The 72,089-nt window shown below is 35.5% G+C and overlaps 1 pseudogene; it reads left to right on the top strand.

The window, feature by feature from the left end:
• Positions 1-14,408: 14,408 nt before the first annotated feature.
• LOC128652471 (proteasome activator complex subunit 2-like) lies at positions 14,409-56,656 on the top strand (annotated as a pseudogene).
• Positions 56,657-72,089: the final 15,433 nt, after the last annotated feature.

Here is a 72,089-nt window from a genome sequence, read left to right as displayed (position 1 = left end):
ATAGAATGCCAGCTCAATCCTATTGGCTGATTGCATCAGCCAATAGGATTTTTTCTACCTTAATTCCGATTGGCTGATTGGCTGATAGAATTCTATCAGCCAATCGGAATTGAAGAGACGCCATCCTGGATGACATCATTTAAAGGAACCTTTATTCAGTGTTAGCCATCGGCAGAAGAGGATGCTCCACGTCTGATGTCTTAAAGATGGACCCGCTCCGCGCCAGATGGATGAAGATAGAAGATGCCGTCTGGATGAAGACTTCTGCCCGTTTGGAGGACCACTTCGCCCGGCTTGGATGAAGACTTCTCCTGGCTTCGTTGAGGACTTCGGCCCGGTTGGATGAAGACTTCTCCTGGTAAGGTGATTTTCAAGTGGTTAGTGTTAGTTTTTTTATGGGAGTATTGGGTGGGTTTTAGAGTAGGGTTGGTTGTGTGGGTGGTGGGTTTTAATGTTGGGGGGGATTTGTAATTTTTTTTACAGGTAAAAGAGCTGATTACTTTGGGGCAATGCCCCGCAAAAGGCCCTTTTAAGGGCTATTTGTAATTTAGTGCAGGGTAGGGTTTTTTTTTTTTTTTTGGTGGGGCTTTTTTATTTTGTAAGGAGGATTAGATTAGGTGTAATTAGTTTAAAAATCTTGTAATTTGTTTATTATTTTCTGTAATTTAGTGTTTTTTTTTGGAATTTAGCTAATTTTATTTAATTATATTTAATTGTATTTCATTAAGGGAAATAATTTAATTATAGTGTAGTGTTAGGTGTTAGTGTAACTTAGGTTAGGTTTTATTTTACAGGTCAATTTGTATTTATTTTAGCTAGGAAGTTATTAAATAGTTAATAACTATTTAATAACTATTGTACCTAGTTAAAATAAATACAAACTTGCCTGTAAAATAAAAATAAACCCTAAGATAGATACCAGGGGGCCTAGTTATCAAGCCGTCAATCTCAAATACGCTGGAATTCCGCAGCGTATTTGTGGCGAGGCTGATTCGCCTTAGTTATCAAAGGCTAGAGACCGGTTATCAAAAAACTAGCAGGTACGCTCGGCACTTTTCCTTTAAGGGACGTCATCCAAGATGGCGTCCCTTCAATTCCGATTGGCTGATAGGATTCTATCAGCCAATTGGAATTAAGGTAGGAAAAATCTGATTGGCTGATTCAATCAGCCAATCAGATTGAGCTCGCATTCTATTGGCTGATCTGATCAGCCAATAGAATGCGAGCTAAATCTGATTAGCTGATTGGATCAGCCAATCGGATTGAACTTCAATCTGATTGGCTGATTCAATCAGCCAATCAGATTTTTCCTACCTTAATTCCGATTGGCTGATAGAATCCTATCAGCCAATCGGAATTGAAGGGACGCCATCTTGGATGACGTCCCTTAAAGGAGCCTTCATTCGTCGGTACTCCGTCGGGAAAGAAGGATGTTCCGCGTCGGCGGGATGAAGATTGAAGATTGAAGACCCCACTTGGAAGATGACATCGCCCGGATAGAAGACTTCTTCAGCGCCGCTTGGAAGATGACATCGCCCGGATAGAAGACTTCTTCAGCGCCGCTTGGAGGATCACTTCATCGGATGGAAGATTTCTTCAGCGCCCCTTGGAGGATCACTTCTGGCGCTCCGGATCTCCTCTTCAGTTCCATCGGTGGCTCGGCTGAGTGAAGACGACTAAAGGTAGGATGATCTTCAGGGGATTAGTGTTAGGTTATTTTAAGGGGGGTTTGGGTTACATTAGGGGTATGTGGGTGGTGGGTTTTAATGTTGGGGGGGTGTATTTTTCTTTTACAGGCAAAAGAGCTGAATTCTTTGGGGCATGCCCCACAAAAGGCCCTTTTAAGGGCTGGTAAGGTAAAAGAGCTTTGAACTTTTTTAATGTAGAATAGGGTAGGAAATTTTTTTTATTTTGAGGGGCTTTGTTATTTTATTAGCGGGCTTAGATTAGGTGTAATTAGCTTAAAATTGTTGTAATATTTTTTAAATGTTTGTAACCTATTTTTTTATTTTTTGTAACTTAGCTTTTTTATTTTTTGTACTTTAGTTAGTTTATGTAATTGTATTTAATTGTAGTTATTTGTATTTAATTTATTTAATGATAGTGTAGTGTTAGGTTTAATTGTAACTTAGGTTAGGATTTATTTTACAGGTAATTTTGTATTTGTTTTAGTTAGGTAGTTATTAAATAGTTAATAACTATTTAATAACTATTCTAACTAGCTAAAATAAATACAAAGTTGCCTGTAAAATAAATATAAATCCTAAGATAGCTACAATGTAATTATTAATTACATTGTAGCTATCTAAGGCCTAGATTTGGAGTTTGGCGGTAGATGGGCTGTTAACGCTACGCAGGCTTTTTTCTGGCCGCACCATAAAATTAACTCTGGTATCGAGAGTCCAAAAAAATGCTGCGTTAGGCTCCAAAAAAGGAGCGTAGAGCATTTTTACCGCAAATGCAACTCTCGATACCAGAGTTGCTTACGGACGCGGCCAGCCTCAAAAACGTGCTCGTGCACGATTCTCCCATAGGAAACAATGGGGCTGTTTGAGCTGAAAAAAAACCTAACACCTGCAAAAAAGCAGCGTTCAGCTCCTAACGCAGCCCCATTGTTTCCTATGGGGAAACACTTCCTACGTCTGCACCTAACACTCTAACATGTACCCCGAGTCTAAACACCCCTAACCTTACACTTATTAACGCCTAATCTGCCGCCCCCGCTATCGCTGACCCCTGCATTATATTATTAACCCCTAATCTTCCGCTCCGTAAACCGCCGCAATTTACATTATCCCTATGTACCCCTAATCTGCTGCCCCTAACACCGCCGACCCCTATATTATATTTATGAACCCCTAACCTGCCCCCCACAACGTCGCCGACACCTGCCTACACTTATTAACCCCTAATCTGCCGAGCGGACCTGAGCGCTACTATAATAAAGTTATTAACCCCTAATCCGCCTCACTAACCCTATCATAAATAGTATTAACCCCTAATCTGCCCTCCCTAACATCGTCGACACCTAACTTCAATTATTAACCCCTAATCTGACGACCGGAGCTCATCGCTACTATAATAAATGGATTAACCCCTAAAGCTAAGTCTAACCCTAACACTAACACCACCCTAACTTAAATATAATTTACATCTAACGAAATTAATTAACTCTTATTAAATAAATTATTCCTATTTAAAGCTAAATACTTACCTGTAAAATAAATCCTAATATAGCTACAATATAAATTATAATTACATTGTAGCTATTTTAGGATTAATATTTATTTTACAGGCAACTTTGTAATTATTTTAACCAGGTACAATAGCTATTAAATAGTTAAGAACTATTTAATAGTTACCTAGTTAAAATAATAACAAAATTACCTGTAAAATAAGTCCTAACCTAAGTTATAATTAAACCTAACACTACCCTATCAATAAATTAATTAAATAAAATACCTACAATTACCTACAATAAAACCTAACACTACACTATCAATAAATAAATTAAATACAATACCTACAAATAACTACAATTACATAAACTAGCTAAAGTACAAAAAATAAAAAAGAACTAAATTACAAAAAATAAAAAAATATTTACAAACATAAGAAAAATATTACAACAATTTTAAACTAATTACACCTACTCCATGCCCCCTAATAAAATAACAAAGACCCCCAAAATAAAAAAATGCCCTACCCTATTCTAAATTAATAAATTTAAAAGCTCTTTTACCTTACCAGCCCTGAACAGGGCCCTTTGCGGGGCATGCCCCAAGAAAATCAGCTCTTTTGCCTGTAAAAAAAAACATACAATACCCCCCCCAACATTACAACCCACCACCCACATACCCCTAATCTAACCCAAACCCCCCTTAAATAAACCTAACACTAAGCCCCTGAAGATCTTCCTACCTTGTCTTCACCTCAACAGGGATCTGTCCTGGCATCCGGTGCTGAAGAGGTCCAGAAGAGGCTCCAAAGTCTTCCTCCTATCCGGCAAGAAGAGGACATCCGGACCGGCAAACATCTTCATCCAAGCGTCATCTTCGATCTTCTTCCATCCGGTGCGGAGCGGGTCCATGTTGAAGCAGCCGACGCGGATCCATCCTCTTCTTCCGGCGTCTCCCGACGAATGACGGTTCCTTTAAGGGACGTCATCCAAGATGGCGTCCCTCGAATTCCGATTGGCTGATAGGATTCTATCAGCCAATCGGAATTAAGGTAGGAATATTCTGATTAGCTGATGGAATCAGCCAATCAGAATCAAGTTCAATCCGATTGGCTGATCCAATCAGCCAATCAGATTGAGCTCGCATTCTATTGGCTGTTCCGATCAGCCAATAGAATGCGAGCTCAATCTGATTGGCTGATTGGATCAGCCAATCGGATTGAACTTGATTCTGATTGGCTGATTCCATCAGCCAATCAGAATATTCCTACCTTAATTCTGATTGGCTGATAGAATCCTATCAGCCAATTGGAATTCGAGGGACGCCATCTTGGATGACGTCCCTTAAAGGAACCGTCATTCTTCAGTTGGACGTCGCCGGATGAAGATGGGTCCGCGGTGGAGGTCTTCAGGAGGGAGCCGGTCCTCATCGGATGAAGATAGAAGATGCCGCTTGGATCAAGATGGTTGCCGGTCCGGATCGCCTCTTCTTCCCGGATAGGATGAAGACTTTGGACCCTCTTCTGGACTTCTTCAGTGGATGTCTAGCCCCCGCTTGGGTTGGATGAAGATATCGAAGCCAGGACGGATCGGTGATACCTGGTGAGGTGAAGATAAGGTAGGAAGATCTTCAGGGGCTTAGTGTTAGGTTTATTTAAGGGGGTTTGGGTTAGATTAGGGGTATGTGGGTGGTGGGTTGTAATGTTGGGGGGGGTATTGTATGTTTTTTTTTTACAGGCAAAAGAGCTGAATTCTTTGGGGCATGCCCCGCAAAGGGCCCTGTTCAGGGCTGGTAAGGTAAAAGAGCTTTTAAATTTATTAATTTAGAATAGGGTAGGGCATTTTTTTATTTTGGGGGTCTTTGTTATTTTATTAGGGGGCTTAGAGTAGGTGTAATTAGTTTAAAATTGTTGTAATATTTTTCTTATGTTTGTAAATATTTTTTTATTTTTTGTAACTTAGTTCTTTTTTATTTTTTGTACTTTAGCTAGTTTATTTGATTGTAGTTATTTGTAGAAATTGTATTTAATTTATTTATTGATAGTGTAGTGTTAGGTTTTATTGTAGGTAATTGTAGGTATTTTATTTAATTAATTTATTGATAGGGTAGTGTTAGGTTTAATTATAACTTAGGTTAGGATTTATTTTACAGGTAATTTTGTTATTATTTTAACTAGGTAACTATTAAATAGTTCTTAACTATTTAATAGCTATTGTACCTAGTTAAAATAATTACAAAGTTGCCTGTAAAATAAATATTAATCCTAAAATAGCTACAATATAATTATAATTTATATTGTAGCTATATTAGGATTTATTTTACAGGTAAGTATTTAGCTTTAAATAGGAATAATTTATTTAATAAGAGTTAATTAATTTCGTTAGATGTAAATTATATTTAAGTTAGGGTGGTGTTAGTGTTAGGGTTAGACTTAGCTTTAGGGGTTAATCCATTTATTATAGTAGCGGTGAGCTCCGGTCGTCAGATTAGGGGTTAATAATTGAAGTTAGGTGTCGGCGATGTTAGGGAGGGCAGATTAGGGGTTAATATTATTTATGATAGGGTTAAGTAAGGCGGATTAGGGGTTAATAACTTTATTATAGTAGCGCTCAGGTCCGCTCGGCAGATTAGGGGTTAATAAGTGTAGGCAGGTGTCGGCGACGTTGAGGGGGGCAGATTAGGGGTTAATAAATATAATATAGGGGTCGGCGGTGTTAGGGGCAGCAGATTAGGGGTACATAAGGATAACGTAGGTGGCAGCTCTTTGCGGTCGGCAGATTAGGGGTTAATTATTGTAAGTAGCTGGCGGCGACGTTGAGGGGGGCAGGTTAGGGGTTAATAAATATAATACAGGGGTCGGCGGTGTTAGGGGCAGCAGATTAGGGGTACATAAGTATAACGTAGGTGGCGTTCGGCAGATTAGGGGTTAAAAAAATTTAATCGAGTTGCGGCGATGTGGGGGGGCCTCGGTTTAGGGGTACATAGGTAGTTTATGGGTGTTAGTGTACTTTAGAGCACAGTAGTTAAGAGCTTTATGAACCGGCGTTAGCCCAGAAAGCTCTTAACTCCTGCTTTTTTCCTGCGGCTGGAGTTTTGTCGTTAGAGCTCTAACGCTCACTTCAGAAACGACTCTAAATACCGGCGTTAGGAAGATCCCATTGAAAAGATAGGATACGCAATTGACGTAAGGGGATCTGCGGTATGGAAAAGTCGCGGCTGAAAAGTGAGCGTTAGACCCTATTTTGAGTGACTCCAAATACCGGCGGTAGCCTAAAACCAGCGTTAGGAGCCTCTAACGCTGGTTTTCACGGCTAACGCCGAACTCTAAATCTAGGCCTTAGGGTTTATTTTACAGGTAAGTATTTAGTTTTAAATAGGAATATTTTATTAAAGTATAGTGTAGTGTTAGGTGTAATTGTAACTTAGGTTAGTTTTTATTTTACAGGTAAATTTCTCTTTATTTTAGCTAGGTAGCTATTAAATAGTTAATAACTATTTAATAGCTATTGTACCTAGTTAAAATAAATTGAAAGTTACCTGTAAAATAAAAATAAATCCTAACATAGCTACAATATAATTATTATTTATATTGTAGCTATATTAGGGTTTATTTTAAAGGTAAGTATTTAGTTTTAAATAGGATTAATTTAGTTCATAATAGAAATATTATTTAGATTTATTTAATTAATATTTAAGTTAGGGGGTTGTTAGGGTTAGTGTTAGACTTAGGTTTAGGGGTTAATAATTTTATTACAGTGGCGGCGGTGTAGTGGGGGGCAGGATAGGGGTTAATAAATGTATTATAGGTGGCGACGGTGTAGGGGGGGCAGGATAGGGGTTAATAAATTTAATATAGGTTGCGGCGGGGTCCGGGAGCGGCGGTTTAGGGGTTAATACATATATTATAGTTGCGGCGGGGTCAGAGAGCGGCGGTTTAGGGGTTAAACTATTTATTTAGTTGCGGCGAGGTGTGGGATCAGCAGGATAGGGGTTAATAACTTTATTATAGAGGGCGACGGTATAGGGGGGGCAGGATAGGGGTTACTAGGTATAATGTAGGTTGCGGCGGTGTCCAGGAGCGGCGGTTTAGGGGTTAATACATTTATAAGAGTTGCGGCGGGGGCTAGGAGTGGCGGTTTAGGGGTTACTAACTTTATTGAGTTGTGGGGGGCTCCCCGGGCGCCGGTATAGGGGGTAGAACAGTGTAGTTTAGTGTGGGTGCTTAGTGACAGGCTAGCAAGAAAGCTGTGAAAAAGCCGAAGAGCAGCGAGATCGGATGAGTGATAACTCTCACAATCCGCTGCTCATCGCCCCGTACTTGGTGCTTGGCTTTCTGACAGCTTTTTTGATAACTTAGGTGAATTTTTGCAGGTCCGTGGCGGCGATGTGAGGCGAGCTTAGGCGGGCGTATTGGGCCGGTGAAGACAGGTAAAATAGACACGTTGATAACTACCCCCCAAGGTAACTATTAGTTATATCGTAGCTAGTTTAGGGTTTATTTTACAGGTAAGTATTTAGTTTTAAATAGGAATAATTTAGTTAATGTTAGGAATTTTATTTAGATTTATTTAAATTATATTTAATTTATGGGGTGTTAGCGTTAAGGTTAGACTTAGATTTAGGGGTTAATAACTTTAGTATAGTGGCGGCGACGTTGGGGGCGGCAGATTAGGGGTTAATAAATGTAGGTAGGTGTCAGCGATGTTAGGGACGGCAGATTAGGGGTTAATAATATTTAACTGTTTGCGAGGCAGGAGTGTGGCGGTTTAGGGATTAATATATTTATTATAGTGGCGGCGATGTCCAGTTCGGCAGATTAGGGGTTAAAAAATGTTTTTTTAGTGTTTGCGATGCGGGAGGGCCTCGGTTTAGGAGTTAATATGTAGTTTATGGGTGTTAGTGTACTTTTTAGCACTTTAGTTAAGAGTTTTATGCTATGGCGTTGTAGTGTAAAACTTTTAACTACTGACTTTAGAATGCGTTACCAGTCTTGACAGGAGGGGGTCTACCGCTCACTTTTTGTCAGACTCGTGATACCAGCACTATGCAAGTCCCATTGAAAAAAGAGGATACGCAATTTACGTAAGTGGATTTGCAGTATTTCTAAGTCTGGCCAAAAAAGTGAGCGGTGAGCCTGTACCTGCAAGACTCGTAATACCAGCGGGCGTTAAAAAGCAGCGTTAGGACTGGCTAACGCTGCTTTTTAAGCCTAACGCAAAACTCGTAATCTAGCCGTATGTGTCTTCATAACTGTAAAATCTTTGCCAGAATGCCTGGTGTAAGGGATTGGGAACTCCATACATAAATAATTAAGCAAAAATTTAATGTATTAACAGTTTATATAACAACTAGACGATAAGCCTGCCCAGAGGGTAGTCTATTTAAAACAAAAACCTACAAGCCCCAAATCTAAAATTACATTAAAAAAAATGTAAAATTACAGAAAAAATTAACAAAGCTATCCAAAATAAAAAATGTAAACCTAAACTAATACCCCTATACAAAATCCTCTCAAAAATAAAAACACCCCCTAATCTAATACTGAACTACCAATAGTCCTTAAAAGGGCTTTTGTATGGCATTCCCCTAAGTTAAACAGCTCTTTTACCAAAACAAATTACCAATTACCCCCTAAGAGTAAAACCCCCCACCCACCAAACCCCCCAAAATAAAAAACCTTACACTAAAAAAACCTAAACTACTCATTGTCCCTAAAGGGGCATTTGTATGGGCATTGTCCTTAAAAGGGCATTCAGCTCTTTTACTGCCCTTAAACGGACAATCAGCTCTTTTCCAGTCCAAAAAACCCTAATCTAAAAAAAAAGCCACCCCAAAAAATAAAGAAAAGCCTAAAACTAAGCCCCAAATAGGTACTCACCATTTCTGAAGTCCGGCGGAGAAGGTCTTCTTCCAGGCGGTTCCATCATTTTCTATCTTCATCCGAAATGAAGGCAGGGTGGAGAGGAGGTAGGGAGCTGTCTTTCCCGATCATGGATCCTCAACAGCAGCGCTCCTCAACAGCGGTGGTCCTCAGCGGTATGGAGGCTTCTCTTCATCGGATGTCCGTTGTACACTGAAGATTGAATGTGAGGTACTGCAATCAATTTGGAGTACCTTGCATTCCTATTGGCTGAAATTTTTAAATCAGGCAATAGGATTAGAGCTACTGAAATCATATTGCTGTTCAAATCAGCCAATAGAATTTCAGTAGCTCTCATCCTATTGGCTGATTTCAAAATTTCAGCCAATAGGAATGCATGGTACCCTAATAAATATGGGTTACCTTGCATTCAATCTTCAGTGTGCGATGAATGATCGCATGAAGAGGAGCCTCCACGCCGCAGAGGACTGCCGCTGAGTATCCACACATCGGGGAAGCCAGCTCCGCACCTCCGCTCCGCACCGCCTTAGCTCCAGATGAAGTTAGAAAATGATGGAGCCGTTTGGAAGAAGAGCTTCAGCGACGGACTTCAGGAACGGTGAGTACTTATTTGGGGCTTTGTGTTTGTGGATTTTTTTTTATTTTTAAGATTAGGGATTTAATGGGCTGGAAAAGAGCTGATTGCCCTTGTAAGGGCAGTAAAAGAGCTGAATGCTCTTTTAAGGGCAATGCCCATACAATGCCCCTTTAGGGGCAATGGGTAGTTTAGATTTTTTTAGTGTTCATTTTTTTTATTTTGGGGGGTTTTGTGGGTGGGAGTTTTTACTGATAGAGGGGATTTAGTAATTTTTATATGTAACAGAGCTGTTTAATTTAGTGTAATGCCCTACAAAAGGCCCTTTAAGGGTTATTGGTAGTTTAGTTTAGGGGTGTTTTTATTTTGGGGGGCTTTTTTATAGGGATTAGGTTTAATTTTTGTTATTTTTGATAATTTTGTTTATTTTTTTCTATAATTTTAGAGTTTTTTATTTTTTGTAATTTTAGAATTTTTTTTTGTAATTTAATGTTAGTTTTTTTTTTTTTTAAATATTTTTTTTATTGAGGATGAAGCAATACAACAGGTGTCACAACGCAGGTGACTAAAAAATGTACATATATGCAAACATTATATTGTTGTAATGACATAGTAGATATAGCTGTTGATGAGAATGCAGATCATATAAATCAAGCATATCAAGCATGAAATAAAATATCTACCGCATAAACCTCATTTTTAACTATTTTATATAGTGTGAACAGACTGAAAACACAGGGGCAAACTAGTACTTCAGTACTATCAATTAACTCAACTTTCTAGGGACTTCATAAAGTCAGTTTAGGAATCATCTCCTATAAGGATTTCAATTTTCACCTAGAGGATGATGAGAAAAGCAGATATTGAACAGATGAACAAAGAAAAATCAGAATAAAACACTAAAGACCAACTATTCAGTTCAGACAATATAGTAGGTGTCTTATACAGTAGGTTTGAACCGAGTGTATCAGTATTAATCAGGTGAGGTTTTAAATACTTTACCAGGTATGGTGAACCGCAGGATCACCAAGAGGAGAAGTATATCTAAATACGAAACTGACTTCTCCAGTCCCCGTAAAAGGGGATTAGCTTAATAAATAAGCTCCAAAAAGGGGGGGGGGGCGGAGCCTAGTAGTATAAAAACATACTAGAAGAGAGAAAATTAACAACTAACCTAATTAAGTAAGCTGATGAGAGCTTAGGCATAAACAATTAAGGGCTATCAGTTTTGCTCTTGGGAAATATGACTAGTTATAAAGGGTCTGCTGTTTCATCAACATTCTCACTTATATGGACTGGGAGCATAAATGTAGTTATATCAGGACCAGGTTAAATGTGAGTTTATAAACTGCTCTTGTGCCTTTCAGGACCATATCCCTCGGGTACGGGCCCTATACCCAAAGGTTGGTGTATAAGTTATGGCGAAAACTTGTGTATGTCCTTATAAAAGGTCGCTATTAGATCCTAAACTACAGTCATCATAATGCCTTCTATCTGGTAGGAAGAGGTTGACAAGTATATTGACCCTACCTTTACACTCATAGCTACATTCATGTTCTTTAATAATGACTATCCAGGGAGTAGCTCAGGCAAACAGTTGTGAAACTAGGCCATAGATGTTGCTTAATACCATACAGGCTAAACATCCTTTTCCAAACCCTAAGTGAGAGAACATAAGGCCTGTGAAGGACTGATATTAGGGTTATCTGCAAATATGGAGTAATATATACATCTATTATCCTGAAGGAGCTGCATAATGTTAAAGGGGCTGTATAATGTTAAAGGAGCTATATAATGTTAAAGGGGCTGCATGCTGTAAACCATTAACAAAAACCACATATAGCTATAGAAAAAGATGATAGTGTTACATATTAAAGCGTAGCGTCTCAAGTAGGCCAAGCTAGGCCTTTGATATCCATAGGGATCAACAAACAGTAACCATAATAGCATAAGATATTTAGTTATTTTAAAATGCAGATTGCTAATTTGAGCTAGCTGATGTGGAGGTGGGACAGGGCACAATTAGATCTAAATGAGAGCTATAGGATAGTGTATAAAACAACAGCATGCTGATAGATCACTGTTCAGGATCAATTAAGATTAGAGTGATAAAGGGAAAAATGTGTGAAAACTGGCCATGGAACACATTGCAACCAGCATTAACAAAGAAAATTACCGGAGTATTGACCAGTTAAATATAAATTCTAAAACACCATACACTTTACTTAAGGTCACTCTTATCAAAGAATATACACTTGGTTTCTGTCCATATACTATATTGCGCCCTGTTTATAAGATGTTAAGGGGACCTGACCCTTCACAGGTTATTTATCTAATCCCCACCTCAGGAAATGTTAAGAACACAGGGATATTCAGTATTAATAATCAGGTACAATCCACTTTATATTGTAAGCATATGGAATATAATTGTGTTTAAGTCCTACAGGGTCAATAAAGGAGGAGAAGGTGTCACCCAGTCCAAAAAGTCTCATCAAAAGGTATAGTCCAGTCCGGAGTGTAGGGTCCAGCTATAAACTGCCCGCAGACAGTGGTTACTTTGTTACCCAATTCCAGACTTGCCATATTTAATGACATTGTGAAGAGAGGGTCCCAACACCTGTAAAGTTCTTCCGTATAGGAATTTGCAACTCACGGTCATCCATGCTTGCCTGGGTAGATAGAAAAAACGAACATGTGCCATACTGTGTGAGAAAAGATCTGCGTCTAAGACTGACACCCGGCATGACTCTGTGGCCGCATCAACAGGCCAAAACGTGTCGGATGGTCCCTGCTCGACCGCGCTGCACTCAACAGCAGGATCGCATCTCCCGACTTCACCCACAGGCATATCATAGGTAACAGTCTCCCGCACCATCATGACCCACCGCGGGTCTAAAGTCGCCCCTAATAGGTGAGGCCGTTTATACCGGATAGGTATTTGCGATAGCTGGTTGCCGTTAGGATGCCTGCTACATGGCCGCTCCTCTCCGTTTTCCATTTGTGGAGCTGTGTCATCTAGAGGGGTGAAACACTCCGAGTAGTCAACAGGCCTAATATTGGCAAGTTCAGCCACCCGGGCAGCTGGGAGTCCATTGGCCTCAACTCCCTCGCTTTTCCCGGGCGAATTTTGGGCTAGTTCTTGCTGCTGCATCTCCCCCCTCTGGGTTGCGAGCTCAGGACTGATAGCGCTCCCAGTAAGTGCTAAGATCACTTCATGTTCAACCTCCAGAAGTTTGGTGGATAATAGATCCAATATGTTCTTATAACCCAGTCGGTCTTTCCTGTCTCCACGTGGGCTGGAAAATGGCCGCATTTCGGCAGACTCATGTGAATTGCCTTTGTTTGTTAGCATCTTTCAGGTTCCGGACTATTCACTCCAGCCCCATGAATCATTAGAAAAGATAACTGTTCAAATTAGGATAAGCTGAATGGTCGAAATTAGATTTAATTATAAGACATAGTCAGAGCTACGCTGATGTGCGACCATTCAGTATCAGAGCTGGCTCCGCCCCCCTTAATGTTAGTTTTTATTTAAGTGTAACTTAGTATTGGGGTTAATTTAGGGGGTGTTAGGTTAGGGGGCTTAGTAATTAAATATGTTATTTGCGTTGTGGGGGGTTGGCGGTTTAGGAGTTAATAGGTTAATTAGGTTTATTGCGATGTGGGGGTTTGTCGGTTTAGGGATTAATAGGTTAACTAGGTTTATTGCGATGTGGGGGTTTGTCGGTTTAGCTGTTAATGGGTTATTAAGGTTTATTGCGATGTGTGGGGTTGTCGGATTAAGGGTTAATAGGTTAACTAGGTTTATTGCGATGTGGGGATTTGTCGGTTTAGGGGTTAATGGGTTATTAAGGTTTATTGCGATGTGGGGGTTTGTCGGTTTAAGGGTTAATAGGTTAATTAGGTTTATTGTGATGTGGGGGTTAGTCGGTTTAGGGGTTAATAGGTTAATTAGGTTTATTGCGATGTGGGGGGTTGGCAGTTAAGGGGTTAATATTTTAATTATGTTATTTGCGGATTAGGGATTAATTACTTTATTATTTTGCGATGTGGGGGTTTGTGGTTTTCGGTGTTTGTTAATACTTTGTGCTGGAGGTTAGGTTTTTTGTTATACTTTGTGCGGGAAATTAAGTGTTTTTTATTTATTTCTTGCATGCGGTTGTGTGGTTTTTTGGTTTTTTTAAGGCTTTGGGTTTGCCTACGCTGCATCCAGGTGAATTCCGAAAATGGCAGGGTGGTGAAGCAATTCTAGCGCAGCCAACATTCCTTTGAGGATGTGTGCGCAACTGGTGACAGCGACGGAAGCGTTACACGCGATTATAGTATAGATGTTGCTTATTAGAGAATATATATAATGTATGAATAAATATATAGTTGACACATATATACATTTACGGGTACTCTTTAAGAAATAAGTTACTCTGTTTCACTAGGCCTGTCTGTTTTCATAGCAGTATTCTTATCTAGAGAATTTAGGCAACAACTTAAGCATCTGTGAGAATCTGCTGCATGGTTTCCATTGAGTTATTATGCTTTATCTAACTGTGATGGTCAACCTGTCCATTCTTGTACCCTGTTATTAATACCTTAATACTATAAGTAATGCATTTATAGTTTCATCACAGCCTTGCTAAGCTGCTTACTGATTTATGTTAATGCTATAAGTTAATGTTATTTTACTGCATCCTTTTTCAGTACTAACAAGTGCAAGTACATAACACCAGGGTATCACACCTTTTGGATAAATATATCCTCTCCTGGATGATATTGAATAATGTATGCCATTATTCCTTTTGTAATACCAGGAAGAGCCCCAACAGCTGAAGAATCATTATTAGACCTTTGCCAAGGTTTTCTGTCTGTGGCTCAGTACACTTTTGACTTTAGGTCCCTGGCAGCAGAAAGTGACTGGCCTAGAATAATCTTCAGAGCAGCTTTTTGTAAAAGTCTGATTCTCTAGAGTTGTTCATTGGCCTCTGTGTCTGTCTATATACATACTGAGAGAGGGAACATGAGAAGGAGGGATGCTGGAGAATCACAGTTAATAATCCTTTAGTACTCCTCACAACTTGTTTTATTCCTCCAAGCTCCCCTAAAGAAAGTACTTCTACTGACAAACCTATGAAAGTGGGTACAACCAGAGGAACATCTGAGATGTGGGACTTTAGGCCTCGCTCTGTGAGAAAGAACATTAACTAAAAGATTGATAACTAAGACAGTGAAAATCCAGAGCTTAGCTAGTACTGGAGAAGCCTTGCTAATTGAATGGCCATTAAATATCCCCCATCTATCAATGTGCTCCTTTCCTCTTGTGTGTCTGTGGAAATGGTATATGTTTACTGAAGAACTCTAGTTGACTTCAGTACTGAAGAAATCTTAATGGATTTTGCTTTGCTGATTACACATCACTGTTCCATTAATATTACCACCACTTTTGGGCTTAGGCCTTTGAATATGAAACTGTAAAATTCACTGTTGAGGTCCTAAGTATTTATTTAATTTGTTCACCCTGTTCTCCTTTATTCTTTGCCTTCCTTCGCTGCAGTTGCATGATCTTTCCCCCTGTTGGTCACTGGTAAGCTTTTAGCATGGGAATGTAATTGTTTAAGCAAATGTTTTCCTCAGCCTGTTTTTACAAATAACATTTTTTATTTTTTTTGTTGACACTCTTCTCCGCCTTCTCTATATTTACATGACTATCAAGGATGTTTTTTTTTTCTTCAAAGGAAGAGATAGAATTTCTTCTGCCACATAGGCCGTAAATGGCCCTATCAATTTTTTTACTGGTGCGTCATACCAATCATATCTACTTTGTCATTCATAGACCCATGCACTTGAACAGTATATCAAAGACAACTTAGGGGTCGATCACAATCTATAAGCTGATGCTTTTTGGCTCTTTTTCTGGCGAAAAGGCCACTTTTCATTTCAACACGATCATAATAGCACATTTTCGTCTTAGAGGGAAAGCCCTATTTTTAACATGTAGACAAAAAAAATGTCATTTTTAAGAGACTTTAAACAGCTTATCAAGACCATATTTACATTTTTTAAACTCCTCAAATCACTTGATAAAGACCTCAAATGGCATTTTGAACATCTTTGCAAGTATCCCATTATTTAATATTTTAAATATAGTTTTTTTTCCGTTTTTACAATTATTGATGTAATAGCACTATTTTCCAGTTTGGTGTGATCTACATCTGAAAACAAGAAGGAGACTTATGACATCTTCTTAAACTGTATTTTAACTATACTAAAACTGTAAAATGTGAAACCACTAATTGCAATATTGTTGCTGCAAAGAAGATGTTCAAATGAATAATGAGGTTCTGAGACACAAAGAAATGATATCAGCGCTAATAGACTGAGAACTTCAAACCACTTGTACTGTTTCTGTAAAATAAATCTAAATAACGACAAATACAAAATATCAAAACACAACAATATAACACAACAATAAAACACAACAGTAAAAAATACAATCAAAATATACACATCAGAAACAATTACCAATGTAGCAAAGAATTCTAACCTAGAGTCCAAATGTACTTCAGTGAACAGAGTTCCAACAGAAATAGAGGAAATTCCAAGTCTTAAAAGGATTCTAGGTGCACTCAAGTAGATGCCGCTTCTTTTTGGTGATGATTCTTGAAATCACCAGAGTTGAAAACAGGACTAGGGTAAAAAAGTACAGAAAGCGCAAACAGACTTGAGTTATTTATTGTAGTAACAAATTGATAAAATAAACATAGAAACTTAGATTCAAGTAAGCACAGTAATACATTGAATCCGTTGACAGCCACAGTCTAAGTCCCGATCCTCAGGCAGAATTGTCCAGTTTTCAAATAAAACTGTAGAGGACTCCTTTATCTGGGAAAATTATAGTCAATACATTTTTAATTAGACCATATTTTGGCTCTGAATATTCAGGGAAATGAAAATGAATACTGAATTTTAGTTAAACATTTACATTTGTTATTGTTAAAATGAATGCAAATGTTTCAAAGATGCATACTTACCTTAAGGCGCTCTGAAGAGCATGGAGAGTGTGAGAAGGTAAGTGTTAACCCCTTACAAAAGTAATGTAAATGAAAATTTTGTCAGTATTTTTTCACTTTCTTTAATTTTCTTTGTGCATTCTTTCAGGGCCGGCCTTAGCCATTGAGGGGCCCAAGGCAGGATGACAAAATGGGGCCCCCTTTCTCCCTGCCTCCAAATCCGCCCCATCTTCGCCTCCAACCTGCCCCATCTCTGCCTCCAACCCCACCCCATCTCCGCCTCCAGCCCAGCACCCAGTTTTTAAAATGAAAAAAAAAAAAAAAATGGGAGAAAAATAATTTAAGGCAATGCACAACATTTTATAAAAACAAAACAAAACAAAACATACAAATCCACTAATGTGGAGCACTATAGCATTGTATATATTGCAAAAAAACGTTTGTACTATTGACAATTAGGGACAGTTGAGTTGAACTAGGCCTTATTTTTATGTGCTTTCTAATTATAACAAGAACATTACAGAGACACCAGGGCCGGACCTAGCAAGTGCAGGTCCATAGGCAGAATAACAGCGCAGTGGCCTCTTCCCAGAACAATAAATACTTAAAGAAATGGGGCAATGCACTCTACCACCCAAACACACAGAGAGCCCACACACACACACACAGCACACACACACATCCCACACACACACAGCCCACACACAAACACAGCCGACACACACACAGTAAAACACACACACACAGCCCACACACAAACACAGCCCACACACATACACCTCACATACCCCCCCACACACATACCCCCAACACCCCCCCCACACACACACACAGCCCACACACAAACACAGCCCACACACACACACCCCACATACCCCCCCACACACATACCCCCAACACCCCCCCCAACCCCCACACACACACACCATTCCCCCCCACACACCCACACAGTACACAAGGGTAATAGAAATACTTGTAAACAATTTGTATTTTTTTTAAAGATGTTAATGCTTTATTTACCCTGGCTGTAATAATACTAGCTGTAATATAGCATCACTGGCTGTAAAAATACTAACTGTATTATAGCATCACTGGCTGTTATAATACTAAATGTATTATAGCATCACTGGCTGTAATAATACTAGCTGTATTATAGCATCACTGGCTGTAATAATACTAGCTGTATTATAGCATCACTGGCTGTAATAATACTAGGTGTATTATAGCATCACTGGCTGTAATAATACTAGCTGCAATATAGCATCACTGGCTGTAATAATACTAGCTGTATTATAGCATCACTGGCTGTAATAATACTAACTGTAATATAGCATCACTGGCTGTAATAATACTAGCTGTATTATAGCATCACTGGCTGTAATAATACTAACTGTATTATAGCATCACTGGCTGTAATAATACTAGCTGTAATATAGCATCACTGGCTGTAATAATACTAACTGTATTATAGCATCACTGGCTGTAATAATACTAGCTATATTATAGCATCACTGGCTGTAATAATACTAACTGTAATATAGCATCACTGGCTGTAATAATACTAGCTGTATTATAGCATCACTGGCTGTGATAATACTAGCTGTAATATAGCATCACTGGCTGTAATAATACTAGCTGTATTATAGCATCACTGGCTGTAATAATACTAGCTGTAATATAGCATCACTGGCTGTAATAATACTAACTGTATTATAGCATCACTGGCTGTAATAATACTAGCTGTATTATAGCATCACTGGCTGTAACAATACTAACTGTAATACAGCATCACTGGCTGTAATAATACTAGCTGTATTATAGCATCACTGGCTGTAATAATACTAACTGTAATATAGCATCACTGGCTGTAATAATACTAACTGTAATATAGCATCACTGGCTGTAATAATACTAACTGTATTATAGCATCACTGGCTGTAATAATACTAACTGTAATATAGCATCACTGGCTGTAATAATACTAACTGTATTATAGCATCACTGGCTGTAATAATACTAGCTGTATTATAGCATCACTGGCTGTAGTAATACTAGCTGTATTATAGCATCACTGGCTGTAATAATACTAGCTGTATTATAGCATCACTGGCTGTAATGATACTAGCTGTATTATAGCATCACTGGCTATGATAATACTAGCTGTATTATAGCATCACTGGCTGTGATAATACTAGCTGTATTATAGCATCACTGGCTGTGATAATACTAGCTGTATTATAGCATCACTGGCAGTAATAATACTAACTGTATTATAGCATCACTGGCTGTAATAATACTAGCTGTAATATAGCATCACTGGCTGTAATAATACTAGCTGTAATATAGCATCACTGGCTGTAATAATACTAGCTGTAATATAGCATCACTGGCTGTAATAATACTAGCTGTATTATAGCATCAATGGCTGTAATAATACTAGCTGTATTATAGCATCACTGGCTGTAATAATACTAGCTGTATTATAGCATCACTGGCTGTAATAATACTAGCTGTATTATAGCATCACTGACTGTAATAATACTAGCTGTAATATAGCATCACTGGCTGTAATAATACTAGCTGTAATATAGCATCACTGGCTGTAATAATACTAGCTGTAATATAGCATCACTGGCTGTAATAATACTAGCTGTAATATAGCATCACTGGCTGTAATAATACTAGCTGTATTATAGCATCACTGGCTGTAATAATACTAACTGTAATATAGCATCACTGGCTGTAATAATACTAGCTGCATTATAGCATCACTGGCTGTAATAATACTAGCTGTAATATAGCATCACTGGCTGTAATAATACTAGCTGTAATATAGCATCACTGGCTGTAATAATACTAGCTGTAATATAGCATCACTGGCTGTAATAATACTAGCTGTAATATAGCATCACTGGCTGTAATAATACTAGCTGTAATATAGCATCACTGGCTGTAATAATACTAGCTGTATTATAGCATCACTGGCTGTAATAATACTAACTGTAATATAGCATCACTGGCTGTAATAATACTAACTGTATAATAGCATCACTGGCAGTAATAATACTAGCTGTATTATAGCATCACTGGCTGTAATAATACTAACTGTAATACAGCATCACTGGCTGTAATAATACTAGCTGTATTATAGCATCACTGGCTGTAATAATACTAACTGTAGTATAGCATCACTGGCTGTAATAATACTAACTGTAATATAGCATCACTGGCTGTAATAATACTAACTATATTATAGCATCACTGGCTGTAATAATACTAACTGTAATATAGCATCACTGGCTGTAATAATACTAACTGTATAATAGCATCACTGGCAGTAATAATACTAGCTGTATTATAGCATCACTGGCTGTAATAATACTAACTGTAATACAGCATCACTGGCTGTAATAATACTAGCTGTATTATAGCATCACTGGCTGTAATAATACTAACTGTAGTATAGCATCACTGGCTGTAATAATACTAACTGTAATATAGCATCACTGGCTGTAATAATACTAACTATATTATAGCATCACTGGCTGTAATAATACTAACTGTAATATAGCATCACTGCCTGTAATAATACTAGCTGCATTATAGCATCACTGGCTGTAATAATACTAGCTGTATTATAGCATCACTGGCTGTAATAATACTAGCTGTAATATAGCATCACTGGCTGTAATAATACTAGCTGTATTATAGCATCACTTACTGTAATAATACTAGCTGTATTATAGCATCACTGGCTGTAATAATACTAGCTGTAATATAGCATCACTGGCTGTAATAATACTAGCTGTAATATAGCATCACTGGCTGTAATAATACTAGCTGTAATATAGCATCACTGGCTGTAATAATACTAGCTGTAATATAGCATCACTGGCTGTAATAATACTAGCTGTATTATAGCATCACTGGCTGTAATAATACTAACTGTAATATAGCATCACTGGCTGTAATAATACTAGCTGTATTATAGCATCACTGGCTGTAATAATACTAGCTGTAATATAGCATCACTGGCTGTAATAATACTAGCTGTAATATAGCATCACTGGCTGTAATAATACTAGCTGTAATATGGCATCACTGGCTGTAATAATACTAGCTGTATTATAGCATCACTGGCTGTAATAATACTAGCTGTATTATAGCATCACTGGCTGTAATAATACTAGCTGTAATATAGCATCACTGGCTGCAATAATACTAGCTGTATTATAGCATCACTGGCTGTAATAATACTAGCTGTAATATAGCATCACTGGCTGTAATAATACTAGCTGTATTATAGCATCACTGGCTGTAATAATACTAGCTGTATTATAGCATCACTGGCTGTAATTAATACTAGCAGTATTATAGCATCACTGGCTGTAATAATACTAGCTGTAATTATAGCATCACTGGCTGTAATAATACTAGCTGTATTATAGCATCACTGGCTGTAATAATACTAGCTGTATTATAGCATCACTGGCTGTAATAATACTAGCTGTATTATAGCATCACTGGCTGTAATAATACTAGCTATAATATAGCATCACTGGCTGTAATAATACTAGCTGTAATATTGCATCACTGGCTGTAATATACTAACTGTAATATAGCATCACTGGCTGTAATAATACTAGCTGTAATATAGCATCACTGTCTGTAATAATACTAGCTGTATTATAGCATCACTGGCTGTAATAATACTAGCTGTATTATAGCATCACTGGCTGTAAAAATACTAACTGTATCATAGCATCACTGGCTGTTATAATACTAAATGTATTATAGCATCACTGGCTGTAATAATACTAGCTGTATTATAGCATCACTGGGTGTAATAATACTAGCTGGATTATAGCATCACTGGCTGTAATAATACTAGCTGTATTATAGCATCACTGGCTGTAATAATACTAGCTGTAATATAGCATCACTGGCTGTAATAATACTAGCTGTATTATAGCATCACTGGCTGTAATAATACTAACTGTAATATAGCATCACTGGCTGCAATAATACTAGCTGTATTATAGCATCACTGGCTGTAATAATACTAGACTGTAATATAGCATCACTGGCGTGTAATAATACTAGCTGTATTATAGCATCACTAGGCTGTAATAATACTAACTGTATTATAGCATCACTGGCTGTAATAATACTAGCTGTATTATAGCATCACTGGCTGTAATAATACTAACTGTAATATAGCATCACTGGCTGTAATAATTACTAGCTGTATTATAGCATCACTGGCTGTATAATACTAGCTCTAATATAGCATCACTGGCTGTAATAATACTAGCTGTATTATAGCATCACTGGCTGTAATATACTAGCTGTATTATAGCATCACTGGCTGTAATATACTAGCTGTATTATAGCATCACTGGCTGTAATAATACTAGCTATAATATAGCATCACTGGCTGTAATAATACTAGCTGTAATATAGCATCACTGGCTGTAATAATACTAACTGTAATATAGCATCACTGGCTGTAATAATACTAGCTGTATTATAGCATCACTGTCTGTAATAATACTAGCTGTAATATAGCATCACTGGCTGTAATAATACTAGCTGTATTATAGCATCACTGGCTGTAAAAATACTAACTGTATCATAGCATCACTGGCTGTTATAATACTAAATGTATTATAGCATCACTGCTGTAATAATACTAGCTGTATTATAGCATCACTGGCTGTAATAATACTAGCTGTATTATAGCATCACTGGCTGTAATAATACTAGCTGTATTATAGCATCACTGGCTGTAATAATACTAGCTGTAATATAGCATCACTGGCTGTAATAATACTAGCTGTATTATAGCATCACTGGCTGTAATAATACTAACTGTAATATAGCATCACTGGCTGTAATAATACTAGCTGTATTATAGCATCACTGGCTGTAATAATACTAACTGTATTATAGCATCACTGGCTGTAATAATACTAGCTGTAATATAGCATCACTGGCTGTAATAATACTAACTGTATTATAGCATCACTGGCTGTAATAATAATAGCTGTATTATAGCATCACTGGCTGTAATAATACTAGCTGTATTATAGCATCACTGGCTGTAATAATACTAGCTGTATTATAGCATTACTGGCTGTAATAATACTAACTGTAATATAGCATCACTGGCTGTAATAATACTAGCTGTATTATAGCATCACTGGCTGTAATAATACTAGCTCTAATATAGCATCACTGGCTGTAATAATACTAGCTGTATTATAGCATCACTGGCTGTAATAATACTAGCTGTATTATAGCATCACTGGCTGTAATAATACTAGCTGTATTATAGCATCACTGGCTGTAATAATACTAGCTATAATATAGCATCACTGGCTGTAATAATACTAGCTGTAATATAGCATCACTGGCTGTAATAATACTAACTGTAACTATAGCATCACTGGCTGTAATAATACTAGCTGTAATATAGCATCACTGGCTGTAATAATACTAGCTGTATTATAGCATCACTGGCTGTAATAATACTAGCTGTATTATAGCATCACTGGCTGTAAAAATACTAACTGTATCATAGCATCACTGGCTGTTATAATACTAAATGTATTATAGCATCACTGGCTGTAATAATACTAGCTGTATATATAGCATCACTGGGTGTAATAATACTAGCTGTATTATAGCATCACTGGCTGTAATAATACTAGCTGTATTATAGCATCACTGGCTGTAATAATACTAGCTGTAATATAGCATCACTGGCTGTAATAATACTAGCTGTATTATAGCATCACTGGCTGTATAATACTAACTGTAATATAGCATCACTGGCTGTAATAATACTAGCTGTATTATAGCATCACTGGCTGTAATAATACTAACTGTATTATAGCATCACTGGCTGTAATAATACTAGCTGTAATATAGCATCACTGGCCTGTAATAATACTAACTGTAATATAGCATCACTGCTGTAATAATACTAGCTGTATATAGCATCACTGGCTGTAATATACTAGCTGTAATTATAGCATCACTGGCTGTAATAATACAAGCTGTATTATAGCATCACTGGCTGTAATAATACTAGCTGTAATATAGCATCACTGGCTGTAATAATACTAGCTGTATTATAGCATCACTGGCTGTAATAATACTAACTGTAATATAGCATCACTGGCTGTAATAATACTAGCTGTATTATAGCATCACTGGCTGTAATAATACTAACTGTAATATAGCATCACTGGCTCTATAATATAGCTGTATTATAGCATCACTGGCTGTAATAATACTACTGTATTATAGCATCACTGGCTGTAATAATCTAGCTTTAATATAGCATCACTGGTCTGTAATAATACTATCTGTATTATAGCATCACTGGCTGTAATAATACTAACTGTATTATAGCATCACTGGCTGTATTAATACTATCTGTATTATAGCATCACTGGCTGTAATAATACTAGCTGTATTATAGCATCAACTGGCTGTAATAATACTAGCTGTATTATAGCATCACTGGCTGTAATAATACTAACTGTATTATAGCATCACTGGCTGTAATAATAATAGCTGTATTATAGCATCACTGGCTGTAATAATACTAACTGTATTATAGCATCACTGGCTGTAATAATACTAGCTGTATTATAGCATTACTGGCTGTAATAATACTAACTGTAATATAGCATCACTGGCTGTAATAATACTAGCTGTATTATAGCATCACTGGCTGTAATAATACTAGCTCTAATATAGCATCACTGGCTGTAATAATACTAGCTGTATTATAGCATCACTGGCTGTAATAATACTAGCTGTATTATAGCATCACTGGCTGTAATAATACTAGCTGTATTATAGCATCACTGGCTGTAATAATACTAGCTATAATATAGCATCACTGGCTGTAATAATACTAGCTGTAATATAGCATCACTGGCTGTAATAATACTAACTGTAATATAGCATCACTGGCTGTAATAATACTAGCTGTAATATAGCATCACTGGCTGTAATAATACTAGCTGTAATATAGCATCACTGGCTGTAATAATACTAGCTGTATTATAGCATCACTGGCTGTAAAAATACTAACTGTATCATAGCATCACTGGCTGTTATAATACTAAATGTATTATAGCATCACTGGCTGTAATAATACTAGCTGTATTATAGCATCACTGGGTGTAATAATACTAGCTGTATTATAGCATCACTGGCTGTAATAATACTAGCTGTATTATAGCATCACTGGCTGTAATAATACTAGCTGTAATATAGCATCACTGGCTGTAATAATACTAGCTGTATTATAGCATCACTGGCTGTAATAATACTAACTGTAATATAGCATCACTGGCTGTAATAATACTAGCTGTATTATAGCATCACTGGCTGTAATAATACTAACTGTATTATAGCATCACTGGCTGTAATAATACTAGCTGTAATATAGCATCACTGGCTGTAATAATACTAACTGTATTATAGCATCACTGGCTGTAATAATACTAGCTGTATTATAGCATCACTGGCTGTAATAATACTAACTATAATATAGCATCACTGGCTGTAATAATACTAGCTGTATTATAGCATCACTGGTTGTGATAATACTAGCTGTAATATAGCATCACTGGTTGTGATAATACTAGCTGTATTATAGCATCACTGGCTGTAATAATACTAGCTGTAATATAGCATCACTGGCTGTAATAATACTAGCTGTAATATAGCATCACTGGCTGTAATAATACTAACTGTATTATAGCATCACTGGCTGTAATAATACTAGCAGTATTATAGCATCACTGGCTGTAATAATACTAACTGTAATATAGCATCACTGCACTGGCTGTAATAATACTAGCTGTATTATAGCATCACTGGCTGTAATAATACTAACTGTAATATAGCATCACTGGCTGTAATAATACTAACTGTAATATAGCATCACAGGCTGTAATAATACTAACTGTATTATAGCATCACTGGCTGTAATAATACTAACTGTAATATAGCATCACTGGCTGTATTAATACTAACTGTATTATAGCATCACTGGCTGTAATAATACTAGCTGTATTATAGCATCACTGGCTGTAATAATACTAGCTGTATTATAGCATCACTGGCTGTAATGATACTAGCTGTATTATAGCACCACTGGCTGTGATGATACTAGCTGTATTATAGCATCACTGGCTGTGATAATACTAGCTGTATTATAGCATCACTGGCTGTGATAATACTAGCTGTATTATAGCATCACTGGCTGTAATAATACTAACTGTATTATAGCATCACTGGCTGTAATAATACTAGCTGTAATATAGCATCACTGGCTGTAATAATACTAGCTGTAATATAGCATCACTGGCTGTAATAATACTAGCTGTATTATAGCATCACTGGCTGTAATAATACTAACTGTATTATAGCATCACTGGCTGTAATAATACTAGCTGTATTATAGCATCACTGGCTGTAATAATACTAGCTGTATTATAGCATCACTGGCTGTAATAATACTAACTGTAATATAGCATTATTGCATCACTGGCTGTAATAATACTAGCTGTATTATAGCATCACTGGCTGTAATAATACTAGCTGTATTATAGCATCACTGGCTGTGATAATACTAGCTGTAATATATCATCACTGGCTGTAATAATACTAGCTGTATTATAGCATCACTGGCTGTAATAATACTAACTGTAACATAGCATCACTGGCTGTAATAATACTAACTGTATTATAGCATCACTGGCTGTAATAATACTAACTGCAATATAGCATCACTGGCTGTAATAATAATAATTGTATTATAGCATCACTGGCTGTAATAATACTAGCTGTATTATAGCATCACTGGCTGTAATAATACTAGCTGTATTATAGCATCACTGGCTGTAATAATACTAACTGTAATATAGCATCACTGGCTGTAATAATACTAGCTGTAATATAGCATCACTGGCTGTAATAATACTAGCTGTAATATAGCATCACTGGCTGTAATAATACTAGCTGTATTATAGCATCACTGGCTGTAATAATACTAGCTGTATTATAGCATCACTGGCTGTAATAATACTAGCTGTAATATAGCATCACTGGCTGTAATAATACTAGCTGTATTATAGCATCACTGACTGTAATAATACTAGCTGTATTATAGCATCACTGGCTGTAATAATACTAGCTGTAATATAGCATCACTGGCTGTAATAATACTAGCTGTAATATAGCATCACTGGCTGTAATAATACTAGCTGTAATATAGCATCACTGGCTGTAATAATACTAGCTGTAATATAGCATCACTGGCTGTAATAATACTAGCTGTATTATAGCATCACTGGCTGTAATAATACTAACTGTAATATAGCATCACTGGCTGTAATAATACTAGCTGTATTATAGCATCACTGGCTGTAATAATACTAGCTGTATTATAGCATCACTGGCTGTAATAATACTAGCTGTAATATAGCATCACTGGCTGTAATAAATACTAGCTGTATTATAGCATCACTGGCTCTAATACTACTAGCTGTATTTTAGCATCCACCTGGCTGCAATAATACTAGCTGTATTTTAGCATCACTGGCTGTAATAATACTAGCTGTCAATATAGCATCCACTGGCTGTAATAATACTAGCTGTATTATAGCATCACTGGCTGTAATAATACTAACGTGTAATATAGCATCACTGGCTGTAATAATACTAGCTGTATTATAGCATCACTCGCTGTAATAATACCTAGCTGTATTATAGCCTTACTGGCCTGTAATAATACTAGCTGTATTTCTGCATTACTGGCTGCTAATACATCTAACTGTAATGATAGCATCACTGGCCTGTAATAATACTAGCTGTATTATAGCATCACTGGCTGTACTAATACTAAGCTCCAATAGTAGCATCACCTGCGCTGTAATAATACTAGCTGTATCATATAGCACACTGGCTGTAATAACTACTAGCTGTATTATAGCATCACTGGCTGTAATAATACTAGCTGTATATAGCATCCACTGGATGTAATATAAGTAGCTGTAATATAGCCATCACTTGGATGTAATAATACTAGCTCGTATATAGCAATACTGGCTTGTAATAATACTAACTGTAATATAGCCATCACTGGCTGTAATAATACTAGCTGTAAAATATAGCATCACTGGCTTGTATAATAATACTATGCTGTAATATAGCAATCACTGGCCTGTAATAATACTAGCTGTATTATAGCATCACTCGGCTGTAAAAATACTAACTGTATCATAGCATCACTGGCTGTTATAATACTAAATGTATTATAGCATCACTGGCTGTAATAATACTAGCTGTATTATAGCCATCACTGGGTGTAATAATACTACGCTGTATTATCAGGCATCACTGGCTGTAATAATACTAGCTGTATTACTACGCATCACTCGGCTGTAATAATACTAGCTGTACATAGCATCACCTGGCTGTAATAATACTAGCTGTATTACTTGCATCACTGGCTGTAATAATACTAACTGTAATATAGCATCACTGGCTGTAATAATACTAGATGTATTATAGCATCACTGGCTGTAATAATACTAACTGTATTATAGCATCACTGGCTGTAATAATACTAGCTGTAATATAGCATCACTGGCTGTAATAATACTAACTGTATTATAGCATCACTGGCTGTAATAATACTAGCTGTATTATAGCATCACTGGCTGTAATAATACTAGCTGTATTATAGCATCACTGGCTGTAATAATACTAGCTGTAATATAGCATCACTGGCTGTAATAATACTAGCTGTATTATAGCATCACTGGCTGTAATAATACTAGCTGTAATATAGCATCACTGGCTGTAATAATACTAGCTGTAATATAGCATCACTGGCTGTAATAATACTAACTGTATTATAGCATCACTGGATGTAATAATACTAGCTGTATTATAGCATCACTGGCTGTAATAATACTAACTGTAATATAGCATCACTGCACTGGCTGTAATAATACTAGCTGTATTATAGCATCACTGGCTGTAATAATACTAACTGTAATATAGCATCACTGGCTGTAATAATACTAACTTTAATATAGCATCACTGGCTGTAATAATACTAACTGTATTATAGCATCACTGGCTGTAATAATACTAACTGTAATATAGCATCACTGGCTGTATTAATACTAACTGTATTATAGCATCACTGGCTGTAATAATACTAGCTGTATTATAGCATCACTGGCTGTAATAATACTAGCTGTATTATAGCACCACTGGCTGTGATGATACTAGCTGTATTATATCATCACTGGCTGTGATAATACTAGCTGTATTATAGCATCACTGGCTGTGATAATACTAGCTGTATTATAGCATCACTGGCTGTAATAATACTAACTGTAATATAGCATCATTGGCTGTAATAATACTAGCTGTAATATAGCATCACTGGCTGTAATAATACTAGCTGTATTATAGCATCACTGGCTGTAATAATACTAGCTGTAATATAGCATCACTGGCTGTAATAATACTAGCTGTATTATAGCATCACTGGCTGTAATAATACTAGCTGTAATATAGCATCACTGGCTGTAATAATACTAGCTGTATTATAGCATCACTGGCTGTAATAATACTAGCTGTATTATAGCATCACTGGCTGTAATAATACTAGCTGTAATATAGCATCACTGGCTGTAATAATACTAGCTGTAATATAGCATCACTGGCTGTAATAATACTAGCTGTAATATAGCATCACTGGCTGTAATAATACTAGCTGTAATATGGCATCACTGGCTGTAATAATACTAGCTGTATTATAGCATCACTGGCTGTAATAATACTAGCTGTATTATAGCATCACTGGCTGTAATAATACTAGCTGTAATATAGCATCACTGGCTGCAATAATACTAGCTGTATTATAGCATCACTGGCTGTAATAATACTAGCTGTAATATAGCATCACTGGCTGTAATAATACTAGCTGTATTATAGCATCACTGGCTGTAATAATACTAACTGTATTATAGCATCACTGGCTGTAATAATACTAGCAGTATTATAGCATCACTGGCTGTAATAATACTAGCTGTATTATAGCATTACTGGCTGTAATAATACTAGCTGTATTATAGCATCACTGGCTGTAATAATACTAGCTGTATTATAGCATCACTGGCTGTAATAATACTAGCTGTATTATAGCATCACTGGCTGTAATAATACTAGCTATAATATAGCATCACTGGCTGTAATAATACTAGCTGTAATATTGCATCACTGGCTGTAATAATACTAACTGTAATATAGCATCACTGGCTGTAATAATACTAGCTGTAATATAGCATCACTGTCTGTAATAATACTAGCTGTAATATAGCATCACTGGCTGTAATAATACTAGCTGTATTATAGCATCACTGGCTGTAAAAATACTAACTGTATCATAGCATCACTGGCTGTTATAATACTAAATGTATTATAGCATCACTGGCTGTAATAATACTAGCTGTATTATAGCATCACTGGGTGTAATAATACTAGCTGTATTATAGCATCACTGGCTGTAATAATACTAGCTGTATTATAGCATCACTGGCTGTAATAATACTAGCTGTAATATAGCATCACTGGCTGTAATAATACTAGCTGTATTATAGCATCACTGGCTGTAATAATACTAACTGTAATATAGCATCACTGGCTGCAATAATACTAGCTGTATTATAGCATCACTGGCTGTAATAATACTAGCTGTAATATAGCATCACTGGCTGTAATAATACTAGCTGTATTATAGCATCACTGGCTGTAATAATACTAACTGTATTATAGCATCACTGGCTGTAATAATACTAGCTGTATTATAGCATTACTGGCTGTAATAATACTAACTGTAATATAGCATCACTGGCTGTAATAATACTAGCTGTATTATAGCATCACTGGCTGTAATAATACTAGCTCTAATATAGCATCACTGGCTGTAATAATACTAGCTGTATTATAGCATCACTGGCTGTAATAATACTAGCTGTATTATAGCATCACTGGCTGTAATAATACTAGCTGTATTATAGCATCACTGGCTGTAATAATACTAGCTATAATATAGCATCACTGGCTGTAATAATACTAGCTGTAATATAGCATCACTGGCTGTAATAATACTAACTGTAATATAGCATCACTGGCTGTAATAATACTAGCTGTAATATAGCATCACTGTCTGTAATAATACTAGCTGTAATATAGCATCACTGGCTGTAATAATACTAGCTGTATTATAGCATCACTGGCTGTAAAAATACTAACTGTATCATAGCATCACTGGCTGTTATAATACTAAATGTATTATAGCATCACTGGCTGTAATAATACTAGCTGTATTATAGCATCACTGGGTGTAATAATACTAGCTGTATTATAGCATCACTGGCTGTAATAATACTAGCTGTATTATAGCATCACTGGCTGTAATAATACTAGCTGTAATATAGCATCACTGGCTGTAATAATACTAGCTGTATTATAGCATCACTGGCTGTAATAATACTAACTGTAATATAGCATCACTGGCTGTAATAAATACTAGCTGTATTATAGCATCACTGGCCTGTAATAATACTAACTGTAATTATAGCATCACTGGCTGTAATAATACTAGCTGTATTATAGCATCACTGGCTGTAATAATACTAACTGTATTATAGCATCACTGGCTTGTAAATAAATACTAGCTGTATTATAGCATCACTGGCCTGTAATAATACTAACTGTATTATAGCATCACTGGCTGTAATAATACTAAGCTGTATTATAGCATCACTGGCTGTAATAATACTAACTGTAATATAGCATCACTGGCTGTAATAATACTAGCTGTATTATAGCATCACTGGCTGTAATAATACTAGCTGTATTATAGCATCACTGGCTGTAATAATACTAGCTGTATTATAGCATCACTGGCTGTAATAATACTAGCTGTATTATAGCATCACTGGCTGTAATAATACTAGCTGTATTATAGCATCACTGGCTGTATATAATACTAGCTAGTAATATAGCATCACTGGCCTGTAATAATACTAGCTGTATTATAGCATCACTGGCTGTAATAATACTAAGCTGTAATATAGCATCACTGGCTGTAATAATACTAGCTGTAATATAGCATCACTGTGCTGTAATAATACTAGCTGTAATTATAGCATCACTGGCTGTAATAATACTATCTGTATTATAGCATCACTGGCTGTAAAAATACTAACTGTATCATAGCATCACTGGCTGTTATAATACTAAATGTATTATAGCATCACTGGCTGTAATAATACTAGCTGTATTATAGCATCACTGGCTGTAATAATACTAGCTGTATTATAGCATCACTGGCTGTAATAATACTAGCTGTATTATAGCATCACTGGCTGTAATAATACTAGCTGTAATATAGCATCACTGGCTGTAATAATACTAGCTGTATTATAGCATCACTTCGCTGTAATAATACTAGCTGTAATATAGCATCACTGGCTGTAATAATACTAGCTGTATTATAGCATCACTGGCTGTAATAATACTAACTGTATTATAGCATCACTGGCTGTAATAATACTAGCTGTAATATAGCATCACTGGCTGTAATAATACTAACTGTATTATAGCATCACTGGCTGTAATAATACTAGCTGTATTATAGCATCACTGGCTGTAATAATACTAACTATAATATAGCATCACTGGCTGTAATAATACTAGCTGTATTATAGCATCACTGGTTGTGATAATACTAGCTGTAATATAGCATCACTGGTTGTGATAATACTAGCTGTATTATAGCATCACTGGCTGTAATAATACTAGCTGTAATATAGCATCACTGGCTGTAATAATACTAGCTGTAATATAGCATCACTGGCTGTAATAATACTAACTGTATTATAGCATCACTGGCTGTAATAATACTAGCAGTATTATAGCATCACTGGCTGTAATAATACTAACTGTAATATAGCATCACTGCACTGGCTGTAATAATACTAGCTGTATTATAGCATCACTGGCTGTAATAATACTAACTGTAATATAGCATCACTGGCTGTAATAATACTAACTGTAATATAGCATCACAGGCTGTAATAATACTAACTGTATTATAGCATCACTGGCTGTAATAATACTAACTGTAATATAGCATCACTGGCTGTATTAATACTAACTGTATTATAGCATCACTGGCTGTAATAATACTAGCTGTATTATAGCATCACTGGCTGTAATAATACTAGCTGTATTATAGCATCACTGGCTGTAATGATACTAGCTGTATTATAGCACCACTGGCTGTGATGATACTAGCTGTATTATAGCATCACTGGCTGTGATAATACTAGCTGTATTATAGCATCACTGGCTGTGATAATACTAGCTGTATTATAGCATCACTGGCTGTAATAATACTAACTGTATTATAGCATCACTGGCTGTAATAATACTAGCTGTAATATAGCATCACTGGCTGTAATAATACTAGCTGTAATATAGCATCACTGGCTGTAATAATACTAGCTGTATTATAGCATCACTGGCTGTAATAATACTAACTGTATTATAGCATCACTGGCTGTAATAATACTAGCTGTATTATAGCATCACTGGCTGTAATAATACTAGCTGTATTATAGCATCACTGGCTGTAATAATACTAACTGTAATATAGCATTATTGCATCACTGGCTGTAATAATACTAGCTGTATTATAGCATCACTGGCTGTAATAATACTAGCTGTATTATAGCATCACTGGCTGTGATAATACTAGCTGTAATATATCATCACTGGCTGTAATAATACTAGCTGTATTATAGCATCACTGGCTGTAATAATACTAACTGTAACATAGCATCACTGGCTGTAATAATACTAACTGTATTATAGCATCACTGGCTGTAATAATACTAACTGCAATATAGCATCACTGGCTGTAATAATAATAATTGTATTATAGCATCACTGGCTGTAATAATACTAGCTGTATTATAGCATCACTGGCTGTAATAATACTAGCTGTATTATAGCATCACTGGCTGTAATAATACTAACTGTAATATAGCATCACTGGCTGTAATAATACTAGCTGTAATATAGCATCACTGGCTGTAATAATACTAGCTGTAATATAGCATCACTGGCTGTAATAATACTAGCTGTATTATAGCATCACTGGCTGTAATAATACTAGCTGTATTATAGCATCACTGGCTGTAATAATACTAGCTGTAATATAGCATCACTGGCTGTAATAATACTAGCTGTATTATAGCATCACTGACTGTAATAATACTAGCTGTATTATAGCATCACTGGCTGTAATAATACTAGCTGTAATATAGCATCACTGGCTGTAATAATACTAGCTGTAATATAGCATCACTGGCTGTAATAATACTAGCTGTAATATAGCATCACTGGCTGTAATAATACTAGCTGTAATATAGCATCACTGGCTGTAATAATACTAGCTGTATTATAGCATCACTGGCTGTAATAATACTAACTGTAATATAGCATCACTGGCTGTAATAATACTAGCTGTATTATAGCATCACTGGCTGTAATAATACTAGCTGTAATATAGCATCACTGGCTGTAATAATACTAGCTGTAATATAGCATCACTGGCTGTAATAATACTAGCTGTATTATAGCATCACTGGCTCTAATAATACTAGCTGTATTATAGCATCACTGGCTGCAATAATACTAGCTGTATTATAGCATCACTGGCTGTAATAATACTAGCTGTAATATAGCATCACTGGCTGTAATAATACTAGCTGTATTATAGCATCACTGGCTGTAATAATACTAACTGTATTATAGCATCACTGGCTGTAATAATACTAGCTGTATTATAGCATCACTGGCTGTAATAATACTAGCTGTATTATAGCCTTACTGGCTGTAATAATACTAGCTGTATTATAGCATTACTGGCTGTAATAATACTAACTGTAATATAGCATCACTGGCTGTAATAATACTAGCTGTATTATAGCATCACTGGCTGTAATAATACTAGCTCCAATATAGCATCACTGGCTGTAATAATACTAGCTGTATTATAGCATCACTGGCTGTAATAATACTAGCTGTATTATAGCATCACTGGATGTAATAATACTAGCTGTAATATAGCATCACTGGATGTAATAATACTAGCTGTAATATAGCATTACTGGCTGTAATAATACTAACTGTAATATAGCATCACTGGCTGTAATAATACTAGCTGTAATATAGCATCACTGGCTGTAATAATACTAGCTGTAATATAGCATCACTGGCTGTAATAATACTAGCTGTATTATAGCATCACTGGCTGTAAAAATACTAACTGTATCATAGCATCACTGGCTGTTATAATACTAAATGTATTATAGCATCACTGGCTGTAATAATACTAGCTGTATTATAGCATCACTGGGTGTAATAATACTAGCTGTATTATAGCATCACTGGCTGTAATAATACTAGCTGTATTATAGCATCACTGGCTGTAATAATACTAGCTGTAATATAGCATCACTGGCTGTAATAATACTAGCTGTATTATAGCATCACTGGCTGTAATAATACTAACTGTAATATAGCATCACTGGCTGTAATAATACTAGATGTATTATAGCATCACTGGCTGTAATAATACTAACTGTATTATAGCATCACTGGCTGTAATAATACTAGCTGTAATATAGCATCACTGGCTGTAATAATACTAACTGTATTATAGCATCACTGGCTGTAATAATACTAGCTGTATTATAGCATCACTGGCTGTAATAATACTAGCTGTATTATAGCATCACTGGCTGTGATAATACTAGCTGTAATATAGCATCACTGGCTGTAATAATACTAGCTGTATTATAGCATCACTGGCTGTAATAATACTAGCTGTAATATAGCATCACTGGCTGTAATAATACTAGCTGTAATATAGCATCACTGGCTGTAATAATACTAACTGTATTATAGCATCACTGGATGTAATAATACTAGCTGTATTATAGCATCACTGGCTGTAATAATACTAACTGTAATATAGCATCACTGCACTGGCTGTAATAATACTAGCTGTATTATAGCATCACTGGCTGTAATAATACTAACTGTAATATAGCATCACTGGCTGTAATAATACTAACTTTAATATAGCATCACTGGCTGTAATAATACTAACTGTATTATAGCATCACTGGCTGTAATAATACTAACTGTAATATAGCATCACTGGCTGTATTAATACTAACTGTATTATAGCATCACTGGCTGTAATAATACTAGCTGTATTATAGCATCACTGGCTGTAATAATACTAGCTGTATTATAGCATCACTGGCTGTAATGATACTAGCTGTATTATAGCACCACTGGCTGTGATGATACTAGCTGTATTATAGCATCACTGGCTGTGATAATACTAGCTGTATTATAGCATCACTGGCTGTGATAATACTAGCTGTATTATAGCATCACTGGCTGTAATAATACTAACTGTAATATAGCATCATTGGCTGTAATAATACTAGCTGTAATATAGCATCACTGGCTGTAATAATACTAGCTGTATTATAGCATCACTGGCTGTAATAATACTAGCTGTAATATAGCATCACTGGCTGTAATAATACTAGCTGTATTATAGCATCACTGGCTGTAATAATACTAGCTGTAATATAGCATCACTGGCTGTAATAATACTAGCTGTATTATAGCATCACTGGCTGTAATAATACTAGCTGTATTATAGCATCACTGGCTGTAATAATACTAGCTGTAATATAGCATCACTGGCTGTAATAATACTAGCTGTATTATAGCATCACTGGCTGTAATAATACTAGCTGTATTATAGCATCACTGGCTGTAATAATACTAGCTGTATTATAGCATCACTGGCTGTAATAATACTAGCTGTATTATAGCATCACTGACTGTAATAATACTAGCTGTAATATAGCATCACTGGCTGTAATAATACTAGCTGTAATATAGCATCACTGGCTGTAATAATACTAGCTGTAATATAGCATCACTGGCTGTAATAATACTAGCTGTAATATAGCATCACTGGCTGTAATAATACTAGCTGTATTATAGCATCACTGGCTGTAATAATACTAACTGTAATATAGCATCACTGGCTGTAATAATACTAGCTGTATTATAGCATCACTGGCTGTAATAATACTAGCTGTAATATAGCATCACTGGCTGTAATAATACTAGCTGTAATATAGCATCACTGGCTGTAATAATACTAGCTGTAATATAGCATCACTGGCTGTAATAATACTAGCTGTAATATAGCATCACTGGCTGTAATAATACTAGCTGTAATATAGCATCACTGGCTGTAATAATACTAGCTGTATTATAGCATCACTGGCTGTAATAATACTAACTGTAATATAGCATCACTGGCTGTAATAATACTAACTGTATAATAGCATCACTGGCAGTAATAATACTAGCTGTATTATAGCATCACTGGCTGTAATAATACTAACTGTAATACAGCATCACTGGCTGTAATAATACTAGCTGTATTATAGCATCACTGGCTGTAATAATACTAACTGTAGTATAGCATCACTGGCTGTAATAATACTAACTGTAATATAGCATCACTGGCTGTAATAATACTAACTATATTATAGCATCACTGGCTGTAATAATACTAACTGTAATATAGCATCACTGGCTGTAATAATACTAACTGTATAATAGCATCACTGGCAGTAATAATACTAGCTGTATTATAGCATCACTGGCTGTAATAATACTAACTGTAATACAGCATCACTGGCTGTAATAATACTAGCTGTATTATAGCATCACTGGCTGTAATAATACTAACTGTAGTATAGCATCACTGGCTGTAATAATACTAACTGTAATATAGCATCACTGGCTGTAATAATACTAACTATATTATAGCATCACTGGCTGTAATAATACTAACTGTAATATAGCATCACTGCCTGTAATAATACTAGCTGCATTATAGCATCACTGGCTGTAATAATACTAGCTGTATTATAGCATCACTGGCTGTAATAATACTAGCTGTAATATAGCATCACTGGCTGTAATAATACTAGCTGTATTATAGCATCACTTACTGTAATAATACTAGCTGTATTATAGCATCACTGGCTGTAATAATACTAGCTGTAATATAGCATCACTGGCTGTAATAATACTAGCTGTAATATAGCATCACTGGCTGTAATAATACTAGCTGTAATATAGCATCACTGGCTGTAATAATACTAGCTGTAATATAGCATCACTGGCTGTAATAATACTAGCTGTATTATAGCATCACTGGCTGTAATAATACTAACTGTAATATAGCATCACTGGCTGTAATAATACTAGCTGTATTATAGCATCACTGGCTGTAATAATACTAGCTGTAATATAGCATCACTGGCTGTAATAATACTAGCTGTAATATAGCATCACTGGCTGTAATAATACTAGCTGTAATATGGCATCACTGGCTGTAATAATACTAGCTGTATTATAGCATCACTGGCTGTAATAATACTAGCTGTATTATAGCATCACTGGCTGTAATAATACTAGCTGTAATATAGCATCACTGGCTGCAATAATACTAGCTGTATTATAGCATCACTGGCTGTAATAATACTAGCTGTAATATAGCATCACTGGCTGTAATAATACTAGCTGTATTATAGCATCACTGGCTGTAATAATACTAACTGTATTATAGCATCACTGGCTGTAATAATACTAGCAGTATTATAGCATCACTGGCTGTAATAATACTAGCTGTATTATAGCATTACTGGCTGTAATAATACTAGCTGTATTATAGCATCACTGGCTGTAATAATACTAGCTGTATTATAGCATCACTGGCTGTAATAATACTAGCTGTATTATAGCATCACTGGCTGTAATAATACTAGCTATAATATAGCATCACTGGCTGTAATAATACTAGCTGTAATATTGCATCACTGGCTGTAATAATACTAACTGTAATATAGCATCACTGGCTGTAATAATACTAGCTGTAATATAGCATCACTGTCTGTAATAATACTAGCTGTAATATAGCATCACTGGCTGTAATAATACTAGCTGTATTATAGCATCACTGGCTGTAAAAATACTAACTGTATCATAGCATCACTGGCTGTTATAATACTAAATGTATTATAGCATCACTGGCTGTAATAATACTAGCTGTATTATAGCATCACTGGGTGTAATAATACTAGCTGTATTATAGCATCACTGGCTGTAATAATACTAGCTGTATTATAGCATCACTGGCTGTAATAATACTAGCTGTAATATAGCATCACTGGCTGTAATAATACTAGCTGTATTATAGCATCACTGGCTGTAATAATACTAACTGTAATATAGCATCACTGGCTGCAATAATACTAGCTGTATTATAGCATCACTGGCTGTAATAATACTAGCTGTAATATAGCATCACTGGCTGTAATAATACTACCTGTATTATAGCATCACTGGCTGTAATAATACTAACTGTATTATAGCATCACTGGCTGTAATAATACTAGCTGTATTATAGCATTACTGGCTGTAATAATACTAACTGTAATATAGCATCACTGGCTGTAATAATACTAGCTGTATTATAGCATCACTGGCTGTAATAATACTAGCTCTAATATAGCATCACTGGCTGTAATAATACTAGCTGTATTATAGCATCACTGGCTGTAATAATACTAGCTGTATTATAGCATCACTGGCTGTAATAATACTAGCTGTATTATAGCATCACTGGCTGTAATAATACTAGCTATAATATAGCATCACTGGCTGTAATAATACTAGCTGTAATATAGCATCACTGGCTGTAATAATACTAACTGTAATATAGCATCACTGGCTGTAATAATACTAGCTGTAATATAGCATCACTGTCTGTAATAATACTAGCTGTAATATAGCATCACTGGCTGTAATAATACTAGCTGTATTATAGCATCACTGGCTGTAAAAATACTAACTGTATCATAGCATCACTGGCTGTTATAATACTAAATGTATTATAGCATCACTGGCTGTAATAATACTAGCTGTATTATAGCATCACTGGGTGTAATAATACTAGCTGTATTATAGCATCACTGGCTGTAATAATACTAGCTGTATTATAGCATCACTGGCTGTAATAATACTAGCTGTAATATAGCATCACTGGCTGTAATAATACTAGCTGTATTATAGCATCACTGGCTGTAATAATACTAACTGTAATATAGCATCACTGGCTGTAATAATACTAGCTGTATTATAGCATCACTGGCTGTAATAATACTAACTGTATTATAGCATCACTGGCTGTAATAATACTAGCTGTAATATAGCATCACTGGCTGTAATAATACTAACTGTATTATAGCATCACTGGCTGTAATAATAATAGCTGTATTATAGCATCACTGGCTGTAATAATACTAACTGTATTATAGCATCACTGGCTGTAATAATACTAGCTGTATTATAGCATTACTGGCTGTAATAATACTAACTGTAATATAGCATCACTGGCTGTAATAATACTAGCTGTATTATAGCATCACTGGCTGTAATAATACTAGCTCTAATATAGCATCACTGGCTGTAATAATACTAGCTGTATTATAGCATCACTGGCTGTAATAATACTAGCTGTATTATAGCATCACTGGCTGTAATAATACTAGCTGTATTATAGCATCACTGGCTGTAATAATACTAGCTATAATATAGCATCACTGGCTGTAATAATACTAGCTGTAATATAGCATCACTGGCTGTAATAATACTAACTGTAATATAGCATCACTGGCTGTAATAATACTAGCTGTAATATAGCATCACTGGCTGTAATAATACTAGCTGTAATATAGCATCACTGGCTGTAATAATACTAGCTGTATTATAGCATCACTGGCTGTAAAAATACTAACTGTATCATAGCATCACTGGCTGTTATAATACTAAATGTATTATAGCATCACTGGCTGTAATAATACTAGCTGTATTATAGCATCACTGGGTGTAATAATACTAGCTGTATTATAGCATCACTGGCTGTAATAATACTAGCTGTATTATAGCATCACTGGCTGTAATAATACTAGCTGTAATATAGCATCACTGGCTGTAATAATACTAGCTGTATTATAGCATCACTGGCTGTAATAATACTAACTGTAATATAGCATCACTGGCTGTAATAATACTAGCTGTATTATAGCATCACTGGCTGTAATAATACTAACTGTATTATAGCATCACTGGCTGTAATAATACTAGCTGTAATATAGCATCACTGGCTGTAATAATACTAACTGTATTATAGCATCACTGGCTGTAATAATACTAGCTGTATTATAGCATCACTGGCTGTAATAATACTAACTATAATATAGCATCACTGGCTGTAATAATACTAGCTGTATTATAGCATCACTGGTTGTGATAATACTAGCTGTAATATAGCATCACTGGTTGTGATAATACTAGCTGTATTATAGCATCACTGGCTGTAATAATACTAGCTGTAATATAGCATCACTGGCTGTAATAATACTAGCTGCAATATAGCATCACTGGCTGTAATAATACTAACTGTATAATAGCATCACTGGCTGTAATAATACTAGCAGTATTATAGCATCACTGGCTGTAATAATACTAACTGTAATATAGCATCACTGCACTGGCTGTAATAATACTAGCTGTATTATAGCATCACTGGCTGTAATAATACTAACTGTAATATAGCATCACTGGCTGTAATAATACTAACTGTAATATAGCATCACAGGCTGTAATAATACTAACTGTATTATAGCATCACTGGCTGTAATAATACTAACTGTAATATAGCATCACTGGCTGTATTAATACTAACTGTATTATAGCATCACTGGCTGTAATAATACTAGCTGTATTATAGCATCACTGGCTGTAATAATACTAGCTGTATTATAGCATCACTGGCTGTAATGATAATAGCTGTATTATAGCACCACTGGCTGTGATGATACTAGCTGTATTATAGCATCACTGGCTGTGATAATACTAGCTGTATTATAGCATCACTGGCTGTGATAATACTAGCTGTATTATAGCATCACTGGCTGTAATAATACTAACTGTATTATAGCATCACTGGCTGTAATAATACTAGCTGTAATATAGCATCACTGGCTGTAATAATACTAGCTGTAATATAGCATCACTGGCTGTAATAATACTAGCTGTATTATAGCATCACTGGCTGTAATAATACTAACTGTATTATAGCATCACTGGCTGTAATAATACTAGCTGTATTATAGCATCACTGGCTGTAATAATACTAGCTGTATTATAGCATCACTGGCTGTAATAATACTAACTGTAATATAGCATTATTGCATCACTGGCTGTAATAATACTAGCTGTATTATAGCATCACTGGCTGTAATAATACTAGCTGTATTATAGCATCACTGGCTGTAATAATACTAGCTGTAATATAGCATCACTGGCTGTAATAATACTAGCTGTATTATAGCATCACTGGCTGTAATAATACTATCTGTAATATAGCATCACTGGCTGTAATAATACTAGCTGTATTATAGCATCACTGGCAGTAATAATACTAGCTGTATTATAGCATCACTGGCTGTAATAATACTAGCTGTATTATAGCATCACTGGCTGTAATAATACTAGCTGTATTATAGCATCACTGGCTGTAATAATACTAGCTGTATTATAGCATCACTGGCTGTAATAATACTAACTGTATTATAGCATCACTGGCTGTAATAATACTAGCTGTATTATAGCATCACTGGCTGTAATAATACTACTGTAATATAGCATCACTGGCTGTAATAATACTAGCTGTAATATAGCATCACTGGCTGTAATAATAATAGCTGTATTATAGCATCACTGGCTGTAATAATACTAGCTGTAATATAGCATCACTGGCTGTAATAATACTAGCTGTATTATAGCATCACTGACTGTAATAATACTAGCTGTATTATAGCATCACTGGCTGTAATAATACTAGCTGTAATATAGCATCACTGGCTGTAATAATACTAGCTGTAATATAGCATCACTGGCTGTAATAATACTAGCTGTAATATAGCATCACTGGCTGTAATAATACTAGCTGTAATATAGCATCACTGGCTGTAATAATACTAGCTGTATTATAGCATCACTGGCTGTAATAATACTAACTGTAATATAGCATCACTGGCTGTAATAATACTAGCTGTATTATAGCATCACTGGCTGTAATAATACTAGCTGTAATATAGCATCACTGGCTGTAATAATACTAGCTGTATTATAGCATCACTGGCTGTAATAATACTAACTGTATTATAGCATCACTGGCTGTAATAATACTAGCTGTATTATAGCATCACTGGCTGTAATAATACTAACTGTATTATAGCCATCACTGGCTGTAATATTACTTAGCTGTATTATAGCATCACTGGCTGTAATAATACTAACTGTAATATAGCATCACTGGCTGTAATAATACTAGCTGTATTATAGCATCACTGGCTGTAATAATACTAGCTCTAATATAGCAATCACTGGCTGTAATAATATAGCAGTATTTATAGCATCACTGGCTGTAATAATACTAGCTGTATTATAGCATCACTGGCTGTAATAATACTAGCTGTATTATAGCATCACTGGCTGTAATAATACTAGCTATAATATAGCATCACTGGCTGTAATAATACTAGCTGTAATCATAGCATAACTGGCTGTAATAATACTAACTGTAATATAGCATCACTGGCTGTAATAATACTAGCTGTAATATAGCATCACTGTCTGTAATAATACTAGCTGTAATATAGCATCACTGGCCTGTAATAATACTAGCTGTATTATAGCATCACTGGCTGTAAAAATACTAAACTGTATCATAGCATCACTGGCTGTTATAATACTAAATGTATTATAGCATCACTGGCTGTAATAATACTAGCTGTATTATAGCATCACTGGGTGTAATAATACTAGCTGTATTATAGCATCACTGGCTGTAATAATACTAGCTGTATTATAGCATCACTGGCTGTAATAATACTAGCTGTAATATAGCATCACTGGCTGTAATAATACTAGCTGTATTATAGCATCACTGGCTGTAATAATACTAACTGTAATATAGCATCACTGGCTGTAATAATACTAGATGTATTATAGCATCACTGGCTGTAATAATACTAACTGTATTATAGCATCACTGGCTGTAATAATACTAGCTGTAATATAGCATCACTGGCTGTAATAATACTAACTGTATTATAGCATCACTGGCTGTAATAATACTAGCTGTATTATAGCATCACTGGCTGTAATAATACTAGCTGTATTATAGCATCACTGGCTGTGATAATACTAGCTGTAATATAGCATCACTGGCTGTAATAATACTAGCTGTATTATAGCATCACTGGCTGTAATAATACTAGCTGTAATATAGCATCACTGGCTGTAATAATACTAGCTGTAATATAGCATCACTGGCTGTAATAATACTAACTGTATTATAGCATCACTGGATGTAATAATACTAGCTGTATTATAGCATCACTGGCTGTAATAATACTAACTGTAATATAGCATCACTGCACTGGCTGTAATAATACTAGCTGTATTATAGCATCACTGGCTGTAATATACTAACTGTAATATAGCATCACTGGCTGTAATAATACTAACTTTAATATAGCATCACTGGCTGTAATAATACTAACTGTATTATAGCATCACTGGCTGTAATAATACTAACTGTAATATAGCATCACTGGCTGTATTAATACTAACTGTATTATAGCATCACTGGCTGTAATAATACTAGCTGTATTATAGCATCACTGGCTGTAATAATACTAGCTGTATTATAGCATCACTGGCTGTAATGATACTAGCTGTATTATAGCACCACTGGCTGTGATGATACTAGCTGTATTATAGCATCACTGGCTGTGATAATACTAGCTGTATTATAGCATCACTGGCTGTGATAATACTAGCTGTATTATAGCATCACTGGCTGTAATAATACTAACTGTAATATAGCATCATTGGCTGTAATAATACTAGCTGTAATATAGCATCACTGGCTGTAATAATACTAGCTGTATTATAGCATCACTGGCTGTAATAATACTAGCTGTAATATAGCATCACTGGCTGTAATAATACTAGCTGTATTATAGCATCACTGGCTGTAATAATACTAGCTGTAATATAGCATCACTGGCTGTAATAATACTAGCTGTATTATAGCATCACTGGCTGTAATAATACTAGCTGTATTATAGCATCACTGGCTGTAATAATACTAGCTGTAATATAGCATCACTGGCTGTAATAATACTAGCTGTATTATAGCATCACTGGCTGTAATAATACTAACTGTAATATAGCATCACTGGCTGTAATAATACTAACTGTAATATAGCATCACTGGCTGTAATAATAATAGCTGTATTATAGCATCACCGGCTGTAATAATACTAGCTGTAATATAGCATCACTGGCTGTAATAATACTAGCTGTAATATAGCATCACTGGCTGTAATAATACTAGCTGCAATATAGCATCACTGGCTGTAATAAATACTACGTGTAATATAGCATCACTGGCTGTAATAATACTAACTGTAATATAGCATCACTGGCTGTAATAATACTAGCTGTATTATAGCATCACTGGCTGTAATAATACTAGCTGTATTATAGCATCACTGTCTGTAATAATACTAACTGTATTATAGCATCACTGGCTGTAATAATACTAGCTGTATTATAGCATCACTGGCTGTGATAATACTAGCTGTATTATAGCATCACTGGCTGTAATAATACTAGCTGTATTATAGCATCACTGGCTGTAATAATACTAGCTGTATTATAGCATCACTGGCTGTAATAATACTAGCTGTATTATAGCATCACTGGCTGTAATAATACTAGCTGTATTATAGCATCACTGGCTGTAATAATACTAGCTGTAATATAGCATCACTGGCTGTAATAATACTAACTGTATTATAGCATCACTGGCTGTAATAATACTAGCTGTATTATAGCATCACTGGCTGTGATAATACTAGCTGTATTATAGCATCACTGGCTGTAATAATACTAGCTGTATTATAGCATCACTGGCTGTAATAATACTAGCTGTATTATAGCATCACTGGCTGTAATAATACTAGCTGTATTATAGCATCACTGGCTGTAATAATACTAGCTGTATTATAGCATCACTGGCTGTAATAATACTAGCTGTAATATAGCATCACTGGCTGTAATAATACTAGCTGTATTATAGCATCACCGGCTGTATAATACTAGCTGTAATATAGCATCACTGGCTGTAATAATACTAGCTGTATTATAGCATCACTGGCTGTAATAATACTAACTGTAATATAGCATCACTGGCTGTAATAATACTAGCTGTATTATAGCATCACTGGCTGTAATAATACTAGCTGTAATATAGCATCACTGGCTGTAATAATACTAGCTGTATTATAGCATCACCGGCTGTAATAATCAGGGCCGCCACTAGAAATTTTGGGGCCCCTGACTCAACTATTGATCAGGCCCCCCCCCCCCTCCTTTGACATGTGCAATTTTTGACCAAGTGACTAAAATGTATATGCACTTTATGCTTAATTGTCTATTTAAACTTGGAAATGTTGTAAAGGTAGTAACATACACACACACACACACAGACACACTCATACACTGAAACACACAAACACACTCACACATAAGGATTCACATATCGACACTCTAGTAGACACGCAAAGAAACACACTCAGACAAAGAAACCCAAACAGACACTTAGCACTTGTTTACATTGACCTGACAAGTAATGAGGTAAACTACAGTTTTGTAAAAAAAAAAGGAGATTTAGAAAACAAAATATGGAGTTCTGATTATCTTTTTGTAAAGGAAGATGACAACTAAATTATGACAACAGCATGCAGTGGCTGAAAGGAAGGGCCCTGAACTGCCTAAACAATAATTTAAAGGTTAAATGGTGGAGTGGTTACTTCCGGAAAGGTCTTGTTAGTCTCAAAGTCTGTAGAAAGAATAATTAGTAGTAAGGTCAAAATGTCCTAAAAAGGAACAGACAATGGACACACACACACAAACTCAAACTTGCACATACACCCAAGGAAACACCGACAGAGACAGCCTCAGAAAACACACAAAGACATATACACACATACACACACAGAGACACCCACAGAAAACACACAAAGACATACACACACAGAGAGACAACCACATGAAAAACACAGAAAGACATACATACACACACCCTCACTGAGACATCCACAGAAAACACACAAAGACATACACACACCCTCACAGAGACACCCACAGAAAACACAGACATACATACATACATACACACAAACACCCTCACAGAAACACCCATAGAAAAAGCTCAAAGACATATGCACACACCCTCACAGACATCCACAGAAAATGCACAAAGACATACACACGGTAACACCAACCCTCACAGAGAGACCCACAGATAAAAAATACATACACATAGAGACACAAACCAAAGCACAAAGACATACACCCACAGAAACACTCACAGGAGGAAACATTTATGCACCTTGCATCCCCTAAATCAACAGTGTGTGACATGCATGATAAAAAAAATGCAGAAATTAAGAGATCACTTTTTAAAGAATCATATTTGTAAATGTGCAAACAAAAATAATTCTGTGAATTCAAAATTGTACATTAATGAGCTGGGTAGATGGCTAGATGAAGAAAAGTACCTTTAAAAGGTTGACATATGTTTGTTTGTTTTTTTTCCCATTTTCCCCAACCAAGAGCACCACTTCAAATATAGTGTACAAATTTTCCCATCTGTCAGCTGTACTTATGGATTTTGAAAATGCTGTACTCTATATGGTTTTGGTGGGACCATAAGCTGTGGTACTCATACCATTAGGCTTGTTGGTATGTATTTCAAAACTAAGTCAGCTGTAGTGTAAACTGAACAGTTTTAAGTTAACCTGTCTCATTTCAAACACTGAGCAATCTTAGTCTGAGAGTATAAAATTTTATGCAGATGTAAAAATCTTAGATAAAAAGCCTCCTTGCATCTGGAAAGTCCTTGCATAAAGGGGCAGTAAACTGGAATGTAATATATATATATATATATATATATATATATATATATATATATATATATATATATATATATATATATATATATATAAAATGCATATCTGCCAAAAGGGCATCTACCATTTGTGTATTGAGGAGGAAACATTTCTGCATGGTTTTAAATATAGAATTTCTACAGCATTGTCAAATAATCATAAATACACTGCTGCTAAAAAAATGTGTTTTTATGGACCCCTAGCCCCACCATACAACTACTACCACACTGAAGTTACAATCCAAAATTGCACAAAGAAATAAAAAACATTTGCTAAGTAAGTCCTACCTCCTCTTCAAATGAAAGTGATCTGCCGTCTGACTCAGGCACACACTGTACAAAGTGCCAAGTCTGTCTCACACTGAGCATAGTGGTTTAGTGCACACTTAGAAATCCTCTCAAATGCTAATACTTTACTCCTTGTAATAACATTTCCCATGCTCAATTAGCACTCTGCTATAGTACCCACTGGTGGCAGCCAAAATTAAAAAAAAAAAATATTATTATAGCATCACTGGCTGTAATAATACTAGCTGTATTATAGCATCACTGGCTGTAATAATACTAGCTGTATTATAGCATCACTGGCTGTAATAATGCTAGCTGTATTATAGCATCACTGGCTGTAATAATACTAGCTGTATTATAGCATCACTGGCTGTAATAATACTAGCTGTAATATAGCATCACTGGCTGTAATAATACTAACTGTAATATAGCATCACTGGCTGTAATAATACTAGCTGTATTATAGCATCACTGGCTGTAATAATACTAGCTGTATTACAGCATCACTGGCTGTAATAATACTAACTGTATTATAGCATCACTGGCTGTAATAATACTAACTGTATTATAGCATTACTGGCTGTAATAATACTAGCTGTATTATAGCATCACTGGCTGTAATAATACTAACTGTATTACAGCATCACTGGCTGTAATAATACTAACTGTATTATAGCATCACTGGCTGTAATAATACTAACTGTATTACAGCATCACTGGCTGTAATAATACTAACTGTATTATAGCATCACTGGCTGTAATAATACTAACTGTATTATAGCATCACTGGCTGTAATAATACTAACTGTATTATAGCATTACTGGCTGTAATAGTACCAGTAGTACAGAATATTCAATATACTGCACACAGCAAAGAAGAAAATATTTTTTTTGTCTTACATGAGCAGAAATAAAGTGTAGGGGCTCTTATAGACATGTACTGTATTTGATTAGTATTACTGCACAGGTTTACCATGGCAACAAAGTAGTCTCTGCAGTGATGGCGGCTTAAAACCTGAATCCTTCACACTGCTCCTTGTCTTAGCTGCCTAAAATAACTGGCTAGGGAGCATAGGACAATAGTTATCTGTTTGGGGAAGGAACAACACAGTAGTATCATACAGCTCCCAACAGGAAATTACAATACAGGCAAGTAACTGTCTTAAAGGGACACTGAACCCAAATTTTTTCTTTTGTGATTCAGATAGAGCATGAAATTTTAAGCAACTTTCTAATTTACTCCTATTATCAAATTGTCTTCATTCTCTTGGTATCTTTATTTGAAATGCAAGAATGTAAGTTTAGATGCCGGCCCATTTTTGTGAACAACCTGAGTTGTTCTTGCTGATTGGTGGATAAATTCATCCACCAATAAAAAATAAGTGCTGTTCAGAGTTCTGAATTTAAAAAAAAGCTTAGATGCTTTCTTTTTCAAATAAAGATAGCAAGAGAATGAAGAAAAAATGATAATAGGAGTAAATTAGAAAGTTGCATAAAATTGCATGCTCTATCTGAATCACAAAAGAAAACATTTGGGTTCAGTGTCCCTTTAAGAAGCAAAATCTTTAATACATATACGGTATATGGCTCTAGACGCTGAAGGAACAAAGGAAGCAATAATTAAATGCTTGAAAGTGTAAGAGCATTTTATTATTTTACTACTACTTGAACAGCACTATTATGTGTTTAACCCCCACAAAAGGGTTAGAATCGTTGCTAAACAGGAAATTCAATACTGGGCCTTAGGTTAATATGTTTTTAATTGCCAGTCAATAGCCTTAGCATACAACATACTCAAACACAAATGTTACTCAGAGAATAGAATACTGTTTTTAAAGAAACATGAAACCTAAACATGCTTTTTCGTGATTCAGATAGAGCATACTATGTATAACTTTCCAATTCGCTTCTTCTATCTGATGTGCTTTGTTTTATTGGTATCCTTTGTTAAAAAGCTTACCTAGGTAGGCTCAGGAGCAGCAATGCCTTTCTGGGAGCTAGCTGTTCATTGGTGGCAGCACATATGTGCCATTGGCTCACTCGATGTGTTCAGCTAGCTCCCAGTAGTGCATTGCTGCTCCTTCTACAAAGGATACCAAGAGAATAAAGCAAATTTGATAATAGAAGTAAAAAGGAAAACGTTTTAACCCCTTAACGACTAAGGTGTGCCCTGTACATTGATGGTCATTAAGGGATTGTCTACCTGTAATAGCGTGTGTCTAGCCATGAGCGGCAAGACAGCACTATTAGACCCTCCCTTCCTCCTGCACTCTTGCTAAAATAGTGCCGTCTCTCCCCAGGATATGTCGCTGGTCATTAAAGGGTTAAAATCGTATACTCTTCCTGAATATTTGAATAAAAACATTGGGGTTCATGTCCCTTTAAGAATGCCAAGTGCATTAGACTCCATAGTCTTTAGGAATGTTTATGCCTACATTTAAATGGACAGGAAACGCCAAAAAATTATTTCATGATTTGGATAGAACATACAATTTTGCCAAAACTCCAATTTACTTTTATTATCAAATTCGCTTCATTATCTTGTTATCCTTTGCTGAAGGTGCAGCAATGCAGTACTGGGAGCTAGCTGCATACATCTAGTTAGCCAATCACAAGAGACAAATGTGTGCAGGCACCAATCAGCAACTAGCTCCCACTAGTAATGGATCTGTGCATATTCTTTTTCAACAAGGGATACTAAGACAACAAAGCACATTTGAAAATAGAAAATAATTTAAAATTGTCTTAAAATGACATGCTCAATTTGAATCATGTCAGTTTGATTTTGACTTTCCTATCCCTTTAAGCTTTGAGTATCACTAGGAAATTAAGAATTCAGCAATTATGTAACATGCATTTTTCCTTATCATTATGTATTTTTTATTTGTTATTTATTTTGCAGCTTGTATTATAGATTTGAGTATAAATCTAAATAAAATTAGGACATAGAATTTAGGCCAATAAAGGCCAGTAAAATATGATCCGGATTTTCATTCCCCCCTGGAGCAATATAAATCCTTGTAATACAGAAACAGATGGTACATATATTTCATTGTAAGAGAAACAGGCAAATGAAGCAGATGCAATTTGTCTAGGTTTTAAAATCTATGTTTTGTAAACTCATAAATGTTTGGCATTGCATTATATATATATTTTTATTATTATTATTTGTCTGCCACAAAGCTTTCTTAGTGCATCAATACACTTAGTGACAAAATATCACTTATATATAGAATATATATATATATATATATATATATATATATATATATATATATATATATATATATATATATATATATATATATATATATATATATATGGAAAGTAGAGAATGCTACTGTACGATATAGGGATTGCTGTACAACGTTTTAGAAATCAATGAGTTGATCACAATTTTGCTTTTTTTTTTTTTTTTTTTTGGTGGATGGCAATTTCTGAGCCTCGCCCTGTATTGTCAGTGTATTTTGACAGTGATCTCAATCCTAAAATGTTTCTGCCGTTAATAACCCTTTAATCTTGAAAAAAAGAATGTTCTTTTGAAAACAATTTAAATTGTGGTCTTCATCTTTAATCTCCCAATTACCTAATCCAAAAAACAATTGTGCAAGATTAAGAACAAATACCATGTTGATTTTGGGCGTTTAGTGATTACATCACAGGTTGAAGGGCCTGTATATTGATTGATCCCTTTTAATAGTGTGTAGTAATGCGAATAGGTAACATGTATAATTAACCTTTTTGTACTTCAGCTCAGCGCCATAAATATATGTGTATATCTTTTACGTGATTTGAACAAGAGCATTATTATTATCCATATAGTAGACGTGTATGTTTATTGGGTTATTGATTTTCCTTATTTGTATTAGTGTAAAGATGCTTATTATTGAGATTAGAATCAGCCAAGCAGAACTGGCACATGTTTTATATAGAGACAGTTTTCAACAAAAAACGGCTGCAAATAAAAATTGAAAATGGCTGATTGTGATGGCGTTGACATCAAAAGGGTTCACCTGAAGCCCTTAACATGACAATAAATATCACCAATACAGTACATTGTTATCTACCACTTGCTTAGTAAAAATATGAGACAAATAGTGATTGTTTATCCTAGTGTACTGGCAAATATAGAAAGTATAAAACCTAAAGTATCATGAATAGGTTAAGTAGCAGCACTCTGAGCAAGACTGAAATGCTGGGGCTTCGAAGCAGCTATCACTGCTTGTTAAATGGGCCCTAACAGTGAGCAGGGATCTGTCACTAGAAAACAAAGAATATGTGCACAGCATAGAGGAAAGGTATGGCTTCATCCTGCGCACAGAGAAAGGAAAGCAGTGAATTGCACGCCATCCTTTAAGCTAAGGCGGTTAAAGTGATAGAAAAAAAAAATTCTATGGTACGTATGAAAGAGACAAAGGTAAACATGTTACTTTTTTAACTTAAAGGGACATAATACTCATATGCTAAATCACTTGAAACTGATCCAGTATAACTGTAAAAAGCTGAGAGGAAAATATCACCTGAGCATCTCTATGTAAAAAAGAAAGATATTTTACCTCACAAATTCCTCAGCTCAGCAGAGTAAGTTCTGTGTAAAAAGTTATGCTTCAGTTACTGCCCAGCTGCAGGTAAAAAAAACAAAACAATTAAGAAATGAACAGCAGCAAATCAGCATCGGCAGTGCTGAGGTCATGAACTCTTTTACTGTGATCTCATGAGATTTCACTTAACTCTCATGAGATTTCATAGTAAAATTCCTTAAACTGAATAGGGAAATAAGATGAGTGTGCAAAGCTCCCTTAGCTGTCCCGGGACAGACATACTGATTTGCTGCTTAGAAATCCTTCACAATGGGATGTGGCTACTGAGTAATTTTTAAAGGTAAAATGTCTTTCTTTTTTACATAGAGATGTTCAGGTGATATTTTCTAGTCAGCTAGAAAAATAATAATACATCTATATAGTACAAGCAGTCTATATATATCCCAGCGATAATCTACATGCAGCCATTTTTAGCACATAAATGCAAAGAGTGTCTACAACAAAACACAATAAAAAAGGCACTGCATAGTGCAGATCAATATGTACAGCTCACTGATCCGTTGGCATATACAAGGGTAGTGTCTTTTGACAATCTAGTAAATTATGATTGGTTATGATGGTAAATTTAAGACTCCCCATGGGAATATTTTATATTCCTGTTTTGTGTAGAACCGAGAAATGCATTGGATTGTGTTATACAGATACAGTTTAGTGACTAGTACCATTTTGTTTTAATACAATTGTTTTTAGAAATAAAATACATTAGGGATATTCTTTTCAAGCAAACTGCTGCAGATGGATCAGTTAGCTGGATCACTGCAAGAGTCCAGTATGCCCCTCAGGACTGACCTTTAGGCAGGGAGAGAAGGGTAACTACCTGGGGTCTGTGCTCTGGGGGACCCCACACTGTCATCAGGGTTGAGGGTATAAGAAGATTACATTTTTAGCCTGTATTTAGTTTATGAAAAATGTTTATAGTATCAGGTGTAATATATAGTGTTATTCTTTATATAGAACCCACTTAATGTTGGGACATGGTTGGGCCATACAGGGTGCTGGACATACTGGGGAAGGGGAATTAGGGGGCTGGGCTGAGGTACCCCACCAATTTGTCTTGCCCAGAGCCTCGCAAATGCTATGGGTGGCCTTGTCAGCACAAATGAATGCTGCACCTTTTGTGAGTGTATATTTTCAAGACTGCAACATCTTGCTTATTTTATCCTACATATTGATCTGCACTATGCAATTAATTCTTTGTGTTTTATTCTAGAAACTCAATGACAATCAGGGGCTCACACACACCATCATAAATGAAAAAGTTGATTTATGCTGGACAAGAACATCCATTTAAAAAAATGGATACCATGATGAATAAAAATGACTTAAATGCACCACTAATTGTTAAAGGGACACTGAACCCAAATTTTTTCTTTCGTGATTAAAGGGACATGAAACCCAACATTTTTATTTTGTGATTCAGATAGAGAATACAATTTTAAACAACTTTCCAATTAACTTTTATTATTTAATTTGCTTCCTTCTCTTGTTATCATTTGCTGAAATGTTTATATAGATAAGCTCAGGAGCAACACAGAACCTAGATTCTAGCTGTTGATTGGTGGCTGCATATATATGTTGATTGTGATTGGCTCACACATGTGTTCAGTTAGAAACCATTAGTGCATTACTGCTCCTTCAATACATTATAACAAGTGAATGAAACAAATTAGATCATAGAAGTAAATTAGAAAGTTGTTTAAAATTATATTCTCTATCAGAATCATTAAAGAAAAAATGTGTGTTTCATGTCCCTTTGAGCTAGAGCATGCAATTTTAAGAAACTTTCTAATTTACTCCTATTATCAATTTTTCTTCATTCTCTTGCTATCTTTATTTGAAAAAGAAGGCATCTAAGCAATTTTTGGTTCAGACCCTGGGCAGCACTTGTTTATTGGTCGGTTAAATTAATCTACCAATCAGCAAGAACAACCCAGGTTGTTCACCAAAAATCGGCCGGCATCTAAACTTACATTCTTGCTTTTCAAGTAAAGATACCAAGAGAATGAAGAAAAATTGATAATTGGAGTAAATGAGAAAGTTGCTTAAAATTGCATGCTCTATCTGAATCACGAAAGAAAAAATTTGGGTTCAGTGTCCCTTTAAATTACAAGTGGCTGGGTTTTTTCCGCCATCGCGAAAACTTCACTTGAGTTGAGTTTTTTGCGCTAGTCGGGTTGTGTTCATATTACAACTTCCAAAATGACTTTTTTTGTTAACCCGATTAGCGCAAAAATTCTAACCTGAGTTTTCACGTGCACGTGCATGTATTCCCCCATAGAAATTAATGGAGACAAAAAAGTTGATAAACACCATCGAATTTTCGCATTCCCCATAGAAGTGAATGGATGAAAAAAATTTTGGGAAAAAAACAAAACACCCATCATGCAAACGACATAGCAAATTCGCATTAGCAAATGTAAAATATTTAAAGTAAATACATAGTTAAAATCTTTATTAAATATGAATATTTCATTTTTTTTTCATATTTCAAATATGTTTTATCCTGTTTTCATCTACTACTATTAGCAAAGGGATATAATGCACAAACACATATTTTTATATATATATATATATATATATATATATATATATATATATATATAAAACAAACAAAGCTTTATTTTTAACAACAAAAATAACAGATCTTAAATTTACAAATAAAGAAGACTAGAACCAAATGTCATGAGCATTTAACTTATTCACTGTCTGCTATGTGCGCATTGGCGGTATTGCCGGCAGAATGGAGAGCATCTCCTCCGAGATGCGCTCCCTTCTAAAACTACATAAGACAAGCGCTGACCAGCAGAGCTTGTCTTATTTAGTAGTTCTGCGAGCCAAGAGCGGGCTGACAAACACCCAGGCGCCAAGGCAAAATTCCTACAGAATTAATTAAAGTAAAATGCATTTAATGCTAGCATACACAGATTGTTTGTAAATCGTCTGGTTTCCATTTTTGCAAACTTTTCAAGTAACTACACTGAAGTTTACCCGAGACAACCAGGAAAAGGTGAATGGCTCCCAAGATGCTCTTTTCAATCAGGCACAGAGATTCCTGAATGAGTGTCTCCCAAATAAAATAAAGTACCTGGAATCCATATTGAAGGGCGAACTCTTCAATGTCCAGGATCTTACAACACTTCATGCCGAGATGAACATCCCAGTTCCAGAAGCTCCTACTCCTGACAGTAGGGACTAATCCCCAATGGAAATGGACAAAGAAGAAAAAAAAAGCTCCTCACTGTGGTTTCCTGAAAGAGAATGAAAAACTGCACAAAATCTTTGGCATTGCTCAGCCTGAGATTCAATCTTTGAGGGAGGGATGTGCACTGATTATCGCCTGGCTGCATTACCTGATTCCAAAGATTGAGGATGGCAATGACTTTGTTGTTTCTGTGCAGGAGAAAGTGTTGGAATGTGTGAATGCTATTAAAACCAAAGTGGAGACATCACAGACTAACATTATTAAGTACTTTAAAGAAAGAGGAGATGCTGTTGCAAAAGCTTCAAAAGAGACACATGTGATGGGTCACAGAGCACTGGTCCACGAAAAAGATGAGGCTGCATTTGTTGAACTGAGATTAATTCTTATGGAAGTGAGAGTTTTTTATGTTGAACTCTTTGACATAATTCTCAAGAATTTTGAGAAAATTGTAAACCCGAAAGGAGAGGAGAAGAATCCAATGTATTGATCCTGCAACTTCTAGATTCTAGAGAACTGCCCCCCCCCTATAAAAAAACAGAAAAACAACCAATAAAAAAAAAAAACCTACACTGGATGAAAGAAAATAATAAAAGTTGTCAGAGGATGGACTAACACTGTGCCGCTGAAATTCTGTGTTTCATGGTGTGTTTATCTATGACACTGTGGTACACTAAACATTCTTATAACTAAAATATTCTGATACAAAACAGTATCGACACATCATGTGACACAAATGATCAGTGAGTCAGAACATTTTTCTCTGAGTTTCCTCATGTCAATGCCTTTACTTTACAAAATCGGTTATCTCTCATTTTTGTTGCTTTTTATGCTCTGTCATATGTCAAATTCTGAATAATCAGTAAAATGTGACACAACATTCATTATACACACAATAAGCAATATTTTGCGTCTAAAAAAAAAAAGTTAACGTTTAACTGACATACATCTCCACTCTAGTGCCAAACTTGATGCATATGCAAAAGAACAAAAGTACCTTTTTGGAGAGGAGGACATGTACAAATGTAATCCATGGTTATTGTATGCAGTACTAGTAGCCGTATCCTCCGCTGGTTTGAGCCTTAGTGCTGGCAGGGATGCCAAATCCAGATTCCTCCTTGGGGTGACATCAGTGAGGCATGGGAGGTAGGTGAGTGACAAGATTATCTCGCGGCTGAGGGGTGCAAAAAGAACACACTGTGGGGAACAGAGCTGAGTGCTTGTTGCTGGGTTCCAATCCTCAGGGCTGCTCGGCCATGGACATATGGAGGAAAAAAGGACGAGGATACAATGGAACAAGTAACCAACGTGGTGTATACAAACAGGCAGGTAGGACACTGAACAGTGTACAAGGCAGGTGCACAGGATCTGACGTATTTTGCGCATGCTCTTCATCAGAGATCTACAGGTGTTCACCAGGTGAGCACTAATATACAGGCATTATCCAAAGAGAATACTAGTAGACAAAACAAATACAAGTGCAAACAGTGTAGTACTAATCAAAGCTATTAAAATGCTAAATAAGTGACAGTGAAGTGAATAAAAGTGGATAAATACTAAAATTGCGAAAATTGCATATGTTCCTTAAAGCCTCACTCGCGAGGCAATATGCATAGTGTTTGTCAAAAACAAAACCTTGTTAAGCATAATATACATATTAACGGCAGTAAAGATCAATAAAGCTGCCAAAAAATACGGCGATTATATGCTATACGTTTTGAGCTAGAAAAACAATATATTTGTTGACAGAAAAAAATGACAAAGTTGTAACATAATTTAGTAAAGTAAAATAATGGCAAAACGGAAAATCTAGTATAATAAAAAACCACGGGAAGTATATATAGGAAAATGTGTATGTAATAAATACATAGTCAAAATCCGTGGGTAATGCTTAACTAGTTTAACCATATTTGCAAAAAGATGTATACATGTATATATATATATATATATATATATATATATTGATACTTGGGCTAGGGGGCACTCAGAATGCTTATTGGGTACCGTGTAATGTGCTAGCAATCCAAAATTTTATATATAATCCTGAAAAGAAAGAGCTCTACCAAAATCTAGAGAGCTAAAGCGGATGACAGGCCGCACCATATCACACCCACACTATATTATAAAAGAGATATCCTAAACAGGTATGCTGAACATATATAATTTATTAAAAACAATGCCAAAAAACAGATACTGTAAAATTAGCTGATATCAGATATCCAGTGTAGTGCACTACCCAAAGGTAATTCCTTTTAGCATGCTATAGATACTTGAGCCGGCTCAAAAAAAGTCCATCTCTATTACCGGGCACTTGAGTGTTAAAACACGCTCCGGTTGTTAGTGAACAGAATGCCGTCCTTGATTCTCCTTAAATATTACATTACTGATCCGGTACCGGATTTCAAAGATATATGCGAGAGTCAATATGTGGCAATTTACAACAAGCCGCTCCAATCAAATATGCAATATGATAGCAATCCCCAGGGTGCTAGGCTTACTGCTGCACGGCTTACCTTCACTTTATTCACACACTCTACGGGTATTACCAAGCAGGATCTCTTCCTCGGTGTGTCTCACTGTGATGTATACGGCCGATGCAGCTCTTCACTTGCCAAGTGATTGCTATCATATTGCAGATTTTGATTCGACTACCATGAGAGCGGAAATGTTTGGCTACTGGGGTCCTAGGGGTGTCCTCATCCAATGACAGCAAATGCTCCCTAATACGATCTTTTAGGGGGTGTGTAGTGAGGCCCACATAGTGAAGGGAGCACTGTTGGCATGTGATGAGGTACACCACATATTCACTGGTACAGTCTATTCTCTGTGTGATGGGAAAGACTCTTCCAGTTTTAGAGGTTTTCAAATGATCAGTTTTCTTTGTATAGATACAACTTTTACATATGTGGCCACATTTGAAAAAGCCTTTAGTTATTGAGAGCCAATTTGTCAGCTGGGATGGTTTGTTAAAAAAAAATGTTTCTTAACCTTATCTCCCACTGTGGGGGAATTTTTAGCTACACATTTGATTTGTTTTCTAGTTATGGTATTTAATTTGTTATCACTCTGCAAGATAGGAAGACATTTTAGTACTGTCTTTCAGATTTAATCAAATTGTCTACTGTATTGGGTTGAAAATACTATGTCGTTGTGGGACATTCTTTCATCAGTATTATTATATCTCTTGTTCTTTCCAGAAAGTAGGGTTTGTCTATTGATTTTACTAACTTCGTTAGCAGTTTTAGTTAGGATTCTTTTATTGTATCCCCTTTCTTGTAAACGTGAGGTAATTAGGTCGGCCTGGGTATGGTACTGGTTTAGATCAGAGCAATGTCTACGGGCTCTGATATACTGGGCTTTAGGTATGCCTCTAGTGATGTGTTTGACATGGCATGAGTCTGCTCTAAGGATAGTATTACGTGCTAGGGACTTCCTATAAATCGTAGAAACGATGTTATTGTCACAGTCTACTGAAAGTTGTAGGTCAAGGTATGAAATAGATCTCAATTCAACATTATAAGTGTATGTCAAGTTGAGATTGTTGTTATTCAACAAATTTATAATAGATCTAACATCTTGTTGGCCTGTTACATCTTTTACAATAGACATTCCCATATACTTAAAATTCCTAAACATAAATAAAGGTTAAGTTACCCCGAAAGCATTAATTATATGAAATCAGGGCATTTTAAACTTATATACTATACAGTTAAAGGATTACTTTCTGTTATAATTTTTAATCTAAACAACTAACATATTAATGTTAATAAACATTAATTAAAACCTTTTTTTTTTTAATTATCTTTTTATTAAGTTTTTTTCAAACAAACATTGAACATTAAAAGGACACAAAAAGAAAGTAAAGTAAATCTCATTACCAGCATTACACTTTTACCTTAATTAATACCGTACAATGATAGTATTCCAACATACATATCATATTATCATCATCTTTATTACAAAAATTACTTCACTATCTTTAATTATCCTTGGTGCCTTACAAAAATAAATTTTACATCACATTATACAGTGTATGACAAAGAAAATTTTAAATTATAATTACCTAACATAAAATATTCTTCAAGTGCTATCAATTTTATACGGGGAGGGAGAGAGAAAGACAACAAACAGAAAAAAAAACAAAAAAACAAAAGGGATGGGGAAGGAAAAATCACTCTTTGGATGACGAGCCTTTGGATGGCGAGCCTTGTCGTTACATTACACCCCAAATTGGGTTAGATCTATCCAGTGATAGGGTAGTTCACCCTCTAGTACTAGAGAAAGAAATATTGAAGAGTTCTGAAATCTAGCAATAAATTGGTATTGCAGCGGTGCTGGCCAGGCACTTATATATTTTTTCCACTTTGCAAAGAAAGCTCGGTAATGTATTTCCGAGTTGAATTTAGTATCATATGATTCAATTGTCATTTGTAAAGTTAATAAGTTTACTAGTTCGGGGATGGTGGGGATCTTTGGTGTTTTCCACTCTCTGAATAGTTGATTTCTAACTGCTATTATGATAAAATTGATAAAGAGTTGTTCTCCTTTACTTCTCCTTTCTGAGTCTAGCATAAAAATCAGTCGAAAAGTTATGATAATTTTTTTTTCGAGATATTTATTTAGCCAATAATTAACTTTTCTCCAATATTGGTTAATTTTCGGGCATGCCCATATACAATGAGTGATATCTGCCATTTCTTCTTTACATTTAAAACAACAACTTGTTTGTCTAGTCTTTGAGATCTTATATAGCCTATATGGGGTTAGATAGTAATTATTAAGTAATTTTATTTGGGCTTCTCGCCAACTTATATTACTAGTTGCTTGTGATGAAAGAGAGATACTCTTTTCTATCTCCTGCTCTGTTATATTAGGAATTATTTTCATTATATTTTCTTTGAGTTCTCTTATATTATTTTGGCCAGACTTTATAGTTAAAGATTTATACCAATAAGACGATGATCGCCGGCCTATCTCATACAGTTTAATTCCATCAGGAATCTCCTTAGCACCCCACTCAAATCCACTTGTTCTGCACACTTGGCTAGCATAATTCCTTATCTGAAGGTAAGCATAGAAGTTCTTGGCCGAAAGGGCATATCTACTGGATAGATTTTCAAATGACTGTAATGTCTTGCTATCATCCTGAAAGAGTTGGGACACATAGACAAGTCCCTTCCTTTCCCATTCTGAAAATACCAAATCCCAGATTCCTGGTGTAAAGTCGGGGTTGCCTTTAATAGGGAGCAAATGTGATGACCTTGGGTTGTGTCCCAATTCCTTACAGTACTTCTGCCAAGCATTTATAATATTGACAAAAGTCAGACTATATGCAATATTACTTGGTAACTTCTTCACAGGACAATGTAGTAAAGCTCTCAAATCAAATGGTTTGACGAGCTTTGTTTCTATATCATAATAAGTCACATAGTTTGCTTCTGTTACCCAGTCTACCGCAAATTTTATCATACAGATCCAATTATAATATTCAATGTTTGGCAGTGCTAATCCCCCATATTTTTTAGGCTGTGTTGATCTATTCCTTGATATTCTAGGCCGACTCTTTCCCCAAATAAACAGTGAACATGCTGTATAAAACCTTTTAGTATCTTGCTTAGTAATAAATAAAGGGAGATTATGTAATAAATACAAGATCCGTGGAAAAAAAATTGTCTTTATTAGCATAATCTTAGCGGAAATCGATAGATAGTATAATTTCCATTTTTTCATCTCATCTGCCATTTTGATAAATATCTCCTCAAAATTGAGCTTATACCATTCGCTTGGATTTTTTGAGATTTTAATTCCCAGATATTTCATATTATCCGCTTCTTTAAAGACATGCGGAAAATTACTATTCAGAGTCTTATGAATCCACAAAATCTCAGATTTTATTGGATTAATTCTGTAGCCAGAAAAAGTACTAAAACGGTTAATTAACTGCATAGATTGGGGAATACTATATCTTGTATCGCTTAGGTACAGCATAAGGTCGTCTGCATAGAGAGATAGAATAACATTCTGATCTCCCAAGGCTATACCTTTTAATTCCTGTCTAAGCCATATTGCCAGTGGTTCTAATGACACATTAAATAAGAGGGGTGACAAGGGGCATCCTTGCCTCGTGCCCCTCTGTAATGTAATATACTGTGATACAAGACCATTAACTAATACTTGCGATCTTGAGTTTTTATATATATTTCTGAGCATATTGACTATACAACCAGAAAACCCAAAATTTTCAAGCGCCAAAAACAGATGTTCCCATATAATTGAATCAAAAGCCTTCTCGGCATCTAGCATAACTAACGCAAGGTCTGTCTTTATCTTATTTTTCTCTCTTTTTTTATTATAATAATTATCTATAGTCAGTAATACTTTCCTAATATTACGCGCTACATTTCTTCCTGGTATAAATCCTGTCTGGTCGCTGTGAATTATTGTTCCAATAACTTTTTTAAATCTTTGGGCAAGTATTGCCATCAACAATTTATAGTCATTATTTAGGAGGGATATGGGTCTATATCCGCCTGGATCTTCTGGATCTTTACCTTTTTTATATATTAGTGTTATAATTGAGTCTGAAAAATATGGGGAGTTCATCTGACTTTCACAGAGATAATAGTTAAATAATCGGGTTAAGGTAGTTGTTACCTCTTTAGTTAAAATTTTATAGAATTCGGCGGGTAACCTATCTGGGCCAGGGGCTTTATTCTGTTTCATAGCATTAATTGCCTTTTCACATTCTTCAATTGTTATTGGCTGGTTAATCATCTTTAAATCGTCATCAGTAATTTTTGGTAATTTAATATTCTGCCAGAACTTTTCTTGCTCTAATTCATCTATCTTTACCTTTGAATAGATTCTTTTATAATATTTATGGAATATATCACAGATTTCAGTGGTTTGGGTACATTTTCGCTCTCCATCTCTAATGCTTGTTATTATATTTTTATTTTTCCTAATTTTATATATTCTTGCTAAATGCTTGGCAGTAGTGCCTTGGAATCCTTGATATCGAGCTCTATTTTTTAAATCTTCTAATGACCAGGCTTCCCTCATAAAGAGCTCCCTAGCTTCTTTAGCTTGCATGTATTTATTCCAATAAGTATTATTCGGCTCACTCAAATATCTCCTGTATGCATTTTTGAGTTGGTTAGCAAGTTGGGTCTCTTGTTGTTTATATTTCTTTTTTTCCTTGATCATGTGTGCTTTTATCTCGAAACATTAATTAAAACCTACTGACCTATATTTTCTCCAAAACGAAGTTTCATAATGTTCTAAAAGTTATATCTTTTATTCGCCGATGATGTCACGTTATCCTGCCCACTATTTTCAGTACTGCATGTTCAAAATACTTAAACCAATAACTTTGTGTTTAAAGCGCCATTTTGAAACCTAGGTATTGTAAACGGATTGGTACAGAGCAAAGGATACCCACGGAGTGGGTTTGGAAAACAATTACATTTGCAGACAATATTTCTGAAATACGGTAGAGATATGTTAATGAAATGCTATTGATAAAAAGCGTATCTGGGGTAGTTAGTAACAGGCATAGAAAATATTTACTTACAGTGGCCCTTTAAGTTTCCTTTAAGTATTCCTGCCAATTCAGAGTTACATTTAACATTTGCATTTACAAAACAAAAAGCATGTTCCAGATTGACTCTGTATCTGTATACATCTCTACTTGGAAAATTAAACCTTAAATAATGTGATAATATGATATGCAAGGAGGGGGAAGAGAAAAATGAATAAATCACATATTTTCCCTCCAGATCGCTGGGAAGGTGCCATTGTCCATGTTATGGTTGAGCCACTCTGAGCCCTTGAATGGAGTAACAATTTGTATTTGAGACTCGGCAGCCAGGGACAAAATCAGGGTAGCCCATTTGTAGAAAAAGGACTCTACCTGTTTTTCATTAAATATTTTCAGGCTAAACTGTTCTAATAGCATTTGATTATGTACCATTTTTTATAAATTCAGTAAATATCGGCCCCTTTTGATTCTCCCAGTTTTTAAAGATCAAATTTTGCCCTATCAAAATTAGTGTATTTATAAATTTGTAGTGTTCATTAGTAGTTGAGTATTTAGTCAGAAAAATGATCTGGTCAGGTTGGAATTTAAAATCCCTATTGTACATTCTATTAACCCAATAAGACACCTTACACCAAAACTGAAAAACTTTGGGACAATGCCAAAAGCAATGTAAAATATTTGCCGAAACCGTATTACATCTCGGGCAGTTCTCTTCTTTATTGTACGATTTTGCTATCCTAGCGGGGGTAACATATAGTAGATTAATCAGTTTAAAATGGGATTCTTCCCAGCTAGAGGAGACCATTGTATTTCCAACTAACCGGATACTTTTCATAATATTTTCTATTGGGAAATCTATCAGTATCTTATTCCATTTAGAGAAGAGTGTTTCAATATGTATCCCTCCATGAAAATTAATAAGAGTTTTATATAAGACTGAGATAGAGACACTCCCTTCTGAGTATGCTCTAATAACTTTATTTAATTCTCCTAAGGAGAGATCGGATCCCACTTCCGTTTTAAGAGAACCAATCCAGTGTCTAGTCTGGAGGTATGCAAAGAATGTAGTTCTCTGAATATTAAACTCCAAACACAAATCTTTAAATAGTTTTGCTTGAAGCATTCCATTTTCACACACTTCCTTGATAGATCTGATATCTCTCCTAGCCCATACTGTAAATAACCCTTGTTTCAACCCAGGACCAAATTCAGGATTCCCAACTAAAGGTAAATAACCAGATCTATGATAGTTAATCTTCATTTCTGTATACACACTTTGCCAAGCTTTGATTATATGTTTAAAAGTGTAAAATTGGATCACATTTGCTGGAAATTTGGAAGTTGGTATATGTAGAACTGCTTTCAGTGCATACGGATGTATTAGTTGATATTCAATCTCAGTAAAGGAAGCATAGTTCCTATCCGTTATTCAATCTAAGGCAAACTTACATAGCGATACGTAGTTATAAAATGTAATATTAGGGAATGCCAGCCCCCCACATACTTTAGGAAGTGACAGTTTAAAGATAGAGATTTGTGCCTTTTTCCCTTTCCAGATAAAAAGCAAGCACATCCTATTAAAGGCACTTATATCTTTTCTTGAAAGAAGTATCAGTAGATTTTGCAGTAGATATAACAGCCTAGGGAATATAATGGTTTTAATAAGCATAATACATGCAGATAAAGAAATGGGGAGGGGTTTCAGAGGTTTCTCCTGGCCCATCTCTCAACACTTCCAAAGCATCTATTATTTCCTCCGTGTGCTCAGCAAGTACACGTACAGCTTCATGCTTTGAATTCCATCTTGTGTCACAAGATCGCTTTACACAAATTGGTACATGTTCTTTAAGAACATCCCACATTTGGGTAGAGCTTGAGAAGAATGTGTACACCTTTTCCACAGTGCCAAAGAAAGTCACAGACTGTGTCCCAACACTAATTGTATGCACACCAGCAAGATTTAGCGAATGATTGTTACATGTTACAAACACTGCTTTGGGATTTATATCCAAAATACGTTTTTGTACACAACTAATGTGTCCAGCCATAGTTGCAGCATTGTTGTATCCTTGGCCGTAGCAGTGCTCAAGTTTAAAGCCATCTGCTTGCAACTTGTCACAAATCTGTTTTGTAATGACATCAGCTGATTTCCCATGTAACTGAATAAAGTCAATGAAAGACTCTACCACGTTAACTTCTGTATCTTCAATGTGCATGTATCGAATCACTTGGGACATTTGGTCAGTGTGAGAAATATCCGGAGTGCTATCTAACATGATAGCAATATACTTGGCCTTGGTGATGTTTTGAAAGATGGCTGTTCTGATATGATTGCCAAGCAGGCTGATGAACTCATTCTGGCTCTGGGGAGAGAGATACAACACAACATAGCCATCTGTCTTTTGAACTTTGTCAAGGTGCTGTTTCGCAACTGGGTCATATTTGGCAAGTAACTTGAAAGTTTCTAGGAAATTTCCACAGTTACAATACGTGCTTAGATCTTCTAAGTGACCATGTAAGGTTTGCCTGGCTAGATACAGCATACAATCAAGTATTCTGGCTAAGGTTGCCTTCCATTTCTCAAATGACCTCTGTTGTGCAAGCTGGGCAGCAACATCAATAGTCTCTTGTTTCTGTAGCCGCATTTCAAATTCTTTTCACATTGTAAATGCACTTAGGTGATATGAACTGAGCTCATGCTCTAGTAATCTGGGGTTTAGCTTTATCCATGCTTTAATTCCACTTGGCTTTCCAAAAGAACTTTTCCCTTTGGCCTTCTGAAAAAGCAAACAAGGAAAGCCATATGCAGCACTGTTTACAGGAGAAAACATCAACCAGGTCCTTAACATAGTCTAACCATTGTCCAAATTCATGTAGAACCCGTCCTTGTTAAATGACCTGCCATCACTGTCTATGAAAACAATGCATCCTTATTCTGCAGTTCCACTGTCCCTCTCTTGACAAGTTCAGTTTTTAAAGTTTCATCCACAGTTTCAGTCCAATAGCCAATATCATTGAAAACTTTTAGGCCAATACTCTCTGGCAGAATATTTGGCTGAGCAGAAGTAGAAGCATCCTCAGGCAAAGCTGTCTCTGCTTCTAAAGCAAGAATAGGAATGTCCACAGAAATCCCTGGATCAGAAACTTCAGGCTCCTGTGGTTGTCTGATGAGTCTGGTGCACTTTCAGCAGTGTTCACAAGAAACCTTTCAAGGCTTCCAGCTATCTTAGCTAGTTGTCAAGCCATTGTCATAGAAGGAGAGTTAGCCAGTATACTCTAAATCTCTGGCCTGCCTATATAGCACTTGACAGTGCTTTTCCAAATGTGAGTGCACCCTTTTCACTTATGATCATTTCATTAATTTTGAACATACTACGCTATGGGCGCCTTCTTTTTGTTTGTTTATCTATAGGTATACCATCATAGTGAGTGGCCATCTCACTCCTTGAAGAGCAGCCTGTATTTACATATTTCCACACTGTTTTGAACTTGTTCCAGACAAGAAGGAACACAAGAGACATTGTTTCAACTATTCCCAAATTCACAAGAAACTGTTTTATTTTTGTGAACTCATATTTTATTTTGGATTTTTATTTTAGCTTATTAACCTAATTTATTTCAGGTTTGAGTTTGTACATCGAATTTTGTATACAAATTTTCATATATAACAATTGGCGCTCCTATTCACTCTCCCCTTTATTTTGGTAGAGTTTTTGTTTGTATCTTAGCTAGTTGCTCCTGCTCTACCTTCCTCCTCTTCCTGACTTGTGCACCTGATTTGTTTTTGGCTGACATGGCAAGTGTAGTATTCTGTGAAAAATCTAAAAAAACAACCCATTTAACTACTTTTATGCCTTGCTGAATTTTTACTTTTGACCTCTCAGCCCCTTCATTGTATAACCATTTCTTCACTTTCACTGTAATGTTTATTCCCTTTTATGCCTTGCTCTATTTTACCACTCAGCCCCTTCATTGTATAACCATTTTTTCAACATTACATTTTCATCTAACTATTTTTATTAATACTATTAATAAAGCACCAACATATTATTATTATTGCAGTGCTGTACAAAAAGGAAACTAACATATAAATAATTACCAGACAAATATGACATACATGAACATGAGGAAATGAGGGCCCTGCTCAGTTGAGTTTACAATCAAAAGGATTTGGGGTAATTACACACAAGCTAGAGTGCTGTGTGCACAATGGGGAGACTGGTCAGTGACCTGCCACTGGGAACATGAGAGAAATTGTGAGATGCCCCTCCCTGTCAGATGATGGTCAGTGATCTGCTGCTGGAAATATGGCAGTCAGTGGCGAACATTACTGTCACATGACGGTCAGTGACCTACCACTGTAAATATGAGAAGATTAGTGCTACTGCTGCCTGTAATAAAAAATATGTGTTTGGCAAGTGACAGTCTAAATTTTACTTAAATTTGACTTTGTACTGCAGTAAATTTGTTTAAAATACACAGCAAACAACTTCATGAATTGTCCCCCCTTTAATGCTGTTAATTAACTATACTTGACATAATGTATATTATTTAAAATTGTATTGTTCTTAAAAAAATATTAACTGGTATGCAATAAACTTCCTGGCTACTATGGTTCTTGACTATGTTATTTACTGGTTTGTCTCCTTTTCTTAGTATGGATATTAGATAAAGTTATTGCTTAGTATTTCATGTGTCAGTTGTTCAGAAAGTGCCAATAATAATTGGACTATAGGACATAATAGTATATTTCAGATATTGTAGAACCCTTTTGACATTAATAATCTTACAGGACAGGACTTAAGACAATGACGAGCTGGCAGTGAAAGATCTGTCATTAGAGCAAATCCATACATATCATTACTCATCCTGCACAGACATTACAGACACAGTGAAAAGTGACAGTATCTTGACATATTATAAAAAGGGTTGATAAAGATTAAGGCCCTGAAAACAATGCAACCTTCATAAAAAGGACAGTGCTCAGCATTCATCTGCAGTAGCAGCAACAAAGCAAATTATGCATGAAACCAACAGCCCGTGTGGAAAAGATAAAGGTGTTTAAAGGGACAGTCTACTCCAGAATTTGTATTGTTTAAAAAGATAGTCCCTTTATCACCCATTCCACAGTTTTGCATTTCCAACACAGTTATATTAATATACTTTTTACCTCTGTGATTACCTTGTATCTAAACCGCTGCAGACTGCCCTCTTATTTCAATTCTTTTGACAGACTTGAATTTTAGCCAATCAGTACCCTCTCATAAGTAACTCCACGGGGGTGAGTACGATGTTATGTATATGGGGCACATGCACTAATGCCCTCTAGCTGTGAAAAACTGTCAAATGCATTCAGATAAGAGGCAGCCATCAAGGGCTTAGAAATTAGCATATGAGTCTACCTAGGTTTAGCTTTCAACTAAGAATAGCAAGAGAACAAAGCAAATCTGATGATAAAAGTAAATTATTTTCAATACCTTTATTTGTATTACAAAATAACAAAATAGAAAACAAGAATATAGCACACATTAAATATTTCAATGATATTATATAATGATCTACAATTAACTTTTGGAGGAAGATGTCGTACGAGCAAAAGAGAGAACAAACAATAAAGGAAAACATACAAGTTTGTTGTATCTATACAATTAATGCTATAAAAAAATCAAACTATGAATATTATTCAAAATAAAAATCTTTAAAGGAATCTTACACAATGTTTATTGTATACTTCCAAATGGAAAAGAACAAAAACACATGTATATAGTTGCCTATAATAACCTATCACCGGCTGTTAATCTTTTATTTTTTCCTTTTCAACCCTTAACCTCTCTTGACCTAAATATTGTCCTTGGTTTCCTATTATTGCCTCCTTTGAAATCAATGGGAACTGATAAACTATAATTTGCACCCCGTTAACACTGCACAAATGATCACTTTACCCAAAACATACGTCTCACAAAAGAAGGCAATAAGGCACAAAGATCAATGTGCGAACATATGTTAGATAACAAATATTACAAGAAATGTAGTGTTCATCTGTGCCTAGGGAAAATAATCATTCACACATGTAAAATCTACCTTTTGTAATCCAAAACCATCCTGACATGATGAGTATACAAGCATGCTATATTTTATTATATTTAAAATATTTATATTTAAAATTGAATGAGAAAACATAATTTTCTGGTTTAGTAAGAAGATTAGAAATCAAGAACAGCATGGAAAGTTATTTTCTATAAGAAGAAAGCAGCAGCAACTGATCTCATCTTCTGTAACAGCTTTTTAATAGTCCTCATACTCTCGAAACCGCTAAGTTAAGAGATTGAAGATATCACTAGAAGTTCCAAACCTCAATATACAGAAAGAGGGAAGTTTTTGCTGAATTTCTATTACTGTAAGAAGATGGTAACAAGACTATTGTGATAATGTAAATCACGATTATAAAAAATAAAATTTTTGGAACTTATGATTTTTAGAAAAAACCTGTGCAAAACATCTTGGTCTCCAGCAAACAACACAGAATGGCGAACTGTTAAATCTTGTTCACAACCACAACACAACCGACAAGATAAATCCCACTTTAAAAGGCAAAAGTACTATAATTTACAATCACAAAAATGTAAGTATGAAATGAAAAAAATATGTGTTAGGAAAGGGATTGATAAATGCCATTTCTAAATGTTGCTATTGTGATTTCCATTCTCTTGCATTTCCTACAGATATTGTTAGCAGTAAGAGATATCATTTATATGTCTATTAAATATGTGGTAATAGTGACCGTATTCTCCTTACTTGATGAAGCCCCTGTACACACAATCGGCTAGATTACGAGTCTTGCGTTAGCCTTAAAAAGCAGCGTTGAAGGGTCCCAACGCTGCTTTTTAACGCCCGCTGGTATTACGAGTCTGGCAGGTACAGGTGTACCACTCACTTTTTCCCCGCGACTTTTGCATACCGCAAATCCCCTTACCTCAATTGCGTATCCTATCTTTTTAATGGGATTTTCCTAATGCCGGTATTATGATTGCTGGAAAAAGTGAGCGGTAGACCCTCTCCTGTCCAGACTCCTACCGCATTTAAAAGTCAGTAGTTAAGAGTTTTATGGGCTAACGCCGTAACATAAAACTCTTAACTAAAGTGCTAAAAGTAAACTAACACCCATAAACTACCTATTAACCCCTAAACCGAGGGCCCCCACATCGGGAACACTTAACTAAAATGTTTAACCCCTAATCTGCTGACTGGACATCGCCGCCACTGTAATAAATATATTAACCCCTAAACCGCCGCACTCCCACCTCGCAAACACTAGTCAAATTTAATTAACCCCTAATCTGCAATCCCTAACATCGCCGACACCTATCTATATTTATTAACCCCTAATCTGCCGCCCCCAACGTCATTGCTACTATATTAAATTTATTAACCCCTAAACCTAAGTCTAACACCCCCCTAACTTAAATATAATTTAAATACATCTAAATAAATTTACTACAATTAAATAAATTAATCCTATTTAAAACTAAATACTTACCGATAAAATAAACCCTAAGCTAGCTACAATATAACTAATAGTTACATTGTAGCTAGCTTAGGATTTATATTTATTTTACAGGCAACTTTGTATTTATTTTAACTAGGTAGAATAGTTATTAAATAGTTATTAACTATTTAATAACTTCCTAGTTAAAATAAGTACAAATTTACCTGTAAAATAAATCCTAACCTAAATTACAATTACACCTAACACTACACTATCATTAAATTAATTACATAAATTACCTACAATTAACTACAATTAAATAAAATAAACTAAAGTACAAAAAAAACCAAATTGTAATTCTTTTTTGATTTTCTGTAATTTAGTGTTTGTTTTTTTGTACTTTAGTTTATTTAATTTAATTGTAGTTAATTGTAGGTAATTTATGTAATTAATTTAATGATAGTGTAGTGTTAGGTGTAATTGTAATTTAGGTTAGGATTTATTTTACAGGTAAATTTGTACTTATTTTATCTAGGAAGTTATTAAATAGTTAATAACTATTTAATAACTATTGTACCTAGTTAAAATAAATACAAAGTTGCCTGTAAAATAAATATAAATCCTAAACTAGATACAATGTAACTATTAGTTATATTGTAGCTAGCTTAGGGTTTATTTTATCAGTAAGTATTTAGTTTTAAATAGGAATAATTTAGTTAATTATAGTAAATTTATTTGGATGTATTTAAATTATATTTAAGTTAAGGGGGTATTAGGGTTAGACTTAGGTTTAGGGGTTAACAACTTTATCATAGTGGCTGCGACGTTGGGGGCAGCAGATTAGGGGTTAATAAGTATAGGTAGGTGGCGGCGATGGGGGGGCAGATTAGGGGTTAATAAATAAAATGTAGGGTTCGGCGATGTTGGGGGCATCAGATTAGGGGTTCATAAGTAAG

This window comes from Bombina bombina, chromosome 3, assembly GCF_027579735.1.
Source record: "Bombina bombina isolate aBomBom1 chromosome 3, aBomBom1.pri, whole genome shotgun sequence".
In the NCBI taxonomy this organism is placed as follows: Eukaryota; Metazoa; Chordata; class Amphibia; order Anura; family Bombinatoridae; genus Bombina; species Bombina bombina.
This window is presented reverse-complemented; position numbering and strand designations above follow the sequence as displayed.